General features: G+C 37.0%; 1 protein-coding gene across 1 annotated transcript; it reads right to left on the bottom strand.

Moving 5' to 3' along the window:
- Nucleotides 1-5666: 5666 nt before the first annotated feature.
- LOC135154354 (serine/threonine-protein phosphatase 6 regulatory ankyrin repeat subunit B-like) lies at nucleotides 5667-51863 on the bottom strand. Its single transcript, XM_064100491.1, has 9 exons — nucleotides 48813-51863; nucleotides 47194-47351; nucleotides 46755-46789; nucleotides 18897-19190; nucleotides 18017-18276; nucleotides 17006-17116; nucleotides 12258-12408; nucleotides 11109-11259; nucleotides 5667-5979 (listed from the first exon to the last, which is right to left on the bottom strand). Exons 1-9 carry the CDS (start codon nucleotides 51861-51863, stop codon nucleotides 5667-5669), a joined length of 4524 nt encoding a protein of 1507 aa, XP_063956561.1.
- Between the last annotated feature and the right edge of the window lie 20226 nt (nucleotides 51864-72089).

A 72089-nucleotide genomic window follows, 5' to 3' on the forward strand; every position in this document is an offset into this window, starting at 1 on the left:
TGTTCCCTCGAAAGAATGCTTGTATTTCCATAATTTCATCAAATAAACGTGTTTTCACCGGTCCCCACAGAAGCTATCGCACGGTTAACAAAAACTTAATGGATGGCTGATCGTCAACAAAACGGAATGTCGAGTGAGTTTGAACGCTAGCCTGTAAAACCTCGTCATTTTATGAAATTATTGAAATTCAAGCCTTATTTCAAATTACCAGAACTTTGTTATTTCTTGACCATTTTCTGTAATTGAGGTATCAAATTAAAAAGCAGATATTGAACTTTTTAAAAATGTGGTTTTCGTTTTGAAACCCAGATACAGCCCGCCAAATGACTTTTTTGTATCCCCTCTTTAAATTGTTTTTGCTCACTCATGCGTGAATGAAAAATAATCTAAGTAATTTCAGATGAAAGGGGAAATTGTAAGCTTTACAATGGTAGGTCATTTGTCTATTGTATTTGTGATTAAGTTATGATAAATCATCGATAAATCTCGGTTTCGTTTTTTTTTTTTTAGAAACACGTGGAAAATAATTAACAGAACATTAAAGAGAAACAGTAAAACGCAAAATAATATTAAAATTAAATCAGAGACTAACGATTTTATTGAAGAACCTCAAGCAATAGCTGATACTTTTAACGCGTACTTCTCTCAAATTGGCGAAAAACTTGCAGAAAATATACCGACAACTGACAGTAAATTTGATAATTATCTTCCTTGTTTTTTGTCCCTACCAACCGTGAGGAAATTATCGGTTTAGTGAATAGGTTAGAAGGAAAGAAAAGTTCAGGACACGACGAGATTGATAACCGTCTCCTCAAATCCATAATCTTAACAATAGCGACTCCGCTGGCCCACATTTTTAACTTATCACTAAGTAGTGGCAATGTACCTAATAACATTAAAATTGCGAAAGTAATCCCAATATTTAAAAAAGAGACATATCTAAAACAAAAAATTACAGACCAATATCACTATTACCATCATTATCCAAAGTTTTGGAAAGGATCGTATTTATTAGAGTGACAGACTTCTTAAACAAACATAGTTTTTGCGAATCACAGTTCGGTTTTCGAGCTAATCGTGATACTACTCAAGCAATATTGAAATGCACTGATACATTATCACATGCAATTGATCAACATTTACACACTATTGGAATATTCCTTGACTTTTCCAAGGCTTTTGATACAATTAATCATAATATCCTTTTAGTAAAGTTGTCACACTATGGTGTTAGAGGGAAAGCCTTGGAATGGTTCAGGAATTACTTATCAAATAGAAAACAATATGTACAAATAGATAATCATAATTCAGCGTTACGATTAATAAATTGTGGAGTTCCGCAGGGAAGCATCCTTGGCCCCTTGTTATTTATCATATACATAAACGACTTTTATAAATCTTCAGACGTTCTATCTTTCATTTTATTTGCAGACGATTCAAACTTATTTTATTCTCATGCAAACTCAATTACTCTTCTTTCTGCTATAAATCTTCAACTAAAACGTGTAGTACAGCGGGTTAAAGCCAACAAATTATCTCTAAATTTTGTTAAGACAAATTTTATGTTATTAAGTAACACTTTGCGAAATCTACCCGGAGACATCATTTTGGACAACACGCCTCTCAATAGGATCACATCAACCAAATTCTTAGGGCTCACAGTTGACGATAAATTAAAATGGGACATTAATATTCAAAATATTTCCAAAACTGTATCGCGGAATGTTGGTATAATGAACAAACTTCGACATTTCTTTCCAAAATCAACACTATTTACACTCTATTTCTTACTTATACTTCCGTATTTTAATTATGAAATACTGGCTTGGGGTAACGCCTACAAGAGTGTCACCGACAAAATGCTTATTCTACAAAAGAAAGTTATTAGGATTATACATAATGCTCCTTTTCGATGTCATACTGATGATTTGTTCTACAAGTCGAATCTCCTCAAATTTCCGGATTTATTTCTTTTTCATACAGGACAATCTATGTACAAACTGAACACAAATGAAGTACCAAACATTTTGATGATCATGTTTACAAAAAACAACGCTATTCACAAAATCCTACCCGACAATCCCGACGCTTCAATCCCGACGCTTCAACCTTCGCCGTACCCGTACTCTCTTCGCACAAAAAACAATTACCTTCTATGGCCCGAAATACTGGAACTCACTAAGAAATGACACCATAAATGCTGCCAGTTTGAACTGTTTTAAGATTAAACTGAAGAAACAAATTATTGAATCATATAAAGCAAATTGCAACTGAACAGTCGGTAACCGATCCCCTGTACCCTCCTCTTTCTCTTTCCCCCCCTCCCCCTCCCTGACCGTCTCTCTACCTCGCTCTCTTCCGCTCATTCTCCTTCATCGGTCTTATCCCCTTCACTCTTTTGCTTTTTTTGTTACTCCTACTTCTCTTCCTCTTTCAACCACACATGTGCACCACCTTATCCTCTTCTTCCATTATCTCGGTATTTCTTCATCAACCATCACATCAACCTTATTCTTTTTTTTCTCTCATTCTCATATTCGTTTTATACCTGTACCTACAAATCTTTGATTCATTCTTTGAGAGGTCCACACTCAACAAGCCCTGCTTTTTAGTGGATCCCTCCATTTACTCAACTTTATTTATTGAAAAAAAGGAATTATAAAGGTAGCCTTGCAAATTGTTTTATTGAGAATGGTATACATTTTTTTTCTATTTCCATTGCATATATTGTTATTGGATAATATGATTATAACGTTAGTGTTTTCCATAAACATTTTACTTTTCTTGTATAATCATATTGCTTGCAATGTATATTCATTTGTATTGATTTGTATATATGGTTATCATTTTATATCTGTGTAATTATTTTATTATGTTGTATTGAGTTGAGAAATGAAATCAACTTGAAACTTGAAACTTTCTACTCAAATCAGTTGAAAAACCATTTCCAATAATTTTATTCCAGATTGGCTATTTTGGGGTCTAATTTAGGGATACTAAGCTTAGTTCTCAACAATTTAATGTACAACGAGCTCCTATAGATCTAAAAAAAAGATCCGAATATATGAAAGGCAGCCCTCCCGAGTTTCCTAGATACCCCCTCCCCCTCCCTAAATTAGTTATGTGCCTGACTTGGGAGGGTATTCAGTTAGAAATCTGACGCCCCACCGCCCCCCCCCCCGGCGAAAAAAGTGTGTTCAGATAAGTAGGCTTAGGGACATACATGTACTTGTCTTGATAGGGCGAAGGTGGGGGAAGGGCAAAGGAGAAAATATAATGTGACGATATATTCAAGCCTTTCTGCCCATTTTTTTCATCCGACATAATCACTGGTGACCTTTTTCTTGTTCTTATAATAATAATAATTATGGATATTAAGAGCCGCTAAAACAAAAAGTACCATATAGCGCGTACAATGTATGAATGATTATTTAACATTTGCAATAATAACCACAATTAGTAATTCGAGATAAAAAGGGAAATTAATTATTGAGGAAAAAAGGTATGTCTTAAGGGAAGATTTGAAGCCAAAAATACTGGAAGCATTATTTATTTGAAGAGGGATGGCATTCCAAGTCTTGGCAGCTGCTACAGCAAAACATTTTTCGGCAGAGGAGAGTTTCGACAAGGGAATGCAAAGTCTGCATGTGTCGGTGATTGAACGAAAATTACGAGAGGGTGTGTATACTTTGATGGTATTATTAAGATATTCAGGTACCAATTGATTTAGAGTTTTGTATACATATAACAGACTTTAAACTGAATACGTTGGAATGGAGGTAGCCAGTGAAGTTCCTTAAAGTAGGGGTGTAGTATGAGTTCGGGATCCAAAGCCAAAATTTAATCGAGCGGCACGATTCTGAATATCCTCGAGTTTTCTTCTATCCCTAGCTGACAAAACAGTATATAAACTATTGCAGTGATTTAACCGAGAAAGAATAAGTGCCCGCACAGCACGGTAACATGTCTTAAGACATGTAAGATCAATGAATCTACAAATCCTCCAAAAATTGCTGAGATGATAATTACAATTACGGACAACCTGATATACCTGAGCAGACAGTGTGAACATGTTATCAATGCATACTCCAAGAACAGTAGTTTTAGTGGAGATGGGGATGCATTGACCATTAACATTAAGCTGGATATGTGATATTGTTAGCAGATGGCGGGCAGAAGAACAGAGAGCTATGAATTCTGTTTTGCTATTATTCAGCTGGAGATAGTTAGATGACATCCATATACTTATTTCTGAAATACAAAGAGAGGTTTTCCCAAGTGTTTCATTGATATTTTCAAAAGAGCACGGGTCAAAGGAACAATACAGTTGTATAACATTGGCGTAACAAATAAAATGTAGACCATGTTTATTAATAATGTCAGAGATGGGAGAGATACACAGACTAAACAGAATCGGCACGAGAACTGACCCTTGAGGTACCCCAAACTAAGTGACCAACGGGTCAGACAACTCTCCCGTTATGCTTACCCTAGATGACCAACCAGTCAGATAAGACTTAAACCATCTCAGAGCTAGACCAGAAATGTGAAATCGAGATTCTAAGCGATTCAGTAATATGGTATGATCCACAGTATCAAAAGCTGCACTTAGGTCCAATGAGACTAAGAAAACACACTTATGTTGATCAAAAAGTGACAAATCAACATTCTCCGATTTCAAAAGGGCTGTCTCAGTGCTGAAATAGGATCTATATGCTGACTGCATTGGATCGTATAAGCCATTATCATTAATTTATGCGTTCTGTTAGTTTAATTGATACTACCTTTTCTATCACTTTAGCAATATGTGAAATATTGCTAACAGGCCTATAATTACATAATGTGTCTTTATTCAAATTGTTTTTTCTTGATTATTGGTGTAACAGTAGCCTGATGAACACCATCTGGAAATGTACCCGATGATAATGAACTGTTTACAATATAATGTAGGTCAGAGCAGGAATATTGCAATTGACAATTTTTTTTCAAAAGCCAAGTAGGTTGAGAATCTGTTAAAGAAGTGACTTTAGACATATTGCTTACAATGCGTTTGATATTATCCTTAATGACGACCTCAAAACAATTGAACATACTTTCATGAAAAGAACTGACTTCTTGATTATCTCCACTTCTTTGTGGAGGTGTATTTGTGACATTGTTGCGGATATCACTCTTCTTGACTAAAAACAAAGAAAGACGATTTGCTAGATCAAGAGGATTTTCATACACAGGAAGAAATTCAACATTCTTGTGGATCAGATTATTATCAATTTCAAAATCTGTTTCGACATTAGCTTTACAATGTAATTCCGTATAGTATTTTGTCTTAGCCTTTACTATGAGGTCGTTAACATGCTTGTTAGCTAGCTTAAAAGCTGTGTGATCAGTGTCAGAAGAACTTTTGATTCATTTCCGTTCAATCTTGTTCTGGGACGAACTAAATTCATTACCTTGACAAGATTTATCACAAATCATGCCTTATACAATAAAATAATTCCCTGGGTTTATGATGAATCAAGATGGAGCAAATGGCCTTTTTCACATTATGATATGATAAAGGAAATACAATTTTTTTAACAGTATTAGGAAATCCACGATTTCCTTCCTCATAAATGTAGCTTCATATGATAAATGTACAGTATTTGTTTTTACCCCATTTGTAAATCCTATAGCTCACTTTCTTTTATAATATCTACGAGTAGCTGCTTCTTTTTTTCCGTAAATATTTCTATTAGTTTCTGAGCATCTCGTCCATTTTTCAAGACAAACTTATCAATAATAATCTTGTATCTCCTCTGCGGATCCATAGTCTGAATCGACGTATGCTCTGCAGAAGTTGCGGTGGCACCATCAAAGCCCAGATCTACAGCAAACTCACTAACTGGATAAACCGTGGAATTAATTTGGTTGGCAAGTTCAAGCAACATAGCATCACTCAGTCTCCGTCCCGGCATGTTTACCTTATCTACCTTAGAGGAACTGGTAAAGGGAAAATAATGTATTTTTTATGGTTAGAAACATAATTTTCCGATAAACTTAACAACATGTATAGTGAAAATATTAAATTAGGTCCTACTGAAAACTTAAAAGTGGAACAGCTTACGGGATGGAATTCAAGTAACGTTGAAAATTGAAAGATCGTGTAACCCACTGTATCGGACAAAAATAAAGAATGTGTCGAACTAAGCTAGGTCATATGTTTATAATAAATATAACATTACTTAAACATGACACTTTTACAAGAGTGAAGTAGTTATTTGTATTTTTTAATCAAATCCTTGCAAAAATTGCCCTTTCTGCAATTATATAATTTCCCATAAAAATTATATTCTGAACTTCTCAGGGAAAAAAAATCTTGATAAAAAGTATTTCAAATGATAAAGTACCCCCTATCGGCAACATTGATACATATCGAATTGGCACTCGATCTGAATTTATTAGTAGCTTTCTCGAGGTCGAAGATTTTGAAGGAAAAAAAAAACCGGGAGGGGCATATTGGGTCATGCAACAAATTGGACAGTATTTGGAAGAAGTGTTGAGCCCTCTATCATGTCTATCGGACAAATACAGAGTGTGTGTTTCTGTGAATTCGTAATTAAGTTTTTACAGACATATAACAATGATATATGATCATTTAGGATTGTGATCGGAAATTAAACATCTGTAGCGCATCTAATTTTGTCTGAAGGAGAGCAGCAATAGACATTCTACTTTGATTGATGAACAGGCTTAGTCCTACAACATCGTTGGAGTAAACTAAACTAAACTAAACTAAACTAAACTAAACTAAACTTAAATCACCAAAGTTCATCGACCTCATTGTGCCCCAAAGAGGGCACATTTGCAAAGAACATGGTAGATCTATAGTCGAGTTGACAGTCCCATAGACTCAATATACTAACCTAGAAATGTTTTTTTTTCTTGATTTGTGTTCCTATAGGGTCCTAGAACAAATTCAACTTGGTTGCCTAAAGTTGCCGTTTGGGCAATTTTGCTAATTGTAATAAATAAAAAATGGCCGCCAGATGCCCTCTTGAAAACATAAGTTTTTAACCCCTTGCCCCAAAATTATGAAAAATTACTCTTTATAGGGGTCTAGGGGTGTGTAGAATCGATTTATATGATCATTTTTGCGATAAGGTCATCTTCACGTCAAATCTAAGATGGCCGCCAAATGCCATTTTGAAAAAAATCAACTTATGGACCCTCTGTCCTAGAATCATGAATTATACCGATTTTCGTGAGTTATTTGGTATTATGATTCCATTTCTGATTATAATTTTGCAATATATATAGGACCATCTTAACACCAAATTCAAGATGGCCGCTAAACGCCATATAAAAAAAACTGCTTCCCGAGACTTTTGGACCTTGAACCTTAAAGAAGTACTCTCCCAAAAAGCTGTCCTGAAGAGGGTTACCTGTGTAGGAGCTCATGTAAGAGGATTTCATTGAGAATAATTCATTTCTTTTAATCTCTCCATTTTTAGTTTGAGGTCAAGTCAGGTCTAAGATGGTCCGATTGTTTTATAGATTTCGTCCTTAACCTCTCACCTATAGAATGAAACCATTCAAGGTTTGGGCTATGATCCATTTCGGGAGATCTAATCATTTTTGTATGTCCAACCATACTAGTGAACAGTGAAATGGCTTCATAGTATTATTTGAATTAAAAAGTGATTTTCAGAAATTAGTCAATTTATTACCTTCCTTTTTATCATTGGGCTTTTCGTCCTGACTTGGTCAGCAGGGGTGCATTTTTTAGCCTCCTAAGATAGGCTGTCCCCCAAAACCTGTTCCTTGGTGCGGACCAAAACACCTCTTTTTATTCGGCCATCGCTGGTCTAAATATTAACCAAATTTCATGTTTTAGGTATCTTTATAAAGAAGAAAAATCATTCATTTAGGTCATGTGTTTGGATTTTTAAAAAAATGTTGTAATATAGGTTAAACTTTCGATCTAAAACATGAAACAAAATAATTATTTTATGCAACAATAGTTGGTGTTTTTACCCTTTGTTTCTGTTTGAGCACAAATGATTTTTAGATTATGATAAAGCTGGAGATCTAAGCTTTAATATATAATTTTTATAAGAAGAGGTATTTTAGATGGGTCAGCAGCCAGCTTTTCATAGGCCAAGTACATGTAGCAGTAAAAACAGGAATACTGCGCTCTGATTGGTCAGAGAGACTACACACCCACGCAAATTCCAATGTTCCCCACACTGGGCCTCTGAAGGTCACACTCACCATGTGGTAATCTCTTCAAATTACCCGCCGCTGTTTGTTTTGAAAACGTTATTCAGCCAATCAGAACTCTAGATTTTATGCTACTCAAAAATTTCAGAAATCTCGTCTTGCATCTTGATGGAAAAGGCTGGCTGCTGACCCATCTAAAAGGTGTCACATATCGAGAGTGACATTGTATGAAAGCAGAGAGTTTGAGCTTTCTGAGGATATAAATAATGTTTGTGCCGAAAACACAAAATTTTGCACAATTTGCAAGATTAAACAGGAAGAAAACTCTTTTTGAGGCCTCTTTTCATGCCTAAAATTCACCTATTTATCAAAATATTTTATTCAAAAGAAATAAGTAATATTAAAGAGTAACGTTTACTCTTTCCTACTGTACAAAAATAATCAATATTACTAAAGGAAAAAGTGGTTAATTTCTTTGAGAAAAAAGTCTCACAATTCACGATATTTTGTAGGGATATGAATTCAGCCACGAGAGGACTTGGATAAACCTTGCTCATATGCTCATTAACACAGGGGCTTGCAGACTGACTGCCTGTAAAAGACAGACATCCTGATCGACCCATGACTGTTCTCCAGATAGTTCGCAATTGGATAGTGACTTTCTGTCTCCATCTCCATTTCACTGGACAAGAAGATCAGCACCAGGATAGGAAAATCTGCAACAGTCATGGCCAAACTCCTGTATGGAAGTAAGTCCTGGAAAATGTACGCCGATCAAGAAAAGTGGCTAAGCATCTTCCATTTCAGCTACCTCGGACGTATCCTGCACTTTAAATGACAGGACAGAGTGAAAAATGCAGAGGCCCTGCAGCGTACATGCTTGCATCCCCAACTTATTCTCGCTCCTTGGTCAAAGGCGCCTCAAATAGTCATGATAGTTGAGGCATGTAAGCATGAAACGTACCTGTAAGGTCAGCTGTTCGACAAGTCTCGGCCCATCGGTTGACAGGTTGACGTGGTTGATAACACATGCAAACGTGACATATAACTTGCCGGCATTGGCACTAACACTTATGTGGAGATGTGGATAGTCGACATCTATGGAGAAGTACAGGTGTGAAGACGTCATAAAATAATTGGAATGCTAAATTGGCAGACCAAAGGCTTAGGAGGAAGGCCAGGGCAACATCTGTATCTAAATCTCAGCGCCATCCTCCATCTGTACAAATTGTTCTAGAGACCGCCACTCAAGAGCGGAACTCTACAGCCACTATACAAAGTGTAAAACCTAGCTCTACACCATCGTCTTTTGAGACGAACGGATGCCTACCTATCATCGGACACTTTGATTTAGGAAAAATATGGAGAAAACACTTTAAAATTCAAATAAGACTTTAAAGCCTCTTCAGTACAAAAGTATGGATAGACATTGAAAAAAACATTGATAAGAACACGCGAAACCCTAAGGCGAGCGTTTAATGTAGAAATCTGACAACCTTCTGACTATCTTAGATCTGACTTCACCTTAACGTAAAATTGAGAATTAATAAAAAAAAGTGAGTATTCTAACTGAAATCCCCTTACATTAGCTCTTACACGTAAGCCCCGGAAAGTAATTTTTTCAAGATGGCGTTTGGCGGCCAACTTGGATTTGATCTGAAGATTATTCTTTATTGCAAAATTACAACACTAATTGAATCATACCTAATAACTCACGGATAGAGTTATATTATTCATGATTCAAAGGGTTTCAAGATGGCGTTATCTGGCGGCCAACTTGGATTTGACCTGAAGACGACCTTATATTGCAAAAGTAATAATATAAATGGATTATACACAACCCTAAACCCCTACAAGGAGCCCGGGGTGCCACTTTCATTGACGAGTAGATACCATGCGCGACCATGGGGTCTCAAAAAGCACCCTAAACACGTATTTTCCATGTTCTGAAAATGCACCCCTTAACAAGTATTGGCGTGTGAAACCCTACCCTTAACAAGTATTGGAAACAAAACGATACTCTTGGCAAGTATTCCCTGAATTGAACCCCTAAACAAGTACAGCGATATTTTAATTGTTATGTCACGGACGTCGGTCGTAGTTTACATGTACCTTTAACTACATCATTGGGTATAGTACAGCCCCACCTCCCACACCTCGCGTAAATTGTACTCTAAACACGTAGTGTTGACTGGGGCAAAAGTACATCCTTAATAAAACATTTTAGTCCTAATTTTCTATACCCTCGCAAATTTGACCCTAAACGCGTAGCTCTTCTAGCGAAAATAGATACCCTTTTTTCATTATTTTAGTTATTTTGACACCCTTATTACGTCACGTGCCCTATCTTGAAAAAGACACCCTTTTTACGTGTTTTTTTGGTCGCGCATGGTATCCACTCGTCAATGTAAGTGCCCCCCCCCCCGGGAGAAGGAGTTATTCCTCGTCATTTTGGGGCAAGAGGTTCAAAGGTTTGGTTATCAAGATGGCATCTGGCGGCCATTTTTTATTTATGCAAATTAGCAAAATTGCCCAAACACCAACTTTGGGCAACCAAGCTGAATTTGTTCTAGGACCTCATAGGAACCTGAATCCAGAAAAAACTTCATCGGAAAAAACATTCTAGGTTCGGAAAATGTAATATTGACTACTACCTGTGAGTTCTTCTGCACCCAACTGAATCGACATACAATAGGGGAATATCCACACAAAAGAAATGAAGTGGGTCCTACAAATGATTTCCTGTCTATGATCCAGACTATCACGTCTTCTGACTTTTCATAAAATGCCTCGCGAAACTCAAATTCCTGACAGACAACCTAATTCGTCCTCATGCCGAATTAAACCGATTGTTGTCATTCACTATAGTAATGCTTTAAAATAAATATGAATTTAAATTGTAAGCTAACCTTGTTGTAACGCCGGATGATGAATTATCTAGGGATTGAGCGCCTACAGCGGTAGCATTGTTTTCGTGTTGCTCTTGAGATGGATCTAAATCTGAAGTTGGCGAACTGTCAGGTCTAGAATCGTGGTATCTCGGTGATGCAAGAGGCGTTTCTAATTGTTAGAATCAAACAAATCGAATCTTCAGGAAAATGGCTCATTAATAACCAGTATTTTGTATTCATGTGTGACAGCCGTATCCCGGCACAAGCTTTCCTTTCAGGGAATTACCCTTCTTCGGTTAACAGAATCTTTTCTTAATTACACTATTTTTTTATATTGATTTTGCATGGATTATAGTGAAAAAAAAATAGATTTGATTGATTGATTCTGATTCTTTGAAGAAATTGCGCCAAATTTTTTTGTGGAGTTTATTTTTATTTCTACAATTAATAGTTTTGCCTTACACCCCTGCTTTTTACCCCCAAAATGAGAACAAAAGCATGAATAAATACCATCTACTTCTGATTCTTGAACAGTCAGCCCCCCCCCCAAAAAAAAAAAAAAAAAATATATATATATATATATTAAAACCGTTCCGTGACCCCAGCAAACTTCATACTTTCAATTACCATGTATTGTACTTTTCCTCCAGAATCATGCAGTTCGTCTTGAATACTTGCTGTGATTTTTTTTCAGTTTCCGGAAAAGTATTTCCATTGTTTAAACACCTACGAGCAACAGCAGAATGTCGCGAATCGATACCTTTCCCAATAATTCCAGTATGTACAAAATAATATTCAATTAATACACGCAGACTTAATTAGAATGCATTGGAACTAAATGAAAGCACAGCAGCGTGTTCAAATCAGCTAGATATTCAAATTCATGGCTGCTTTGTACACTATTAAAAATCATATAAACAACGCTGTTTACTATGAGAATGGCACAGTAGTTGTTTAAACAGTAAAACAAGTGTTTAAAATCTTAAACAACCATGCTTATATTATTGATAATTAAATATTTGATTCTAAAAATTAGTTTAAAATGTTTAAACAACCCCTATGCGATTCACATGTAAACAGCGTTGTTTATATTTTTAACAGTGTAGGTGGATAGAATATCGCGATGCCATCGACGGTTCATTTAGTTATACAAATATGAAGAGTTACCAATTAACTGCATTGGAACCAGGAGTTCACTTGTTGTGCTTTGTTTCAAGACGAAAGTGACTATCATCTCAGCATCTTGGATATCTTTTGTGTCCACTTTGAATTTCGGTTGGCAGTCTGTCAAGTAGCGTATCTTGCGTTCCTCGAGAATCTGTAATATAATTATGAAAAATAAGTAAATAAGTAAATACATAAGTAAACTCAACAAATTAGGTATTAAATATGTTAAATTATGTGGGTTTGGGGGGGGGGGCATCACCATCAGTATTAGAGCATGATTACAATGACGATTGTTTGCAAAGGGCGAGACAGGCACATATACATTGCTTAATACAAACATTAATGTTGACAAAAAATAAAATTGTCATTTTTACTGCATATATCAAGCACAACAAATAGTCCAGTCATTGTAGCCCAAATTTTGACCAAACTTGGAACAAATTGCAACATAATTTTTTGTCACCACAATGCATTTCTGTGAGGTCCCTAGTACAACATACTAAAAGTCCCAAACTATCCAAATAGGGGAAAGGCATCTATTTTGCATAAATCCAAGATGGCTGCCATAATTAATTGATATACCTTATCCTTAATATTATTTGTACAGATAATGGGATAATCTATGATTAAGATATTATAAATCCATTGCAATCGTTTTCGGGACTGTCCGCTTAATATTTTTTGAAAAATGTGAGAATTTATGCCAAAATTTTCATGTTCTCGGTCAAAAAGTTGCATGTGCGTTAATATCTTTCTGTTTCATCACTAGCATCAACAACTAATGCACAAGATTAAAGGCAAATACATCCGAATGTATTATTCGATATTGCAGTAAAGTGACACCAAACACCAACCTCCGTGTCTTAGTCACACTTTTGATATCGACCACAACGCGATCGCTGGCATGCCTTTGAAGGGAGTACAATATATTAAATTGGTCTTGCCTAGCCTTTGTTGGTATGACCATGAGCGTATAGCGATAGAAAGGTGTATATTATCAATTGCAATAACAAGTCAATTTGCTAAAATTGCAGAATCTTTTATAGCCAAATGGCTTCTTAAAGATATCACTGACAAAATTGACTCACGACAATTCGGAAACCGCTCTGGTTTTTCGACCACTCATTATCTTGTGAGTTTGCTCCACAAAATGTATGAGAATGGCGAAAAGAGCAAGAGTCTATCCACGGTTGTGTGTACTGATTTCACAAAGGCATTTGATAGGCTGGATCATATTAAACATCCTCGTTAGGAAGTTGATCAAACTCAATGTACGACCTTGTATCATTAGATGGATTATAAGTTTTTTGGAAAATCGTCAACAATATCAAGGCACTTTGTCTAATTACTTACCCAATCACGCTGGCGTACCCCGAGGGACTAAATTAGGTCCTATCCTCTTCCTGATTATGATTGATGATGCTTGTGAAAACACATCAGTCGATTGCTATAAATATGTAGACGATCTTACTTTGTTGGAATGTCGTAAAGAAAATTATCCTTCTGACTTACAATCTACATTATACAATCTGGATCAGTGATCCTCCTAAACCATGTAAACCACATGAAGTTGAACCCTTCAAAATGTTCTTCACTAATTGTGACATTCTCCAAATATCCTCCTGCTGAGCCAAGCTTTTATATTGATAACTTACCTCTACAAAAACTTCAATCTGTTAAAATTCTCGGTGTAATCGTCCAATCCAATCAAAAATGGGACCTACATATCATGGAAATCATCAAAAATGTAACAGGAAGTTGAACATGTTTAGGCTTTTGAAGCGATATGGGCTGTCTCTATCGGATCTGAAATTGATATACATGGGCTACATTCGTCCTGTTATGAAATATTGCACCCCAGTTTTTAATGGTGGGCTTACAAAGAAACATGTAAGAAGTTTAGAGCAAATTCAAAAAAGAGCTTGGAGAATCAGGTTGGGCCAAAACTACACAGATGATGCCAGTGCTTGCCTATCATGTAAAATTCCTACTCTGGAATACAGAAGGGAGAAACTCAGCCTGGATTTCGCAATGTCTTTAACCAAACATCCAACATTCAGTACCTGGTTACCTCCTCCAAAAAACTTAACCATCAATCTCCGACATACTCCTAGATATCAGCAATACAAATGTAAGACAAATCGATTTCGCAATAGCCCCATACCATATTTCATAGATCTCCTGAATAAAGACATGCCTAATCAATAAACCCATTGCTCATTTGAAAGCAATACCAGCCTACTTGCAATATCAAGATTTTTCATGAATGAGGAAATCAACTCTTTTATTTAATATCCATATATTTTTATTGATCTTTTACAGCTTACTTATTTTGTTTTTATTATTCTTAATTTACCTTTTCCTCATTATCTTATGTACATGTTTATACATTTTCATTGCCTAAGTATTCTTGCCTATACACATATTTATCATGTCAGTTTTTACAAAGGTGTACTGCTTTTTAATGTTTGAAATATGTAATGAGTCTTTTAATTGTTTTAACTTTGTATACATGACCAATTCAGCCATTTGGCTGCGACTCATGTTTTTAATAAACCTTGAATTGAATTGAATCGAAAATTGATATGTGGGTAAAGGGCTTTTTCTACATATTAAAGCAACTGTTGTATTAATGAAATCTCTTGGAAAAGTTAGAGGATGCATTGTTCTGCGTGCTGCATGCAATTACGTTCAAGAGCATTAAAGCAGTCCCGCAATAGCCTGTCAAAGCTACCCCCTATCCGTAGCTCAACTATTAAAATATCGTGCTTTTGGGGGCCCCCAATGTGACAAAGTGGTGTTTAGCTACAGGGAAAAACTATTTTTATTGTCTTGAAATCACTTGGAGGCAAAAGAGGAGGCTTTTCTCTACCAGTTACATATAACATGTATAAAGAAGTGATGGCACAGCAAATCCTACCCCCTAAGGGGACTGCCGAAGTCACCAATCCCTTTTCGTATTTTGCCCATTTCTTGGAAAGTTCGCCATTTTTAGCCCCATTGAGGCAAACGGCGTTTCCCCTTTGCAGTAAACCACTTTTATTGTTTTGTAAGCACTTGGGGATGAAAAACACATTTTCCTCTATCAGCTGAATATAAAGAAGTGCTGGCACAGCAAACCCTACCTCTCAGGGGTTTGCCGAAGTCACCCACCCCTTTTCCATATTTTGCTTATTTATGGAAAAATCTACCAATTCGGAGCCCTCATTGATGTAAAAATGTTTTTCTGATATATAGCAAACCAATTTCATTGTTTCGTAACAACTTGGAGATAATTTTTTTTCGCTGAGAAAAAAAACATCCGATTGCACCGTAAAAGTAAGTTTACCGTGGGCGAGTAGTTGGTTAGATCTAGCCGTAATTAGTGTCGGTCCCACAGCCTTACAATGGCGTGCAGTATGCCTAAAGTACCAAAGCAATGGTGCTTGGGTAAAGACGAATCTTTTGTACACCTTTAATTTTGATCCTAATTTTGCTTTCTTCTAATCTGAGTCGGTAAAAAAAAGTAGATTTCCCTCTATCAGCTACATATAACGAAGTGCTGGCTCAGCAAAGTCTACCCCCTCAGGGCTTGCCGAAGTCCCCCCACCCTTTTGCCTATTTTCCCTCTTTATTAAAACAAAATCGCAGTTTTTGACCCCCCCCCCCCCTTCAGGCAAAGAGGCATTTCTGCTATATGGCAAAGTCACTTTTATTATTTAAAACCACTTAAAGATGAAACGATAGGTTTCGTCTATCAGCTACATGTAAAAAACTGGTGGCACACCGACGCTACTAATCCAGGGGCTGCTGTAGTCTCCCCATGTTTTTGCCGATTTTGCCTAATTGTTAGAAAATTAGTCAATTTTATCCCACCGTTGAGGCAAAAGGCGTTTCTACTGTAGAGAAAAGTCACTTTAATTTTGTTAAACCACTAGGAGATGAAAGATAATGTTTTTTTTTTCTATCAGCTATATATTTGTTAGCACATCGACCCCTTCCCTCTTCAGGGGCTCCAAATTGACAGATTTTCCCATAAATTGGCAAAATACGGAAAAGGGGTGAGTGACTTCGGTAGTATAATAGGATGTGGCAGGTTTAATGGCTACATTTCATTTTTTCTCTTGAACTGAGATCGAGCAGGCAGAAAATATCATTATTTTTTTGTACAATGTCACGTGACTAGCATAATTATGATAGTTTCCGTGCCTAGACCCTTTCATGTTAAGCAATATTAATACAGTCCAAACAGAATCGAAGTTATGCATTAGTATTAATAGTAACAATGTTCTTGTAGTAAAATCTTTGCTTACTGATATTTATGATAAAGCTTTAGTTTGAGGAGGCCAATTATTTATAGTAATATCGAGTCCGGAGTTGATATGATTTGCAATCGGGTCTGAGTACAAAATAAACACTAGCATCGCCTGCTACGTAAACTAAATGAGCGAATGTGACCAAAACTAATCATTATGTTTATGCAAATTAAAACACTTTCCCCTATTCTGATTTTTTGAGACTTTTAGTATGGTCTTCTATGGACCTCAAAAAAAATTCTGCATTGGAATAAATTCTGTTTCAATTTGTTTTAAGTTAAAATGACTGGACTACTTGGTTACGGTAATAAAAAGTATTGATCTCCACTACAAAGTTGCATCATAATTATTTATTATTGAGTCTTAATTATTTGTCGCTAATTCCGCCACATAGAAACTATAAACGCTTTAAACATTACACTCCTGATCAACTTATATCTATGTGAATTTTACCTTTGGAGAATCTCCCATGGTGCTTTCTGGACAAGTAATTTCCATTGGGCCAGTTCCCCACTCAAATAGAAATTCTTCTCCTTTAAACGGAGCTTTATATCGAGTCGGAACCTGGTGGGTTTGGCAAGTTAAAAAAAAAGTATCAGTTACATCGTATATCTATATATACATGAAGAATATGAAGGCTTGAATGTATGAAAGTTCATCAAGCTGGTGCTACACCAAAACCGAATTCTCCTGAATAAAGTCGGAGCGATTCTGCCCGAATATAGCCTAGTTCGGGTTGATTCAGAACATATTCGTTTCTGATTTGGGGAGCGCCCCGAATCAGAGACGAATTGGTCCAGAATAAGTCACGAATAAAAGCAGAATTGACAAGAATTGACTGCCCAGAGTGCCCCTAATGCCTCCCAGAATTGAGCCAAATTCCATCCGAACACCTCCCGAATGTAGACCGAATGATATTTGTCATGGCCTCATTCGGGATTATTTTGGAGGATACTTTAATAGTTGGTTTTGAACATTTCAAAACGAGCTGAATCTGTTATGTTTCCGAATCCCTACCGAACTTTTTTGTATTCTTGGAGAAAGAATAAAATACGACCGAATCCTCCCGAATAAGTGTATTCTGATGGATTCGCAGCTGATTCGTTTCCGGCGTAACCCAGGCTTTAATGGCATAGAATCGTACTTCATGGTGGTTAGTGAATTGTGTCGTAAAATGCGTGCCAGTCGTGCCATGACCATCAGACACTGGACTTGACCCGACAAACTGCCTACAGTTTTAGAATATTTCTCGACTATCGTCCCCCAATTCTGTCGTGCCATTTTTTTTTTTTGGGGGGGGCACGACACTAAAAACATTATTCTTCCACTAAAAACGCAAATTATTGCTTTTAGTGTCGGCGTATATCGTGATTCGATGCCATAACTAGTCAGGGCCCCAAATCGTGCAAGTATCATCGTAGCTTTTTTCCATACTGTATCGTGATTATAAGCGAAGAAACAAACCTCCCCCTCTTTCTTGTGTGCATCTCTTACGTAGACAAACAGAACTTGCATTCCGCTCAGAAATGGTGGCAGTGGAACATAAGGCGTACAGACAAGACGCTTTCCGATGAATATTTCCTTCAATCTGTTGAACATGTTGTAGACAGACACGAACCAATATTCGCAGAAGTGTTCGAAGTAGACATCGAGGTCCCTTTCTCTTACCACACACCACGGACTGATGTGTTTGGTAGAAGGTATCGTAACAAACTGTTCAGAAGCTATCAGATAAAGGAAACAAAGTTTTAACGCATCGTTCCTAATTGTCTACTTTTTAAGCGTGTCTAGAATTTGGTGAATATTTTATATCGAAATTAAATGGAAACAATGAACAAAAATAACAACTGGGCCACTTTTCATTGGTCTATTTTCTCAGGACCTTTTGACATGAAAATTATTTCACTTTTTTAGCGTTCACTTTCAGTCGTATCGATTTTTTTTGGTGGGGATCACTCTCCCATTTACCAAAATTAGAATGCTAAAAATATTTTGATATTGACTCTCATTTACAAGTTTCGTGTGCCTATTTATACAAAAACTGAATATTGGATTGAATCTCGGGTGACCCATTTTATTCACTGAAATTTCATAGGCTTCTCGTTTACATGTATGTTATCTTTATTTTAAAGGAATAAGGGTAATTTGAAAAGGAACAATCTGAAAACGAAGAACTAATTTAGCTCTTAAAGAGCGTGTGTAGTGACTGCACTTCGGAGTGCTGATTTGTCTACTTCAAATTTGAACGAGCAAAATCAGCGCTCCAAAGTGCAGTCACTGTACATGCTCTTTAAGAGCTAAATTAGCTCATCGTTTTTTAAGGTATAAAATATAATAAATTTACCACTTTTCCGATAGTATAAAATGATTTCCGCCTTCTCTGGTTGTGTAAATATTGCAGAGTGAGGCATCGTCACTTTAACAGGATGTTCAAAGATTGCGTTAGAAGGCGCCTTTATCTTCAAGCCAAAGGTAATGATTGCTTCTGTTTCCTTGATTTTCAACTCGGATGGAACATCGTTAATCACTTTAACCGTAATATCCTTTGCATTGTAAGCTTCGTTTGGTGGTATTTGTACTTCAATGCCATATTCCTCGAGTCGAATTATTTCAGGAATACCATTTGATTCCTCGACATCTGCAAAATTTAGAAGAATGTTTCACAAAACTAAAGATAAATGTTGATAAACATTTTTCTTTTAAAGAATACATCAATTAAAATGGTATACAGGTATCAAAATGTCATGAAAGCAGATGGATATAATGAATATAAAACAAAATCAAATAAAGTGAAGACGAACAAAAATAGGCCTAAGTCGAAATTGAATCACAAAGAGTAGTACTGTATCATAGAAACATCTGTCTGAGGATCAGCTCTATGATTAATGTGACAGAATTGTAATAAACGCCTGACAAAGACGTACGACGAAAATGTGGGTGCAATGAATACTTATTGGCCCAAAAAGTACTTTCAACACTATATACACAACAAAAATAAGTTCCTCCTAAATCATATTGCTGTAACTTTTGAACGGAACAGTTTTGAGATATAACATTTCGTAGGTGGTTGTCTTTACTCATCAAGCAACTTCTGAGGAAAAATGAGATTGATTGACATTGAATCAAAGAGTCAACTGCGGTATAAAACCCCTATTTACACAAGTTACATCAACATTATGAGCTATATATCTGACCAGAAAAGTGTCAGGAATCAAAACAATATAAGCAATATCAACTTCGACCAAGCAAAAAGTCTGAAATTGACCCCAAAACTGCAACCAAAATGGCGTCAGTCACACCGGCGACACAGAAATAGAAATTGGACATGCCCTACGCCGAAACCAAGCCGACCGTGAAGGTAAAGAACGCTGCTAAGAAAACTGAATCAGAAAGTGCCACGCCCTAGTCAGCGAATCCCGACATAGCAGCTCAAGGGGCAAGACCGCGCACTAGTGCACTCATGAACCAGCACGGAGAACATGGAGAAGGAGTTTCGGCCAGTATGATTACTGCGATGTCGCAAGCAGTCAAAAGTGCCGTAGCGGAGTCAAATTCTGAGATAAACCGCAAATTAGATCAAGTTTTGCGGGATATCGCTCATTTTAAGTCAGAGCTAGATGCTACTAACAGAGCGGTAGCTGAGCTACAGGTTTTCGTTAGTGACACTTCCGAGAGGATTTCTGTCGTTGAAACTACCACCATTCCAGATGCCATCAACGAAAGCAGAAATTTTTGGAGACCTCGAAGAAAAGTTGCTTCTGCATGAAATTTACCTAAGGAAAATGAACCTTCTGATTTATGGTGTAAGTCAGAAACAAGATGAAGACGTCCTTAACGGATCTACTAATGCAATCACTGAGCTTCTAAACATAACACATAATGATGCCGAGAATATTCCCATTTCTGATGCACACCGCCTTCCGACAACTCGCAATCCTAGAAATCCCAGCGCCTCTTATTCTCCCGATCCTATAATCATCAGATTTTCCAGGATGGCCGATCGAGACAACGTCTTGAAGGCATTCGAGCACCCTGATTACGCTCGCCGTTAACAACCAGTCAGCAACAACAAAAGTGCTGGAGCTCGACGACGTATCACCGTACGGTCAGATCTTCCACCATCTATGAAGCGCGAACGAAGTCGACTGTCCTCCATCATGTCCACTGCCTACACGCTTAGGGAAAAAAAAGAAATTAATGACAAGAATCGAAGTCGTCAATACATCGGTCACTCTTCAAACAAAACGAAACAGAGAGGACGCCTGGACAACCTGGAATGAGCAACATCCTTAGGTGAATATTATAAATCAGATTTGATGTCTCCATTTCAATATTCATCAGGTCACCATCTTGACAAAGTCATGCATGTGACTTACCAGATTTACTTACAAACTTCGCACAATATGGTTATCACTTTTTAAGCTTACCTGATGATTATGACAAATGACTCCTCGTTTTAAAAAATACTCAGAGTCAAACTTCATGGATATTTCAATCTTACCCACACTTCCTACATGCTTGAAGAGGATGCATAACCTAGCAAGTTGTTGACTGAGAGAAATGTATCTAGCCCGTATATACTCAAAGATTTAACACAAATCGACGTGCAATATGCATGACATACTTTCTAGATTCATTGAATGTATGAATTTAAGTTGACAACTTCTTACATAATAACAGGGGCGGATCCAGCCTCCGCCAATAGGCGGGGCCGAAATTTTTTTCACCCATATTTTCCCCGATCGGCCACTCAAAGTTGATTTTTGTTTGATTCTTTGAAGGGGTTGTCCCAGTGGTGTAATTAGTCCAAATTTTTTAGAGGGCTCGATATGGCGTATCGCGTAAAATTAATAAGAAGTTACGAGCGAGCGAAGCGAGCGAGCAAAAATTTTGACATTTTTATTACAAAAATCCAAGTTCGTTATAGATTTTGACATAATATTTGGAAAATAACATTATATTTCACTCTTATCCCTTTTCTCTTCTCTTTATTTTTCTTGATTGTGATTTTTTTTTTGGGGGGAGGAGCAAAACGCCCATATCCTACAGTAATTTCTTAGCTTTATTCTTATAAACAACATAAATGTTTAATAATTTCATAAGCACTATTTAAGCGCGAAGTGCGAGCTAAACAATTTGAAATTTCATGCATTTTGTCCTGAAAATTGAACATTCTGGGCAATGTTTATGAACCTAAACAAGATGCATATGTAACTAGATAATTACTGTGAGAGCGAAGCGCGAGCAGAAATCTTGATAATGCGTACTGGCCTTGTCAAAAAGGGACCTGTTGAGACGTTTTGCAGTCAGAAATTAAGACGATACATATTCCAATGATTAGATAATGCGAACGCGAAGCGCGAGCTGAAAATTTTTTGACGTTCCGGCATAAAAAATTAACGTTCTATGCACTTTTGTAATCATAAACGGTACAAGTATATAACCAAACAATTGATGCGAGCGCGAGGCGAGAGCGGAAAAAATTGAGATTTCAAACCTAAGAACGGGACACTCTCTTCATGTTTTGTAAGTGGTGAAAAATATAGGGTATAATTTGGAATCTTCCTACATTAATAATGCGAGCGCAAAGCGTCAACAGAAAAATTTTGATATTCTGATCTGAAACTGGATATATAGGCTCATAATGATTTAAATAGAGAACAAGCTGCGTGTCTGAATAAACATGCGTGCGCGTGTTTCAGATTTCAACCTAGAATCTGGGTATTCTAAATATCCTTTTTCACCATGAAAAAAAAATATTTAAATAATCTTTTTTTTTTATAATTTAAATATTTGATATTCCGATCTGAAAAAAGGTCAATTTAAGCTCTGTATTTCGAGCACTTTGTAGGAAAATTGTGAGGTGGATATGAATCACAGTTTAAAAAAAGGTCTGATATGTTTCATTATTATTACTTTGAGTTTTGACATAGGACAGGGACATTTTAAGAACATTATGTCATCATATGAAAATGATGATTATCTTCCTATTTCTCTTCCTAAGCGGGAGATTAAACTTGTCGATATTCCGTTCTGAACAATGGGTCCGCCTATAAATAATGCAATTAATCACAAAACGAATTGCATACTCAATTTATGTGATCTATAGGAGAAGGCGGGGTAAGTTGTGACACTTTTTGCATTTTGCTTGTTAGAATTGATATGACTGATAAAATTGTAGTATTAAGTACCTTGCCTTTAAATTTGATTCTTGGGAAATATTTTTCACCTTTATATGACTTTCTACCCCCACCCTGAAAGTCATTGTGACCTTTGAAAAAATTGGTCACGAACATCACGAAAAAGGTTGAGAAAAATAATTTCAGTTACCAAATTAAAGAATTACTTGCCAATGATATTTGAAAATCGTATTTTTTGTTTCCATTACATGTTCATTGAGCCGTGAAATGATGAATATTGTTGAAAATACTCTTCCCCAAAATAATTGTCATCATGTTCGATCATTTATATCGATAGAAATGTCAAATGGCTCAACTTGCCACATCTGTGGGGTAAGTTGTGCCACCTTCAGGGGTAAGTTGAGCCACAAAAACTATGTACAAAATGTATGCATAAAGAATCGGCATGTGTTTTTTTTTTATTTAAAGTCTTTTCACTTGCTAATTCTCTATAAACACTAACATCCTCTAAAAGTAAAAGAACTGTCATGTGAACTTGCTCCGTTCTGGCTGCATATCAATGGCTTTTTAAGGTTTGTTTGTTTGTTTTTCTATTATACATTAGCATAAGAATTACCATGGCTCAACTTGCCCCATGTTGGCGGGCACTAATTACCCCAGTCCGAACTTAATGCGATATTTTCACATCCACACATTTGTTATGCATCCATCATGTAAAAGACTATGACAAGAATGAGAATCTATACTTGGGGAGTGTTTCATCAACATTTTCATCCGACAAGTTGTCAGATCTGACATCTATCTCTGATGTTGATTGGCTGAGAGGTACTGTTACTATGGTAACTGTCGGATAAAATGGGACTTGTCGGATAAAACGTCCGACAAGTCCTTTCATGAAACGCTCCCCAGGACTAACAATATTGTTCTTATTTCTTTATTATATTTAAAGACGTGTCTGGGTAAAAACCACTGATCTAGTCCACACCCTTGTTTTACATTTTTGGCTGAAATTTGTATTTTTCCCTCTAAAAAAAGTACTTTTTGTTTCAAAGTTGAAAACAGTGTGGTGGGCTTAAGGGTTATGTAATGGGTTACAGTGGCGTAACAGGCGGGAGGGCAGGGGGGACAAGCTGCCCCCCCCCCCCCCTGGCGGAGCTCACCGGGAAAATAAAAAACCGGAAAAATAAAATAAAAAAAAGGGGAAGAAAGGGAAAGGGAAAGGAAAAAAAAAGGGAAAAGAAAACTAAGAAAAACCATAAAGAAGGGAAAACGGAAAGATAACGGGAAAAGGAAGGAAAAAAGAACAAGTGAGAAAGACAATTCGCCCCGATATACAAATACATTAGCGTGATTAGTAAGACAGAGAAATAAATTAAAGATGACAAAAAGGCAAACAAAAGCGGGAAATAAAGGCAGAATGGAATTAGCCAAAATCTAAATTGGAAAATAAAGAATAGGGACAAGATAACGTACACTACCGGACTGCCGAGGATTGAGATAACGAGCGGGAAGAAAAATGGATGTTATATAGCATAATGTCGTATGAAAGTCTATCACAAACTTGCTAAATCTCCAAAGGCTCTGTCCAACTTCATCTGTAACCTTTAATGGGTTCTTTAACGGGCCCCTATATGGACCCTTCCTGCATTAAGCTTTACGTTGAAGCACTGGCGTACCGGGGATGGTTCCACAGCCAAGGGGAAATAAAAGAAAATAAAGGAGGCAGCGAAATGAGATGAATGAAAAAAAATAGATGTCATGATAATTGCTATAATGATGTAAAAATCCATCACATAATTAGAATTTCATTTTAACAGGCCTTTTTTTTTCTGGCTCGCTTCACTCGCTGGCGACTTTTTACAAATTTTCCCACATTTGCTATGGTGTGCCCCTCACAATATTTGGATGATTACGATACACAACTGCATTGAATTTATGTGTTGTGTTAAAGCTATATAATATACACGCAATTTGATTAAAATAAGTGGCCATCTGTAAGGTTTAAAATGGCTTTGATATCAAGAGGTTCCGGGGCTCTGCCCTGGACCCCACCCATAAAGCACTGTTATATGGATGAGTTTGGACCATGGCTCCCAAAAGTTCTACAATCAAACAAAAAAAAATGAGGAAAGAAAGGAAAGTGTATTATATTTTTCTGAATATCACGTTAAAATCTATCCTTATGTTAGATTCTCATGAAAAGGTGATTTTGTTTATCTCGCTCACTTCGCTCGCTCGGGATCTATATTAAGCTACTTCTTGCCAGAAGCGCCATACTCGGCCCCCTCGAGCATATAGAGCTTCGCCCTGATGCTCACAATCATAACAAAAATCCTGTTCACCGTGGCGTACAAAAAAAGAGAGAAAAAAGGAAAGAGGGGAGGGTGAATATGATATCATCTTTTTATCATTATGTCAAAATCTATCACAAAATTGGATTTTTGCAATAAAAATGTCAATTTTTTTTTGCTCGCTCGCTCGCTCACTTATATATATACACTACTCAAAAAAAGTTAAGGACCACTTTTTAAAACGTACATAAAGATTTTATACAAGGTGTTTTATTTCTGGAAATACCTCAGTACAACTGTCCTAAATGTCCTTAAACACGCTGTAATCAATTTCACGCATGGGTGGTTTCAGTTGTTGCACAATGTCTCTCGCATCACTGCACATCCTGAAAAGTGGGCCCCGAGGGGTATCAGCTACCGACATGAAGTGGTAAAAACGAATGTCTGAGTGTCTTTCAGGCAGTTCAGTAACGAGTGTGACCACCTCATGCAGCAATAACGGCTTCACAGCGCTGTCTCATGGAGCTGATGAGGCGATTGATGTCTCTGACGTCCATTGCATCCCATGCAGCCTCCAGAGCCACACCCAGCTGCTGCAGTCCAAGTGGATGGGCTTCGAGCTGGTCGAGACTCCTCCCCATCATGTCCCAGACGTGCTCTATCGGGTTTAAGTCCGGGGACCTCGCTGGCCACTCCATACGCTCAATCCCCTGGCCCTCAAGGAACTCGGTCACCACCCTAGCTCGGTGGGCACGGGCATTGTCATCCATGAAAATGATGTTTTGTCCCACATTTTCTGCAAATGGCACCACTATAGGTTCAAGGACCTCATCCCTGTACCTCACTCCTGTCATTGCTCCCCCTGGGACCACGTAGAGACGAGTACGGTTGGCGTAGGTGATGCCTCCCCACACCATGACGCTGCCTCCCCCATAACGGTCATGTTCTGCAATACAGGGGTCTGCAAATCTCTCTCCTGGTCGCCTCCAGACTCTCGAACGTCCATCATTGTGGTCAAGGGAAAATCTGCTCTCATCTGTGAACAGAACTCTACGCCATTGCTGTCTGGTCCATCTGACATGCTCCCGGGCCCAGTTGAGACGAATTCTTCTGTGAGCAGGGGTGAGTGGGACACACTGAGCTGGCCGTCTGGCATGCATATTGGCTCTGTGAAGTCGGTTACGGATTGTTTGAGTGGAAACAATCACTCCAGTTGCTGCAGCGAAGTCATTGTTGAGGCGGCGTGCACTGTGAAAGCGGTTGCGGAGGCTAAAATTCGTCAAGTAGCGATCATCTCTAGGGGTTGTCGAAACTGGTCGGCCACTGCGGGGTCTCTCGGAGTATAGCCCTGTCTCTCGGTGTCTTTGATTTGCTCTGCTAATGACACTGTGTGACACGCCCATCATTCTGGCTACTCTTCGCTGACTGAGGCCAGCTTCCAGCATCCCTAGGGCTCTGGCTACATCTGTTTCACTTAGGTGGTGTCTTGGCATTGCTGTTGTAGGCAAGTTGTTGATTGTACAGACTAAAGACGGAAAATGCTTTGGAAGACACTTGTCTTATGGCCCACTGCAATGATGCCAGAGACATCATGAAAGAACTGCATGTGTGAAATTGATGTCATTGTGTTTGATGGCATTCTGGACAGCTGTATATTGGCATTGCTATTGTCAGCAAGTTGTTGATTGTAGAGACTAAAGACAGAAAATGCTTTGGAAGCCACTTTTGTACGGGCACATTGCAATGATGCAAGAGACATGAAAGAACTGCATGTGTGAAATTGATTTCATTGTGTTTGATGGCATCCTGGACAGCTGTATCTTGGCATTGCTGTTGTCAGCAATTTGTTGATTGTAGAGACTAAAGACAGAAAATGCATTTGAATCCACATTTGTACCACTTCACAATGGGCCCACTTTTCAGGATATGCAATAATGCGAGAGACATCATGCAACAACTGAAACCACCCATGTGTGAAATTGTTACAGGGTGTTTGAGGAGATTCAAGACAGCCATATTCGGGTATTTCTAGAAATACAACACCCGGTTTGAAAATTGTATACACACATTAAAAAGTGGTCCTTAACTTTTTTTGAGTAGTGTATATATTTGCCCGATATGCCATATCGCCCCCTCAAAAATTTTGCCTTATGACGCCATTGCCTGTTCCATGATATGACCGGGAAATTTTTGGCTCTTGCCCCCCCCCCCCTGGCCACCGACCCCTGTTACGCCGCTGATGGGTTATCAATGCATGACACCACCACAATGTCTGACTCATTCATTATTGGTCTGGGTTGGTGGCTCAACTTGCCCGTATGCTTAACTTACCCCGCCTTCCCCTAGTATTACATTATTTTGTATCCTGCAAAACCTCGAAGTAGATGACGACATTTTGCATCACACACTCTTCTGAAACAACGCTCCTTCTGACATTTAAGCAGGATCATACCATGGACCTATGAAGAGATGGACATTCATCGCTTAGATAATGAATTCACTAACAGGTGACGGTAATTGTCATCTGAATAACATTCTCTTCATACTAGTCTTCTTTGGTCCTATGATCGTCACCGTGAGAAGGGACTGAATTAGTTCGTTATTGGACATTTATATTTCACAAATTATATGTGCAGTTGATAGAAAATCAATGAAATAATGGATAATCGATGTGCAGTTTTTGTTTACCTTTGTTAATCTTAGTTCCATGTGTTTTATTTGGGGAAATGTCTGCATATTTTGATATAGAGGCAATATTGTGATTGATTGTTTACCATTTAAAATTCAATTTTCCCAAGTTTCTCCATAATATTCCAGATATACGTGGCACATAACATGTGTAGATCGTGTATCTTTCAATGTTATTGAGGTCCTTATGTGTGAGCGGTAGTTAGCGGATCGAATAATATCATATTTTATATCATAAAAATCGTCTGCTTCTCAAGTTTGCTGATCCATATATGAAGCAAATTGACTGAAAGGCACATACTGAAACAGGGGATCAGCCAACAAAAGTCAAGACCGGGAAACTGTTCCGTCTTTGAGTGATCAGATACCCTTGGTAGTCATGGTAATTGCTATTGTTACAACACCTGTATGTTCTCATTAAGATGCGCATAACCAGGTGACGGTGACTATCATTGGGTCAAAGAAATGCTCGCGTTAATCGTCCATCTTTTCATAGGTCCATGATCATACTAAGCTCTTAATGCTATGCAGGCAATCGCGTAATTTTCTATGAATATATACACAACAAAAAAAGTAAGTCCCCCCTAAGTCAAAATGCTGTAACTTTCGAACGGAATAATTTTGAGACATAATATTTCGTAGGTGATTTTTTACACTCATTAGGCAACTCCTGGGGGAAAATGAGATTGATCGATTGGGTCATGCATGAGTAATCAAAGACTAAATAAAAAATGACAATTTTTGAAAGTCACAGGAGTCGTTTTTCAGATTGTGTAAATACAAAGTTGGGCAAAGGTTGTTTTTTGGTGAATTTTATGGCAATAATGTTGTTTTACTATCCATCGTTTAGCCACTCCACACAAAATGTTGATAACGTATGTTCATGGTTGAGTGAGCACATTGTTTTTGTGATGACGCATCCTCTCATATGGGTTTATGGTAGTATCCTTTGTAACTTGTTAAAACATGTTAAAATCGGAAAATGTTAGTGGCTCCCTTCCCCCAATTTCTCGACACCTCCCCACTCTCAAATTCTGGATCCACCACTTGTTTTTCTATAAATTCAACTGATCCGGAAAATTGTTAGGAAAAGAATACATTTATGCAGTAAATTGAGTATTAATTCCCAAGTTTTCGAGTGTGCTCACTCAACCATGACAGTGTAAAAGTTCGGAAAGTGTGTGGTGATAAAAATGATGGTTGATAAAAACAACACGAATTATTAAAAAGTTACACCTGAAACCGAATTTGCCCCCATTATTCACTTTATAACCCCTAAAAATGAGTCTGTGACATTAAGAATGCCCCCTTTCCCCCTTTGAGGCGTGCTCACTCATCCATAAACAAACAAATCGATTTCATTTTTGCATAGAATTCTGCCCAAAGGTTGATAAACATTACTGCCAAATGATGGTGCTAAAGATAGCTTTGAAAAAAAGTTCCACCATATTGAATAGGGATTACTTATTCTCAAAAATATGCGCTCATAGTGTACACAATGTCTATGAGAGAGGAAGCCAAAATTTTAACAAAAGTGAAATAAGGGTTTGTTTCATAGACGGTTTTTGTTACTTCTGCCAATAATTTCTTCGCACATGGCTTCAGTATAACACTATCCAAAGGGCTCGCACACTCGAATAACCATTCGATACGGCACAGAGCGGGGCCAAGGCCTTGAACTTTCTTCTCATTTGCATAATTTTCGAATGTTGTGTGCTCACTGAAGCATTAAATATCGGGATTTTCATAAAAATCCAATTAAATTAACTTTTCAAGAAGGTTTGTGACAGATATCCATAGTTAGCAATTTCATTTTTTCCAATAACGTAAAAAAGAGCTTATCACATTCCACATGTTCATTCAAGCGTAAATGCTTAACTAAACGCCTTTGAATCATTGAAACATGTTAATTGGTCACGAACATCACGAAAAAGGTTGAGAAAATAATTTCAGTTACCAAATTGAAGAATTACTTGCCAATGATATTTGAAAATCGTATTTTTTGTTTCCATTACATGTTCATTGAGCCGTGAAATGATGAATATTGTTGAAAATACTCTTCCCCAAAATAATTGTCATCATGTTCGATCATTTTCATCGATAGAAATGTGTAAAAATTCCATTAATGGCAAATTTTGACTGTGTTTATTCAACCGTGAAATTTAGCAAAAAAAGTTGTATCGTCTTTAAGAAAGTACCTTTTACAAGCCTTTTGACTATTTTTCATGATGAAAATGTGGAATTCGTTCCAATAAACTGGAATCAAAGTCATGATATTTTGCTTGTGACTTTTAAAAAGTGACAATTTTGCATTCTACCGGTGCTCACTGAAGCATAATATAAAATATGTCCGTAACATTCACTAAGAGGGTAGCTTATAACATTACCTACACGCTCATGTAAAAATATATTAACAACTCCCAGTGATTCGTATATAGTATGATCTATACACATACAGGGATTTATTGAAATTTCCTAAGGAATTGATCAATGCCAAAACAATTTGGAGTGCGTTATGAATTGATTGAAACTTCAGATGTTTTTTGTCATTTACATTCGAGAGGTTACTTGTATTGATCGTCGTAAGTTTTAAAATATAGTTTCAAATAACATACGTTTTACAAAATTTTGAACACCCGTGATCGACAATCTTATTCAAGTGCTCTGTGAAATCAACGGGTAAATTTGATTACAGCTTATAGTCTAAATAATGATGTATTCGAAATTGATCATAAGGATACCTTATAAAACGTATCATGATCGGTTCACTAAAATCCCCAAACTGTTATTGACGTGCGTTATGAATAAATCACATCAAAGATCCTGACAAGATACTTTATAAAGTGATCACACCTAATATGACACATTGTACTTTGATCACAACCATGATCTCTTTGATACGCTATAAATTGTCCAAAGCATGCCGCAATCTATCCACAAGGAAACTGTTATTGAAATATATTCTACATCTGTATTGAAGATTGATCATACCCAATGATTGAGATGTATTGTAGATTGATCACACACAACGCCTAAGATCCTTTTGAGATGTATTGCAGACTGATGGAAATAAAAATCTATATTGTTGATTGATACCAGCCAAGTTCTAATTGAGATTTATTACAATTTGCAACCAAGATGTCGTTGAGTAGTATTGAACATGTTGAAGGTTGATCACACCTACAATCTTAGTGAGATGTTTGTAATTTGCTTACAATCAAAATCTTAATGAATTATATTTCAGATTATTCACAATCAAGATCTTAATCATGTTAATGAAATATATTTCAGATTATTCATGATTTAGTTTCTAATGAGATACATTTCAGGTTATTCACTATCAAGATCTTATTGGAATATATTGTAAATTGATCACTATAAACATCTATATTGTAATTTAATCACAACCAGGATCTTATTGAAATGTATTTTCATTTGAGTTTTTTACAACCGAGATGTGTATGGTAGATTGATAACAGCCAAGATCTACTTGTATATTGATCAAAGTCAATATCTAATGGAGATGCATTATTTATAGATGGTTCACAACCAGGATCTTTTTATAGATTGAACACAGACAAGATCTGTACTGAAGATTGATCATAACCAGGCTCTTGAATGTGGATTTATTAAAATAAAGATCTATATTGTAGATTAATCACAACTAAGATCTTGATGTGATGCATTATTATTATCGATTGTTCACAACCAAGATCTTTATTGCAGTTTGATCACAACTAAGATTGATCACATTGAAGATTGATCACAACCGGGTTCCTTCATGTGGATTTACTACAATCAGGATCTACATTGTAGATTGATCACAACTAGGATCTTGATGTGATGCATTATCATTATAGATTGTTCACAACCAAAATCTTTCTTGCAGTTTGATCACAACAAATATAACAAATAAGATCTAAAATACTTGGTTCACAACCTGGATCTTATTGTAGACTGACGACCAAGATCTGTATTCAAGATTGATCACAAACAAGATTATTTAGATGCATTATATAGTGCGTCCCACAAAAAAACACCGAGATTTAGCGATGATTTATCATAACTTAATCATAAATACAATAGACAAATGACCTATCAATGTAAAGCTTAGAATCTCCTCTTTCATCTAATATTATTTAGATTATTCCTCATTCACGCATGAGTGAGCAGAAACAATTTGAAGAAAGGATACCAAAAACTCATTTGGCGGGGGGTATCTGTATTTAAAAAAGAAAATCACGTGCCTAAAGAGTTCAATATATATTTGATACCTTAATCACAAAAAACGGTCCAGAATTAAAAAAGTTTGGATTGCCATTATTTCATTAAATAAGCGTGTTTTCGCCGGCTTATTATAACCACTCGGGTCGCGTTCGAAATCACTCAGGTTTTGGATTTTTGACGATTTTTTTTTTATTTCGATTCGATTTTTCTTTTACGGTGTCTTCAATGGGACAAATACGCTGGGAAAATAAAATGAAATTGAAATGCGAGTTTCGTTTTAAGCTGGCAAGTGCCTTAAATAAGATGTACTCGACTACTGTTTTAACATAACAAACAAGCAAATTAACAATGTGGCTCAACTAAATTAGAATAGATCCGGACTTCTACTGTGTCCTATACGAGGACTCCGAGTCGGAACTTGCCATATCTGCCACATCGATATTACATCGCATCATTCCCATATGCGGATATGCCTGCATGTAATGGCCCCAAGGCGGGACCCGGCCGCGGTCGGACACGACGTGCATCGGTAGCATGGAGCAAGCTAACGTGAGTCGAGCCGAGGTAGATCCAACGTACGTTATACAGTGCCAGTCAGTAGCCGTCCGAAAGTATTTTATTCAGCGGTATGCATAGCCATCCGTGGTTTAATGCATATACGTAATGAGCTGTGAAGACGATCTTTCCGATGGGCGTTTTAAAATGTTGCTCATAGAATTGTAAATTTCTCATAAAATTTGTCTTATTTTATAGATAAAAGGACCATATCGTGTTTTAAGTAACTGGAGACCAAAACAATTCCCCACCTAAAATTATTTCTCTCTCTCTCTCTCTCTGTCTCTCCTTCCGAAATTAAAACAGTCCCTCGGACACAGTTAAGACGCAGGACAAATATTGCTCTGACAACCAAACTAACTTCTCATCAGCATCAGTAAAAATGTGAATGGGCTTTTAAAACTAATACTAAAACTGATCTAAAATTGAACTTAAATCGATTATAAAATCAATTTTGAAATCGTAATTATACCTGTCTTAATTATTCCATCAACCCCTCTTTTCTCTCCTCCTTCTTTCAAAACCACTCTGCAACTTTTAGACAATTCTAAAATCGATTTTAAAATCGTATCTTAAATTGATTTCAAAAACTCAAACATTTTTTAAGACAGTTGGCCAGCCACGCGATCACCTTGTCAATCCCTGTTATTTTCTCCTCCTTTAGGGCTCTCCCTGTATTAAAAAAAACATTAAAATCCCAAAGAAGGAGCCCTAAAGGAGGACTAAATAATAAGGATTGAAATTAGAATTATAACTGTTTAAAATGGGCAGAGTGGTTTTGAAGAGGAGGGACAAGACTCAGTCTTTGTTGTAAATCGGATCAAAAATCATATCAGATCGATAATCGGATCGACAGTTAAGCTTCGAAAATCGAATCGAAAATCGAATAGGCGATGTTTAAAAACAAAGGAATACATCAAAATTTTGTTCGCGGTCGCGCGCATCTTCCTTTCAAAGTCACAAAGACGAATGCATTGGAATGGAAGTCGCCAACATGCGCGATCGTGTGGAACATGTTTTCAAGGGGTTTTGAGGCGTTACTGCTTTAAAATAAACCGAGTGATTTTTATTAGAAAGATAAACGAAAGACGCATCTTCCGAATAAAGTCGCAAAGGAAAATAAAATGAAAATAATTCTCATAGATCCCAGGTTAATGAACGATCGGCGGGACATCTTTTATAAGTATTTTTTAGGTGCTAGCGATTTAGAATTGTTGGAATGATCTCTTGATCTCATACAACGCATCATCTTAAAGTCGCACGTGCAATTAAAATGTATAGTAGAAGTCGCAAGCACGCGCGATGATTCGGAACATGATATTAAAATGCTTTGGGGAGCTAGCGTTTTCAAATCAATTTATTACTATCTTTAAAAATGAACTTTTGATATCAAAGAAGAAATATAAAAGAAGCATCTCCCGACGAAGTTGCAAAGACAAATAAATTGAGATTGAAGAGAAAATGTATATCATCATAAACGATTTAAGAGAGTAACGCAATTAGCTCCGTCAGTAGTACGATCTTTAAAAGTTCACGGCTGGGTCTGCTATCACCACGAGGTTGAAGAGAAGTTGTCTATCATCATAAAGGAGGTAAGAGATTAGCGCAATGATGTCCGTCGGTAATACGACCTTTAAAGTTCACGGCGGCGTTCGCTATCACCACGAGGTTGAAGAGAAGATAATCTATCCTCGTAAACATCGTCAGAGATGATACCGCGTCTTTCTCCCTGATTAATGCAACCTCTAAATAGCTAGCACCTCAAAAAAAATATTGAAATATGTATTGAACGATCATGCACTGTAACTAGATCTTCGCCGATTTTTTATATCCAATTTTTTCCTTCAAGGGGCATGATCGAAGATCGGCAGGTGATCGACGATTGCCGTTAAATCGGGAGCCGATTTTAAAATATGTTAATTAGAACAGGTACAATAACGATTTTAAAATTGATTTAAAATCGATTTTCAAAATCAATTTTAAAATCGATCTAAGATCAATTTTAGATCAGTTTTAGTATTAGTTTTAAAAGCCCATTCACATCTTTACCGACGCTGACGAGAAGTTAGTTTGGTTGTCAGAGCATTATTATTCCTGCGTCTAAATAACTGTGTCCGATCGATGGACCGTTTTAATTTCGGAAAGGTAGGAGAGACAGAGAGAAAGACTGATCCCCGTTCAGCTCAACGTATACGTTTCGCACGCGAGCCCAAAGAAGATCAATCAAGCACATCACCTAATGCAATGTCTCGAGAATTTAGGTAGGGAATTTGTTAGGTCTCCAGTTACTTAAAACACGATATGGCCATTTTATCTATAAAATAAGACACATTTTATGAGAAATGGACAATAATTAAGAGCAAAATTTTAAAACGCCTATCGGAAAGATCGTCCTCAAAGCTCATTACGCATTAGACAGCTGGCAGCCGTCTGTTTCGAGGAGTTTTTTAACATTTTTATTTCTCCTCGTACACAGACGGCTCGCTATCGTGCAGCCACCATTAGGGGGTTAACAATGTTCTTCATATATGGTCAAGATTGTCCTACTTTACTTTTACTTACATACGATTAAGATAACTATAAATTTATCCCAAGGGACTTACTATTACAAGCTTTGCTTTTTAATAAGTCCCTCATTTTCATTTTCACATGCTAACTGTAATCTATAATTTGTCTAATTATCAAAATGTGTTTGGAACAAAAAGAATTATATATACTCCGACTATTTCCTACGAATTTGTTAATTAGTTATTGAAGTATTCTTAGGACACTTATTCTGTTATGTACATTCATACATATATGTTCGTTATGTTTATTATCAGAAAATGGAAGTGAAATAAACTAAACTAAAACCGAAAACTGAAACAATGCAAAATCCACCAGACGGGGCTCATCGATTTTTGTCTTTATTTCATAAAAATATATATGAAAAGAACTGTACCAAAATAAAGATTATTATTCAGTTTTGTCCTAAAATACACCAAAAAACGGGGGAAAATAAACTTAAAAGGGGGGGAAAACAGTGACTAATTACTTCGGCTGTCGCGCAACTTCACTTCCCTGTTTTATTGGAACTTAATACATAAACTTATGGCCATTGAGTCCCTGTACAGATCGAGCTAGAACTTCGGTCTCTGTATTGGTGAGTGGAGCCAACGGAGTTCAGCGGAACAACAAACATAACAGAGACCGAAGCTTTTGGTCTAATGACGTATATATATATATGCATTAAACCACGGATGGCTGGCTATGCATACCGCTGAATAAAATACTTCCGGACGAGCTGCGGACTGACTGGCACTGTAACGTGGGATCTAACTCGGCTCGACTCACGTTAGCTTGCTCCATGCTACCGATGCACGTCGTGTCCGACCGCAACCGGGTCCCGCTTTGGGGCCATTTCATGCAGGCATGTGCGCCCATGGGAATGACGATTTAATATCGATATGGCAGATATGGCAAGTTCCGACTCGGAGTCCTCGTATAGGACACAGTAGAAGTCAGGATATGGCTGATTTGCTTGTTTGTGATGTTAAAACAGTAGGCGAGTGCATTTTATTTAAGGCACTTGCCGGCTTAAAACGAAACTCGAATTTCAATTTCATTTTATTTTCCCAGCGTGTTTGTCCCATTGAAGACACCGTTGGAAAAAAAATCGCATCGAAATAAAAAAATCGCCCCAAATCCAAAACCCGCGTGATTTTGAACACGACCCGAGTGAGTGCCAACCTGCCCGCGACACGAGTGATTATAATAAGCCTTTTCACCGGTTTCCTACAGAAGCTATCGCACGGTTAAGACTTAATGCATGGCTGATCGTCAACAAAACGGAGTGTCGAGTGAGTTTGAATGCTAGCCTGTAAAACCTCTTCATTTTATGAAATTATTGAAAATCAAGCCTTTTTTCAAATGACCAGAACTTTGTTATTTCTTAACCATTTTAAGTAATTGAGGTATCAAATAAAAGAGCAGATATTGAACTTTTTAGGCATGTGATTTTCTTTTTGAAATTCAGATACCCCCCACCAAATGAGTTTTTGGTATCCTTTTTCAAATTGTCTTTGCTCACTCATGCGTGAAAGGGGAATAATCTTAGTAATATCAGATGAAAGAGGAGATTTTAAGCTTTACAATGGTAGGTCATTTGTTTATTGTATTTGTGATTAAGTTATGATAAATCATCGATAAATCTCGGTTTCGTTTTTTGTTGGACGCACTGTATAGATGGTTCACAACCAAGATCTTATCGAGATGTTCTGTAAATGTTTCACAGCCAAGATGTAATTGAGAAATATTTTAGATTGTCCACAATCAATTTCAGATGAAATATTTTGTATGATTTGTGACGTTTTCCTTGCAGTCCTGGATTTACTTTCAAATCGCTCAATTCATTTATAATTTGATTGCCTTTTTGGACTAAGATTACATTAATCCAATTAGCATTTACATATATAGTATATTTGTTGTGACCCAAAGTCACTGAAACCATAGCAAATACTGCATTTGCTTGTCAGTATTATCATGTTTTACTCATGCTTAAATCTATTCATGAATTTACTTTTGAAAACGATGCGTAATGTATTCAGGAATCTACAAGAAATTCTCTGCTCTGCTTTTACAACGTTAAGTAGTATCAATATAGTTGTTACGGTACTGCAACAAATACCAATGAAAATTTAGTTTTAAATTTGATTTCATTTTCTTTTTTTTACAGGACATATGTGGATCCCTAAACAAAACATGAATAAATATTGATCTTACATCTCTTGAAATGTCAGTTTTGATTATAATCCAAAGTTAAATCCAGATAAAATCCAAGTTGGTTGGCGAAAATTCCTTAAATTAAAGTTCACAATGATGGAAATGATGAAACAGATGTTGAAGCACGATGAATAACAAGAGTAACTGTTATGAGTTGAAATGTCCGTGAAGACGATGTTGATGATGATTAACAGTCGATTTCATCAATCCATGGGTTGAAAAGCGTTCATTAAAACAGCTTGATGATCTCGACGAGAACTGAGAATTCCTCTCTCAAAGTAACTGCAAACAGTTCATTGATGGCGTGCAAATAATTCCACAGAAGATAAACGTTGTATTCCAGTTGGAAATAACCTATGCTCTGACATAAAGTCTGGTCTGAAACACTGAATTCTGATCTGATGTGATGATGTCCTTAAAGAAACTGCCAGCTTATATACAAATTATTCACTATTCTGGAAGCTTCTAATATTGTCTACAAAAAGGACATTCTGTCAATTTCTAGAGCAGTCTAATTTTAGAAGACTCTTGAATGACCTCAGTGAAATTAACAATGTGAACAACATAACTTATCCTATAGTCCTTTACACTGCCACTAGTCTATTGTCTACATTCCATAAATAACAAATATTACTCAGCCTATTAAAGAACATGCCTAACAAAGCTTTACTGAGACATTCTGGAATATTCTTAATCATTCTATGCTATTAAAGAGAAAATAACTAAATAAATGAATGTAATGCTTTAACATAGTTAGAATCAAATATGTACGATCATTTGACCCTTGAATAGTTTAATGACAGAGGCTCCTGTAAATAACCCTCCCCCTTCCAGACACAAATAACTGTGTACGTTCATTGTGATTTAAATCACGCTTCCCCAAACTTATTTTATTTGCTTGCATAGATATACTGAGTAGGCCTATACATTTTTAATACTATTTCTCTTGACATCATTCTTATCTAATTTCTATTTGTGGTTCTTTGTATATAACTATGTTCAAGCAGGTTCCTACCAAAATCATGCAGAAATTCGTAATTACCAAAAGGGAATCTCTAAAATTCTATACACAAGCAGGGGTTAACCATCGTCGGCTCACAATTTCGCTCTATTATCTCAAACATGCTCTATTTAAATGTAATGTTTTCATTAGATATCATGCTTTCTTCTATTTCTTTCTCTCATATATAGTCAATTTGAAATTTTTCGAACATAGAAATGTTTTTTCCGATGAAGCTCTTTTCTTGATTCATGTTCATATGGGGTCCTAGAACAATTCAGCTTGGTTGCCCAAAGTTGCCGTTTGGGCAATTTTGCTAATTTGCATAAATTCAAAATGGCCGCCACATGCCACCTTAAAAACCTAACTTTTGAACCCTTTGCCCCAAAATGATGAAGAATAACTCATATTATGGGTTAAGGGGTGTGTAGAATCCATTCATATTATTATTTTTTGCAATATAATGTAATCTTCAGGTCAAATCCAAGATGGCCGCCATATGCCATCTTGAAAATTGAATTTGAACCCCTTGCCCCAGAATGATGAGTAATACATTTGTTTAAGGGTTTTGGGGTGTGTAGAATCTCTTTCTGCTATCTATTATGCAATATAAGGTCATCTTCAGGTCAAATCTAAGATGGCCACCAGATGACGCCATCTTGAAATATTACCTTTAAACCCTTTCCCCCAGAATCATGAATGATAACTCTATTCGTGAGTTATTTGGTATGATGATTCAATTTCTGATGTTATTTTACAATAAAGGATAATCTTCAGATCGAATTCAAGATGGCCGCCAAATGCCATCTTGAAAAATTACTTTCCGAGGCTTATAGTGTAAAAGCTTATGAAAGGGGATATCAGTAAGAATACTTATTTCTTTTATTTATTCTAAATTTTTAGTTCAAGGGGAAGTCAGATCGGAGATGTTGTCAGACGTTCGACATTAACTGCTCACTTTAGAATGAATGCTCTTTAGGTTCTGGCTATGATCAATTTCGCGTGTATTTTTATATCTTTTAATGTTCATCCATACTTTTGTATTGTAGCGAACCAGTCCGCTACGGTTTTTGGTTATAATGCAGTTAACGTAGATGGCGCTATAGCTTTTGGTGCGTTAGAACTCAATGATCGACTTACGCAACGCACTGCGTAAGGCAGCTCTCGGAGACTATAAATAGCGGAGTTTCGCAGTGATCTCGTCACTTCGACGCTGGCGGAGGTCGGAGTCGGACGAAGAACTCCCTGCGCTCCTCTCCAACTGGGCTGAATCAAGAAAAGGTTTGAAAATGAACATTGCTCGCTTAATTTCTACTACTGCAAATACAATTCTGGATAATTGGTGACGGTGTTAATGGTGATAACATGTAAGAGATGCTGAATGTATAATTAAATTATGACCGTTGTCATAAACCAAATGTAATCATCGTCTCCAACCTGTGTGATCTATGGAATCCGATTGACTTCTACAGTATAGGCCTTCCCATAGAGATTATACAGCTCCAATAGAAATCCCCTGTAATTATATATTTTACCTGTTCACACTACCTCTCAACACTCCACCCCCATATATTTTGGGAAAACGGAACACGCCCGGGTCTCTACATAACGCCATACGGAAACCGCTCGCATTAAGGATGGCTAGCAATTCATCAACAGATGAAGGTGATAGAGGCAAGGGACAGGCCGGCCCCCCAGCATCTAGGACCCGATCCAAGACGGAGGGCCGCCACAGTATTGAAGAGGCTTTAAAGTCTTATTTGAATTTGAAAGTATTTCTCCATATTTTTCCTAATCAGAATGTTTAATGATAGGTAGGCACAAAAGTTCTACTTAAAAAAATAAAAATTCCTGTAGCAGAGTCTCGAGAACACCTGTAATCTTACTGCACTGTGTTATCTAACATACATTTGTTTAAAATTACAGAAAATTGATATTTGGTGTATGTAACTTTAAAGAAATTATTGTAATAAGACTGTTTTCCCCTTTTTAAAAACAGACCTGTTCTGTAAAATTCTAGAAAAATTGTTTTAAAAAATCTTTCCTGTTATAACAATTTACAGAATGATTTGGTTAGTTCTTTCTGTAAAATAAGTTGTTTTTTTTTCTTCTGTAAAATCTCTTTTTTCTAACAGTGCATTAGTTCGTCTCAAAAGACGATGTTGTAGCGAGCTATACATTTCCGAGAGTGGCTGTATAGCTCCGCTCTTGAGTGGCAGTCTCTAAAGCAAATTTGTACAAATGAAGGAGGATAGCGCTGAGACAGGTTCAGATAGAGATGCTGCCCTAGCCTTCCTCCTTGGTCTTTGGCCTGCCAATGTAGCATTCTGATTATTTTATGACGTCTTGACCCCTGTACTTAGTAGCTCTCCATAGATTGCGACTATCATCTACATCATCATAGGTGATAGTGTTTATGCCGGCAAATTCTATGTCACGTTTGCAGGTGTGTTTATAACTGAGGTGTGATCTATCTCGGGAAAAATCACACAGCTTTAATCTATCTCGGGAAAAATCACACAGCTTACCTTACATTGGCGAATCCTTTCTAGGATTTTCCAAAGTTTCATGCGGCGAACATGCCCCAACCACATGAGGCATCTTTCACTAAGGAGCGAGAATAAGCTGGGGATGTCAGCATGCACATACGCTGAAGGGCCTTATATTTTTCACTCTGTCCCGCCATTTAATGGGCAGGATACGTCCGAGGCAGTTGACCTGGAAGATGTTTAGCCGCTTTTCTTGATCGGCGTACGTTTTCCAGGACTTGTTTCTGTTCAGGAGCTTGGCCATGGCTGTGACAGATTTTCCTATTCTGGTGCTTATCTCCTTGTCCAGTGAAAGGGAACTAGGGACATATAGTCAATCCAAGGTAGGTGAGGAGTCCACCACAACCAGACAAGTGCGTGCTGTTGATAGGAAAGTCAGTGTCTTGAGTCGATCAGGATTTCTGTCTTACAGGCTGATGGGTGATTCAAACTCCTTACATGCGCAGGACAGGTGACTGTATGACTAGGATTGTTTTGGCACTTAGCTGCATGGTCGATTTTTCCCATCTGCTCTGGTACGGATGTACATGTAGATGCCTTCTGTGCATTCTCTAAACGCATTCTGGGAAAGCATTGCTTCACGCTACTGTTCACAGGTACGGAAATATGACTAGCAGCCCTCATCTGCTATTATAACTGTCGAACCCCTTCTACTATTATGACTAGCGACCTCATCTGCTATTATGACTGGCGACCCTCTTCTAATATTATGACTGGGCCAGCGAACCCCATCTACTATTATGACTGGCTAACCCCTTCTACTTTTCTGACTGGTGACCCTCTTCTAATATTATGACTAGCGACCCTTATCTACTATCAGGACTGGCGAACCCCGGTCATCTACTTTATTACTGGCGAACTCCTCTTACTATTATGACTAGCGACCCTTATCTACTATTATGACTAGGGAACCCGTTCTACTATTATGACTGGCGAACCCCTTCTACTATTATGACTTGCGACCCTCATCTACTATTATGACTGGCGAACTCCTTCTACGATTATGTTTAGCGACCATCATCCTCTATTGTGACTGGCGACCCTCATCTACTATTATGACTGGCGAACCCCTTCTACGATTATGTTTAGCGACCATCATATTCTATTGTGACTGGCGAACCCCTTTTAATATTATAACTGGCGAACCCCTTCTACTATTATGGCTGGCGACCCCCATCTACTTTTATGACTGGCGAAGCCCTTCTACTATTATGACTGGCGACCCTCATTTACTATTATGACTGGCGAACCCCTTCTACGATTATGTTTAGCGACCCTCATCTTCTATTGTGACTGGCGACTCTCTTCTGATATTATGACTGGCGACCCTCATTTACTATTATGACTGGCGAACCCCTTCTACGATTATGTTTAGCGACCCTCATCTTCTATTGTGACTGGCGACTCTCTTGTGATATTATGACTGGCGACCCTCTCCTAATATTTTGACTGGCGAACCCCACCTACTATTATGACCGGCGTACCCCTTCTACTATTATGACTGGCGACACTGGTGGACCGTGACCCGGAGGAGACAAAGCATTGGGGGGGGGGGGCACAGCATTGTTCACAAACAATACAGTGCCCCTCCAATGCTTTGTCTTCTCCGGGTCACAGTCCGCTACTGACTGGCGACAATCATCTATTATTACGAATGGCGACCCTCTTCTAATATTATAACTGGCGAACCCCTTCTACTATTATGGCTGGCGACCCCCATCTACTTTTATGACTGGCGAAGCCCTTCTACCTTTATGACTGACGACAGTCATCTATTATTACGAATGGCGACCCTCTTCTAATATTATATCTGGCGAACCCCTTCTACTATTATGGCTGGCGAACCCCTTCTACGATTATGTTTAGCGACCCTCATCTTCTATTGTGACAGGCGACTCTCTTCTGATATTATGACTGGCGACCCTCTCCTAATATTATGACTGGCAAACCCCATCTACTATTTTGACTGGCGAACCCCTTCTACTATTATGACTGGCGAACCCCTTCTACTATTATGGCTGGCGACCCCCATCTACTTTTATGACTGGCGAAGTCCTTCTACTATTATGACTGGCGACCCTCATCTACTATTATGACTGGCGAACCCCTTCTACGATTATGTTTAGCGACCCTCATCTTCTATTGTGACTGGCGACTCTCTTGCGATATTATGACTGGCGACCCTATCCTAATATTTTGACTGGCGAACCCCACCTACTATTATGACCGGCGAACCCCTTCTACTATTATGACTGGCGACACTGGTGGACCGTGACCCGGAGGAGACAAAGCATTGGGGGGGAGCACAGCATTGTTCACAAACAATACAGTGCCCCTCCAATGCTTTGTCTTCTCCGGGTCACTGTCCGCTACTGACTGGCGACAATCATCTATTATTACGAATGGCGACCCTCTTCTAATATTATAACTGGCGAACCCCTTCTACTATTATGGCTGGCGACCCCCATCTACTTTTATGACTGGCGAAGCCCTTCTACCTTTATGACTGACGACAGTCATCTATTATTACGAATGGCGACCCTCTTCTAATATTATATCTGGCGAACCCCTTCTACTATTATGGCTGGCGACCCCCATCTACTTTTATGACTGGCGAAGCCCATCTTCTTTCATGACTGGCGAACCCCACCTACTATCATGACGGGCGACCCTCATCTACTATTATGACTGGCGAACCCCTTGTACTATTATGACTGGCGACAATCATCTATTATTACGAATGGCGACTCTCTTCTAATATTATAACTGGCGAACCCCTTCTACTATTATGGCTGGCGACCCCCTTCTACGATTATGTTTAGCGACCCTCATCTTCTATTGTGACAGGCGACTCTCTTCTGATATTATGACTGGCGACCCTCTCCTAATATTATGACTGGCAAACCCCATCTACTATTTTGACTGGCGAACCCCTTCTACTTTTATGACTGGCGAAGTCCTTCTACTATTATGACTGGCGACCCTCATCTACTATTATGACTGGCGAACCCCTTCTACGATTATGTTTAGCGACCCTCATCTTCTATTGTGACTGGCGACTCTCTTGCGATATTATGACTGGCGACCCTATCCTAATATTTCGACTGGCGAACCCCACCTACTATTATGACCGGCGAACCCCTTCTACTATTATGACTGGCGACACTGGTGGACCGTGACCCGGAGGAGACAAAGCATTGGGAGGGGGAGCACAGCATTGTTCACAAACAATACAGTGCCCCTCCAATGCTTTGTCTTCTCCGGGTCACGGTCCGCTACTGACTGGCGACAATCATCTATTATTACGAATGGCGACCCTCTTCTAATATTATAACTGGCGAACCCCTTCTACTATTATGGCTGGCGACCCCCATCTACTTTTATGACTGGCGAAGCCCTTCTACCTTTATGACTGACGACAGTCATCTATTATTACGAATGGCGACCCTCTTCTAATATTATATCTGGCGAACCCCTTCTACTATTATGGCTGGCGACCCCCATCTACTTTTATGACTGGCGAAGCCCATCTTCTTTCATGACTGGCGAACCCCTTCTACTATTGTGACTGGCGACCCTCATCTACTATTATGACTGGCGAACCCATTCTACCATTATGCCTGGCGAACCCCTTCTACTATTATGGCTGGCGACCCTCATCTACTATTATGACTGAAGGACCCCACCTACTATCATGACGGGCGACCCTCATCTACTATTATGACTGGCGAACCCCTTGTACTATTATGACTGGCGACAATCATCTATTATTACGAATGGCGACCCTCTTCTAATATTATAACTGGCGAACCCCTTCTACTATTATGGCTGGCGACCCCCATCTACTTTTATGACTGGCGAAGCCCATCTTCTTTCATGACTGGCGAACCCCTTCTACTATTATGGCTAGCGACCCTCAACTATTATTATGACTGGCGAACCCCACCTACACTGTTTAAAAAAACCCTGATTTTACAGAAAAAAGCAATAACAGAATCATTCTGTAAATTCATATAACAGGAATGTTTCTGCAATTTAACAGAACAGGTCTGTTTAAAAAGGGGAAAAGGGTGTTTTATTTAAGGAAATTTGTAAGGTTCCATACATCAAATACCAATTTCCTGTAAGATTACGGAATCTGGTAAAATTACTGGTGTTGTCTAGACTCTGCTGCAGGAACTTCTTTTATTTTAAGGATACATTTTCTAACAGTGTACTATTATGACGGGCGACCCTCATCTACTATAATGACCGGCGAACCCCTTGTACTATTATGACTAGCGCCCCTCATCTACTATTATGACTGGCGACCCTTTTTAATATTATGACTGGCGAACCCTTTGTACTATTATGACTAGCGACCCCATATTGTTATGACTGGCGACCCTCATCTACTATTATGACTTGCGACCCTCATCTACTATTATGACTGGCAAACCCCTTCTACTTTTATGAATAGCGACCCTCGTCTACTATTGTGACAGCCGACCCTCTTCTGATATTATGACTGGCGACCCTCATCTACTATTATGACTTGCGACCCTCATCTACTATTATGACTGGCAAACCCCTTCTACTTTTATGAATAGCGACCCTCATCTACTATTGTGACAGCCGACCCTCTTCTGATATTATGACTGGTGAACCTCTTCTACTATTATGACTGGTAACCCTCATCTACTTTTATGACTGGCGACATTTATGATCAACGAACCGTTCTCCTCCTTATGTCTAGCAACCCTCTTCCTTGATTATGATTAGCGAACCTCTTCGTTGATTATAAATGGTGAACCATATCGTTGATTATGACTAGCGACCTCTATGAAGGTAGACCCTTATGAAAAACGACCGTTGCGACTATTATGCCTAGCGGGTATTATGACAAGTAGTCCTTATGACTAGCGGGTGGAACTCGCTATAACTATTATGGCAAGAATAAAGTGACATGCTGCAATCCATACACGTTTAGTCACAATGTCAAAGCAGGAAATGACGAAAGTGTCGAGATGGAGGATTTCGATGACGATGGTATATGGGCCTTTTTTTTAGATCAGGATGGTGAATACAACGGGGAAGAGGATGTCCCTGAATACCTTGCAGAGGACGATTGTGAATAAAGAAACTTCTCAGATTTGCTAAAATTTGGAAAATGTTGCTTTTTCCCAAAGGCTGAACGAATAGGCATATATAATATCGCGACAGTTTTGAACCACTAGTGACACACCAAACAACATTCAGCGAAGATGAAGTGTTTACCATTGCTTGAGCTGAGTAAGAAACAAAATAACTAAATCAACCTCTGCCATATTTTGACATACACTATTTGAATAGGTTGTAATGCAATAAATGAGGGTAGATACATTTTTTTCTTTCTCTCTTTGTATTTCTTTGTTGGCAGGATTCATAATGGCTGATCTGCATGCAATATTTACATTGAATTTGATCTAAGGATGATCCCATATTGCAAACTTATTAACCGAAATGGACTCTACTCACTCTAAAACCCCTTAAAATAGGTATTCCTCATCATTCTGGAGCGAAGGGTTCATAAGTGTTTTGTTTCAAGATGGCGTCGACCTTGCAGCCATCTTGGATTCGACCTAAATTTGACCTAATTATATTGCAAAACTTACAAAAGAGATGGGTTCTACATACCCCAAAAACCTATTTAAAAAAAGGGTATTCCTCATCATTCTGAGGCAAGAGGATCGTTCAAAAGTTTATCAAAATGGCATTTGGCGGCCATTTTGGATTTATGCAAATTCGCAAAATTGCCTAAAGTTGCCGCTTGGGCAACCAAGCTGAATTTGTTCTATGACCCCATAGGAACATAGGAAATCAATCAAGAAAATAAATAATAATCGGAAAGAACATTTCTAGGTACTTAAAGTGTCAAATGAACAAAAATGTCTCTCTAAATAAACTATAGGTACTTCATTCGGTTGATTAGGGGAAGCAATTTCAATGCTTTAATCTCAGGAATATTCTTACCTCTACTAGACGGTGTAGAATCCAATGAAGGTGATCTGCAAATGATAACAACAAAAAATCGAACATGCATCTTTCAGTAACAAATGTCAAACTTTCCACAATTTTAAAAATGTCATGTAATTTAGTAGGATAAATATAATATCTGGTACACTGCTACCTGATTGTAAGTACAACGTGATATGTTTTCAGCAACAAAAATGTGAATAAGTTGCATTCAATTTACATTTCATAAAACAAATTATCAAGGAAACTTTGAGAACCTTACACCTGTAAACCACAAAAAACCACTACAGAAATGTGTTTTCTGATGGTTTCATTCCATGCTACTATCATGAACCATCCTTATAGTAACGGGTGAACAGGTGAATCAATGATTTCAGGAAGTTTAATGTACATTAACAAACTCCTTTTCTACATCTGGCTATACAACATTAGTTACCTAGACAAGATCATCTGTCTGACTAACTCATCCCTTGCATAGTCGATCGGTAGGTTGCCTGCTTTATCCTTTATATCAATCCTAGCTCCATGCTCTAAGAGAAAGAATACCAATTCCTTCTCAGGAGATAGACCGCCATCGTAGTACTCTTTAGATATCTGTAGTGGACGATTAACTTAGTTTATCTGGTAGTACATACTAAATTTGTTTCCATTTTGTGTACAACATATAACGATTTTTAGCCTTAAGGTGCACTCTATTCCCTTACCGGCTTAAAAGTGGTCCTGAGTCACGTAACATAAAGGTTAGCAATTAAGCGTAGGGTTGATATTCACGATTGATTGTACATTTTAGTCAATGCAAATCAAACGTAGAATAATGTTGTACGATCATTGCTAAGCTTTCTGTAACGGACCCATGTAGTCGACTTTTTCAAATCATGTGGCTTGTTCCATGGAAATACTGCTTGTATTAACGATAATTAAGACGTTTCAGCAGAATAATTTTCTATTATTCTAAGAGAATCTAAATAAAAAAGCTACATGCTCACTCCTTTCCTATCTGGATTAAGCAAAAATTTAGCCGTTCTTACCACTAATAATCAGTGGAAGCCCGCAAGAAAGATTGGAAAAATAGTCTCAGTATCCTTCAGAATTATCTTTTTTTTGTCTCCCCTGCATAGCAGAGCGAGGTGCCGCTTTTCCGACGGTGACGGCGACGGCGGCGTCGTCAACATTGAAATCTTAACCAAGGTTAAGTTTTCGGAATGTCATCATAACCTAGAAAGTATATGAACCTAGTTCATGTAAATTGGGCATAAGGGTAATCAAGTAATACTAAACATCCTGCCTGAGTTTCAGGTCACATGATTTAGGTCAAAGGTCATTTATAGTCAATGTACTTAGACCATGTTGGGGGATCTATATCTAAATCTTAACCAAGGTTAAGTTTTTAAAATGTTGTCATAACTTAGAAAGTATATAGACCTAGTTCATGAAGCCAAGACATAAGGGTAATAGTGTATCACTAAACATCTTTTCCGAGTTTCAAGTCACATGATTAAGATCAAAGGTCACTTAGGGCCAACGAACTTTGAGCATGTTTTTTGAATTGTCATCATAACTTAGAAATTTTATGGATCTACACATGTAGTTCATTTAGTTAATATCACAGACATAACGGTAATCAAGTATGTTTTGCACATGTCTTATGTCACATGATCGAGGTCAAATTTCATGTTTGGTCAAAAGACTTTTTACATCCTACTTCCTAAAGCTGCAACATTGGATAATGTTTAACATTGCGATGAATGAGGATTTCCTGTGCACTTTTTTTCTAATTTCCAGAAATCATCTGAGCATTTCGGGGGCTAAAATCACCCCATGCCCCATGTAATATTTTCCTGCTCCGTATGAAAAGTAGATTATCTGTTTTAAATGAGTTGATAGGAAAATGATTATCTCCAGAAGAATTATAGTGAATTATTTGTCTTGAAAAACTACCACACTCCTTTGCTTATTGAATATCTAAATCACAAATAATATAGTCCTAATAATAAATGTGGAAACAGACAAATGAAAGTAAATGTATGTAGAGTTCCTTCCAGGAAAATTACGTACCTTGGTATTCGACTTGTCTCGCTGTGCCTTATCCACCTCAGCTCCCTCACTGATCAGGCCCTCGGTGATATCAAGGTAATCATGCATAGCAGCAATGTGTAATGCAGTCAAACCATCATTAGCTCCCTTATTAACCTCAGCTCCTTGACTGATCAGATACTTGATGACGTCAACATGACCATTGTTAGCAGCACTGTGTAATGCAGTCAAACCATCATTATCTCCCTTATTAACCTCAGCTCCTTGACTGATCAGATACTTGATGACGTCAACATGACCATTGTCAGCAGCACTGTGTAATGCAGTCCAACCATCATTATCTTCCTTATTAACCTCAGCTCCTTTACTGATCAGATATTTGGTAACATCAACATGACCGATGCTAGCAGCACTGTGTAATGCAGTCCAACAATCATTATCTTCCTTATTTACCTCAGCTCCTTGACTGATTAGATACTTGATGACGTCAATATGCGCTTTCTGAGCAGCACTGTGTAATGCAGTCCAACCATCATCTCTTCCCTTATTGACCTCAGCTCCTTGACTGATCAGATACTTGATGACGTCAACATGACCATTGTTAGCAGCACTGTGTAATGCAGTCGAACCATCATTATCTTCCTTATTAACCTCAGCTCCTTTACTGATCAGATATTTGGTAACATCAACATGACCGATGATAGCAACACTGTGTAATGCAGTCCAACAGTCATTATCTCCCTTATTAACCTCAGCTCCTTGACTGATTAGATACTTGATGACGTCAATATGCCCTTTCTGAGCAGCACTGTGTAATGCAGTCCAACCATCATCTCTTCCCTTATTAACCTCAGCTCCTTGACTGATCAGATACTTGATGACGTCAACATGACCATTGTTAGCAGCACTTTGTAATGCAGTCAAACCATCATTATCTCCCTTATTAACCTCAGCTCCTTGACTGATCAGATACTCGATGACGTCAACATGACCATTGTCAGCAGCACTGTGTAATGCAGTCCAACCATCATTATCTTCCTTATTAACCTCAGCTCCTTGACTGATCAGATACTTGATGACGTCAACATGACCATTATCAGCAGCACTGTGTAATGCAGTCCAACCATCATTATCTTCCTTATTAACCTCAGCTCCTTTACTGATCAGATATTTGGTAACATCAACATGACCGATGCCAGCAGCACTGTGTAATGCAGTCCAACAATCATTATCTTCCTTATTTACCTCAGCTCCTTGACTGATCAGATACTTGATGACGTCAACATGACCATTGTTAGCAGCACTGTGTAATGCAGTCCAACCATCATTATCTTCCTTATTTACCTCAGCTCCTTGACTGATCAGATACTTGATGACGTCAACATGACCATTGTCAGCAGCACTGTGTAATGCAGTCCAACCATCATTATCTTCCTTATTAACCTCAGCTCCTTTACTGATCAGATATTTGGTAACATCAACATGACCGATGCTAGCAGCACTGTGTAATGCAGTCCAACAATCATTATCTTCCTTATTTACCTCAGCTCCTTGACTGATTAGATACTTGATGACGTCAATATGCGCTTTCTGAGCAGCACTGTGTAATGCAGTCCAACCATCATCTCTTCCCTTATTGACCTCAGCTCCTTGACTGATCAGATACTTGATGACGTCAACATGACCATTGTTAGCAGCACTGTGTAATGCAGTCGAACCATCATTATCTTCCTTATTAACCTCAGCTCCTTTACTGATCAGATATTTGGTAACATCAACATGACCGATGATAGCAACACTGTGTAATGCAGTCCAACAGTCATTATCTCCCTTATTAACCTCAGCTCCTTGACTGATTAGATACTTGATGACGTCAACATGACCATTGTTAGCAGCACTGTGTAATGCAGTCCAACCATCATTATCTCCCTTATTAACCTCAGCTCCTTTACTGATCAGATATTTGGTAACATCAACATGACCGATGCTAGCAGCACTGTGTAATGCAGTCCAACAATCACTATCTTCCTTATTTACCTCGGCTCCTTGACTGATCAGATACTTGATGACGTCAACATGACCATTGTTAGCAGCACTATGTAATGCAGTCCAACCATCATTATCTCCCTCATTAACCTCAGCTCCTTGACTGATCAGATACTTGATGACGTCAACATGACCATTGTTAGCAGCACTGTGTAATGCAGTCCAACCATCATTATCTCCCTTATTAACCTCAGCTCCTTTACTGATCAGATATTTGGTAACATCAACATGACCGATGCTAGCAGCACTGTGTAATGCAGTCCAACAATCATTATCTTCCTTATTTACCTCGGCTCCTTGACTGATCAGATACTCGATGACGTCAACATGACCATTGTCAGCAGCACTGTGTAATGCAGTCCAACCATCATCTCTACCCTTATTTACCTCAGCTCCTTGACTGATCAGATACTTGATGACGTCAATATGCCCTTTCTGATCAGCACTGTGTAATGCAGTCCAACCATCATCTCTACCATTATTTACCTCAATCCCTTGACTGATCAGATTCTCGATGACGTCAACATGACCATTGTCAGCAGCACTGTGTAATGCAGTCCAACCATCATTATCTTCCTTATTAACCTCAGCTCCTTTACTGATCAGATATTTGGTAACATCAACATGACCGATGCTAGCAGCACTGTGTAATGCAGTCCAACCATCATCTCTACCCTTATTTATCTCAGCTCCTTGACTGATCAGATACTTGATGACGTCAACTTGACCATTGTTAGCAGCACTATGTAATGCAGTCAAACCATCATTATCTCCCTTATTAACCTCAGCTCCTTGACTGATCAGATACTCGATGACGTCAACATGACCATTGTCAGCAGCACTGTGTAATGCAGTCCAACCATCATCTCTACCCTTATTTACCTCAGCTCCTTGACTGATCAGATACTTGATGACGCCAACATCACCATTGTAAGCAGCATTTAACATCGCATTACTCTCCTTAATATCTGTTCTAGCACTGCTGATGTTTTCTGATATACTTTCCTGAGTGTTTCCCCAATACATTTTGTGCTGATGTGTTTTCCATTCTGATTAATGACTTTCGATACTGCTTCAGCAACATAATAATCCCTCACCACACCTCTAACTCTCGTCTGGATCAATTTGCCAAATGTAATTCACAATTTCTAAAAGCACCATTAAAAATACCAGAAAAATCCTATCACCATGCAGCAACACAGAGATGCCTATATTCCTCCTTTCTGCTTACCTGTTTGAAAATTTGCAGGCCAACTTGCTCGTTTAGAGCGCGATGTTGTAATTTTTTCACAATTGAGCTTTAGAATCATAAAGTAAATTTACATTGCAGATATCACAAATCTCATCTATGGTGAGATCTTTATGTAAACAAGGTTTTAACCGCTGTCATAGACAGTAGACTAGGGGTTGAAGTTCAACCCCTATTTTCCCAAAAAGAGGAAGGGCTGAGGAGAAGAGGAAGTTAAAAGATAGGAGGAACAAATTTGAATAAAAGGGGATTGAAATGCATACAAAGTAAATAATAATAATAGTAATAATAAATCAGGTCAAATAAAACAAGAAATTTGCAGTTTTCATGGCCCTGGGAAGTGGGGAGTATTCCAAAAGATGTTATGGAAATCAAGTTGGTATGTTAACACGTAAAATTTTGACGAATATAATATTCAAATCACCATTTAAATAATCTTTTTTTATTCATCTATTATTGTTAATTAATTGTTAATTACCTTCATTTTGGTTTGGAGAAATATTCCTTTTTTTTCTTTCTTTTTCTTATCATTTTTTCCAAACCAGCACCCCCTCTTCGAAAATCATTCCCGGCCCGTGATTGCCTTGAGTGAGATCACTAGAGTAGGGATCGGGCCATCGGGGGGGGAGCTTGAATAAATTCAATAATATTTATTTCTTCATTCATTTTTATTCGTAGTTTTAATAGCGGTGCAAGATTTAAAAAGTGTCTTATTTCTTGAAATATTCTGCATGACGTCAGAGGCGTTAATTGAGTTTAGCATTATTTATTTCGGTCGATAGACGGCCTTGAAAATTTACTATGCCAAGATCGACAAAAAAATAAAGGGGTAATCGAGTCTGAAGTAAATATGATTTGAACAGATAAAGAAAAATCAGACAAACAAAACACTGAACATTCGGTTAAAATCGGACAAAGAATAACCATCAACTTATGACGTTTCAAAGATTTGCATTTTCCGGTGAAACAATTCTAGGCATATCTTCATGAATATTCAATTGGCAAATTGATGATGTTATATCCCCATTTGTTCTTTTGATACGAAATTAGCTTAATTCAAGTTTTTTCCTCTAAGAACTAAAAATTTGGATTGAAAAATTTATTTAGTGCATTAAATATTCATTGCTGCAACTTACAGCATAAGGGAGATATATTATTCACACATGTATGAAATTATGAAAAAAACTAGAGCTTCTTAGACCTTCATTACATACTTGTAACCATTAACGTTAACTCTATCACATGCAACAAGTTTGTTTATAAAATGTTTTAAAACAAATGATCAAAATTGGACAAGGAGTAAAAATGTTGTGAAAATTTAAAGATATATTATTTCGGTGAAATAGTTCTAGCTCTAGACTTATGCATGCCTTTATGAATTTAATTAGCAAACTAATGCAAAGATGTCTCAACTTGTTATTTTGTATTTTATTACATGAAATTATGTTTGTTCTATTTTTTCCTCCAAGACTATATTAATTGATACAAAAAGGGTGACATATCAGTCACACATGTAGGGAAAAAAATGAAATAAGTATGATTTCTTGTTTTAACTTAAGAAAAGTTAAAGGGGGATGTGACATTATAAGCCCATCTAATGAATATTATTCAAATGTGCATATAACTGTTTTTTTACAAAATATTGCTAACCCCCCCCCCCCCTGTTATCAGATTTTGATGAAATTTTAAGAATTAGCTCGTTGTATTTTAATCTATTTAATGAAAATATTTTCAGCTCGTAGTGCTTATTTAAATTGGTTAATTATGGACATTTTTTAAATCCCCCTCCAAACAAATGCTCATTTTGTCGGTCTTCTGATTTTAATTTTGATTTTTCGGAACTGTGCAAATGATATTGAAATTATAACTAGAAATGTATACTTTTTTTTTAATTCAGAATATTTTTTTGCTGGGGGGGTTAATTTCTTCTTTTTTCCACCATCTGGTAGAGCTACATTACATGAGGTTCCCCAACTTTTTACGCAAAATCATTCAATCTTGAAATAAAAATGGGCACTTTGTTGATTTATTTATATTTCAGAAAAAAAAATAGTATAAAAAATTATTATTTAATAGTTGTAAATGTTTTTTTATTAAAGTTTTTTCTTACGTAGTGTTTTTTTTTTCAAATAATCTTTAACCCTGAAGATTTGTTTACTAATTGGTCTCGTTCTATTTCGTTGTGTTAAAGGCACATCATGGATCCACAGAGCAACTGTATTAGCATGATTATAGTACAGTGAGGACAAGACATCTCAGAACAACATAAACATGGTATAGACAGCAGCTCTTCAAGTAGTATTTCAAGACTCTGATATGGGTTTCACCAATACCACCGCTAAAGGTAACTTTCCATGTTTTATCTATATATATATATATATATATATATATATATTCTATATGGAAAGAGTGTGCCAGTTTTTACCCTGTCATGTCAATTGTTACCGATTTCTCCACGAAGGCAGTTAATTGCCGTTTTGTAAGATATTGTTTTATGATAAATTCTAAATGAAATCTAGACTCATGGAAATTGTAAAATAGAACAAATATAAAAAGATGATGAACACCATAAAAAAAAAATACAGAATTTGGACTAAGGATCAGAGAAAGCTATTTACAAGCGATTTTTAAAAATTAAACATTTGAATATGAACATCTTGTGATTTTTTGCGGGATTTTTGTTTAATCCAGCAATAATCTTATTTATTTTTAATAGAAACATATGAAATCAGGGAGTACTTCCAACTTTATAATAAATCAAGTAACATTTACACAAATCAAAAAATTGAAAAGTTAATGTATGATAAATATCTTGTTTTTGATAATGTTTATGATTCGTGAAGAAATGAGAAAGTAATGTGACTGTTTTTTTTATAAAACAGTAATATCGGTGAACTTTTCATTTGCATTCATCAATCATGCAGATTCGAGTCATCGGAACGTGGAATTTTTTAGACTGGACATGAAAAAAGCAAACAAAGCAGAGGAAGGAAAATTTCCCCTATTGGTGAACTCTGCTGACATACTCTCTCAGATGCTCCCAGTTAAGCTATCAACTGGACTTTCCAAGGAGAAGGAAGAGGACATATGGAAAGATCTGAGATGAGTACAAGACATATCTCTTGGCACCTCAGCCTCCCTGGTGGGGGAGGAAATGGAACAATAAATACGTGTTTCTCTTTAAATGAACAAACTCTATGAGTTTTTCGATAAAAAAACTTTTACTTAATTTGTACCGTTTGCTGATCCATTAGAAGGATGTCATTGTAGAAAGTTGAAATGTGGTAAGTTTGCTGCTGTATCAAGAAGTGTGTGATAATGTTAAAGGACAAGTTCACCCGAATAAAAACTTGATTTGAATAAAAAGAGAAAAATTCAACAAGCATAACACTGAAAATGTCATCAAAATCGGATGTAAAATAAGAAAGTTATGACATTTTAAAGTTTCGCTTCATTTCACAAAACAGTTTTATGCACATCTCGGTCGGTATGCAAATGAGGGAACTGATGACATCACTCACTCACTACTTCTTTTGTATTTTATTATATGAAATATGAAATATTTTGATTTTCTCGTCATTGTCATGTGAAATGAAGTTTCATTCCTCCCTGAACACGTGGAATTCCATTATTTTAACATTTTGTGCTTCAGGCAAGGAGGTCCTAATCATCAAATTCGTAAAAATTGAAATATTGTATAATTCAAACAATAAAAAACAAAAGAAATAGTGAGTGAGTGATATCATCGACTCTCTCATTTGGATGTAACTGGCTAGTTCATATAACTATTTTGTTAAAAATAAGCGAAACTTTGAAATGTCATAACTTATTTTACACCCGATTTTGATGAAATTTTCAGCATTGTGCTTGTCTGATTTTTCTCACACATTTTTCTGAGGTGGACTTGACCTTTAAAGGCACACACTATAGGAGTGATTATCGTGTTTTATATCCATTTTAGTGCAATTTCGACAGTGGAGAGCGATGCACATCTCTGATCTTTGCGAATACTGGTGCTTAGATATGTAGTCTCTTCCATATCACGAATTAAACTGATATTATTTTACTGAAGCATAATATGTTTACAACGCATTTTCACTACACACGTGTACACAGTGTAGCAGGGAAAATAAAATTGTAAAAAGTAAGATCAGATACCTGTGTAATTGTGATTATTTGTTAGTTATAATGCCTGTCGTTTTGATATGTGGAAACAAGTCTGGGGCACATACTTTTTTATTCTTTTTAAACGAAGTCACACACACACAAAAAAACATTATCCTTCAGTGATTCAGATAATTTGGCAGTAATGGTGAAATATATTCCATGACTACCCAATCCCTAAAAAAACCAAAAGGGGCCCATTTCATAAAATGTTGATACGGCTTGCTGCCATGACAACAGTGAAACTTCTGCTTCCTGATTCGTTCGTTCAATGAAAGTTTATATTTTATCAAGAGTTGCTCTTTTAGTAACTTTTAATGAAATGTAGCCCGCATCAGCTTTTCACTAATGTTTATTGCCACAGAAAAAACTTGGTTTGGAACAATTTGATTTTTGTTTGTGTCTACTATTTTTCAAAGCTTAAGCATGATTTTTTTTAATATATTTTACTTTGCGAGAAAGTAAAGAATTGATTAAGAGCTAAGTGGTGTCTCTCTTTTCTCCTTTATTTTTTTTTTTGGGGGGGGGTTATGGGCAGGGATGAATCTAGGATTTAAGTGGACAGGGGCTTTGGCCCCCACTTTTTTCAAAAAACACATAAGCACAAGTATAAACATTACAAAATTGCCATTTGCTGTGATTTTTTTTTGCATGGATAGCCCCCTCCCATTTTCGAAAATGTTCTGCGGCGCGTGTAAGGGTGAGCAGCCCCCCCCCCCCCCCCAAAAAAAAAAAAAAAAAAATAATAATAAATGATAAGCTTTCCACTACACGAAAAAATATAAGTAATTCTCCCCAACCTGCCCCTGGTCAATGGATCTGGTAACCTCCCATGTTCAAACTGCGCGCTATGACAAACTATATATAGTATGACAAATGGTCCTTATAAGTTTGTTTTGAATGTAATCTGAGTGTGTGGGTGTGGTTGAATATTTTGAATATTTTTTTTGTATTCGCCTTGATGTATGAAATTATGTCTGCACTACACCATGCTACACGAGATCAGTTCGCCTATGTGTGACACATTGTACATGTGTCCAGGTACCAGGAAACATAAAAAAAACAAAATCCAAAATTTCACCTATAATACCCATTTTCCCAGGATGGGCCACATTTAATAAACACGGTGGATACTGCATTTTATCGCCAAATTGATAAAATACGTTGAAATATCTAATTGAGTTTTATATCATGTATAATAATTTTATGTTGATAGTTCCATCAAAATATTTATTTTAATAGGTTATAACCACGCAAGTATTGATTATTTTCGATAATAAATGGTTCAAATGACAGCATTACCAGTTCGTCTATAACCATTTCTTTAGTCTAATACCCACTAACTTATCATTCATTTTGCCCAATTAGACTAAATAGTTGACTTAACTGGTTATGAGACGAAATGGTGAGTGGACGAATTTGTGATTAGACCATGTGGATAGTGTACGAACTGATGGTAGACCAAATGATAGTATACGAGTGGGTGATTGGACGAAATGGCATAATACCAATTGAAAATAAACCATGATCATTTATTCTAATGCCATTCCGTCCATCAACATGTCGTCTATAAACTATTTGGTCCAATCATCACTTCATCTAATCACCAGGGGACCGTAACACAATTTAGCAATGATCGTAGAACATTTTTCTACGATTGATTCCATTGACAAAATGTACAATCAATCGTGAAAATCAAGTGTACGACCAATCGTTAACCTTTGTGTAATGGAACCCAGGTCGTTATGACTATTTCGTCTCATAACCAATTGACCTAATACCCAATTGCTTTACATTCATTTGCCAATTATTATTGTACCAAAATTTAATGGAATATAAACTAAATGGTCAACTGGTTATTAAACGAAATGGGGAGTGGACCATATGGATAGTGCATGAACTGATGTCAGACCAAATGAGAGTAGATGAGTTGATACTTGGACGAATCCGCATTAGAACAATTGAATGATTACAGACTTAGAGCCGCCAGCAAAAGCATATTCATTATTACATGTATTTGGAAGAAAAATCTAGCAAACTGCCTGCAACTTCATTGTCAAGGTCAATTTTATTGTTCATGATCACGATACTGAACCAACCACGATGGCAGCTGTTTCCTACCCGGTGGGGTACTTGGTTTGGACGGGGTGTGCGGCTGAAGGTTCAAAACCCATACCCATTTACGGGTCAATTGGCTAAAAAGGTATCCATTATTAAGGATTTATTAAAAATTGACAAGCCAAAAAATAAATAAATAAAAATTCACAAAAAGGTTATCACCAAAAATTGGAGGAGAATACGGACCCATGTTAAAGGCCAGTATCTAAAAATTGGGGCCATATTTAGGGATTTTCCAGCATAAAGCCATACTCCATGTTAAGCGATTTCTTCCAAAAAGCGACCCATTCCAGCGGCACATCCCCGTATGCCTTATGTCGGGAATACCACCATCCCCAGGATTTCCTACCGGTATCTAATTAGTACCTGAGAGTGAATAGCATTGGGGATAAGTTTCTTGCCAGAAGAAATTAGTCTCGCGACTAGAATCGAACCCATAACCCTGTGATTCTCAGTCTGAGAACTTGACCACTAGACCACTACTCAAACATAATAATTCAGACAATAGTATTGTATTATAATTACCACAGGCGGAAATCTCTCCCAACAGGTATATGGGGGACAAAGGACTGAAAAAATTGACAAGCAAAAAAAGGGTTATCCCCAAAATATAAGGTCGTTCTCGACCAAAACCAATTTGACAAGCAAAAAAATAGGTTATCACCCCAAAATTAAAGTTATCTCGTCCAAAATACATGTTTTATTTCCATTTTGAATGATGTATTTCTTTTCATCACAAAAGACCAAAAATAGTAGGGGGACATTTGATATTGTCTCCCTGGGATTTCTGCCCATGCTAATTACTGTTATTGAGGGGGCAAGATATGAAGTATCGGGCGAAAATTCTTAAAAGTAGCGAGTGAAGATCGATAGCGAGCGAGCAAAATTTTCACCTTTTTATCAGAAAATTGTATAGATTTTGACATTTACATTCGTGTGATTTTAAATAATTTTCTCCCCTTTTTTTTCTTGTTCTTGAAGATTTCGGATGTCCATGGCCACCACCCCCCCCCCCCTCAGTAGGCCAGTGGCGCACCCAGGATTTTCGAAAGGGGGGTGCAAAGTTTTTGGAGGATGTTTCGAATTTGACAAGCAAAAAAAAGGTCTTCAACCGCAAATAAAGGACGTATATTTCGTACAAGAAAAAAACTCGTCAGGGGGGGGGGCAGGGGTACGTTCCCTGCTTGAGTTGTGACTCGTCAGGGGGGCAGTCTGCCCCCCCCCCCCCGTAGGTTCGCTAGTGCAGTAGGCCCAACACAAAACCAATAATATAATAGTAGTTTAATCACTGTTAATTTTTTAAAGAAAGTTTCTGGTCAATTCTTCAATTCTAGTATCAGTAAACATTTATAAGATTACCCTTTTTCATTATTATTTCTCAAGATCAAATTCTGATGTTTGATTTTTTCACAAGTGTTATCACGCATTTATGCTTAATTTCGTCAAGCCATGTTAATACTTTCCTTGTCTCTCTACAGCAACAAATATTGCTAATTACACTAATGTAGATGGAAGTCATCAATTATTTGTTTGTCTTAATGTAAAACAAATAAAGGAAACTAAAGAAGATGTTCAATTTCACTCTTGCCAAAGCAAAAACGAAAAAGAAATAAAATGTTTCTTCTCTTTTTTTGCCAAAAAACACCCAACAAGTTTGAGAAGTTTTTAAATTGTTTTTATGCACAGAAAAAGAAAAGATATTCTTGTCAGAAAATGGTATAGTGAACAAAAAAATTGTTTTTTAAATAATGTTTGATTTTACATAATTCTTTCCTTATCCAAAATGATAAACAAGAAATTTCTGTTTGAAATCACTAGAAAATTTACGAACCTCATTTCGTTTTCGGACTAGCAAAGCTTCGGAATAAAGAAGCTTCGGAATTACGAATGTATGCGGGGTTGCACACGTCAATACTTGTAAAGGGGTGCATTTTCAGAATATGGAAAATACGTGTTTAGGGTGCTTTTCAAGACCCCGTTGTCGCGCATGGTATCCACTCGTTAATGGAAGTGGCCCCTCCAGGCAAAAAAGACTGCTTGAAGTACTCTTTCCTTCCAAGGATAATGCCAAGGAAATTAGCATGTTTAGATAATGTATAGCATCTAAATAATATAAAATCAGTGGCGTACCGTGGGTCACGGCATTGGGGGGCATCAGCAAAGATCTCGAGTCACTTAGGGAGCGCGCGAAGCGCGCTCAGTTGCCAGATATACTGACCTAACAGAGACATTTTAAGGACATGCAGTGCCATTAAACGGATATGTATCTCACTGATTAAAAAAATGCGAGGGCGAAGCGCGAGCTGAAAATATTTGATATTAAGACCTAAAAAGGGACATTATAAGCACATTTTTTTCTAATCATGATACGTACCTGTCTCGCTAAATGAACAATGCGAGCACGAAGCGCGAGCTGAAATTCTTGTATACATTGACCCCAAACAGGGACATTTTAAGGACTATATTTACGAATCCATTAAGAGTATACATATCTCAGCATAGTCATCTTATGCTAGTGCTATCCTTTTTTTATTTTGTTAGAATTACATCTAAACACATTAAGTACTTTTTGTAGTCATTGTAATCATGATAATCATACGCACCTCACTAATCAAATACTACGTATAGCTGAAAATTTAGGAAATTCAGACCTGACGAGGGGCATTCTAAGGCTTGTTTGTAAAAATACACTATAAGACCGTACGTATTTCACGAACCAAATGAGGCGATCGCAAAGCGCCAGCTGAATTTTTGGTATATATTGACCCCAAACAAGGATATTTTAAGGACTATCATTTTTAGGAATCCATGAAGAGTATCTCACCATAGTCATCTATTGCGAGTGCCAAGCGCTTTCTGATTTTGTTAGAATTACATCTAAACACATGAAGCACATTTTGTTGTCATAGTCATACGCATCTCACTAATCAAATACTGCGAGCGCGAAGCACGAGCTGAAAATTTAGGAAATTCAGACCTGAAGAGGGGCATTCTAAGGCTTGTTTGCAGGAATTCACTAAGACCGTACGTATTTCACTAACCAAATGATGTGAGCGCGAAGCGCGAGCTAAAAAAAATTGATATTGAGGTCAGAAAAATTCACATCTTAAGGACTGATTTTAGGAATTCATGAAGAACAGACATCTCACCAATCAACTAATGCGAACGTAAGCATGGACAGGAAATATTTTATATTAAGATCTTAAAATAGGGCAATCACTTTAAGTGATCATGAAAAAGAAACAAAGTCACTACATAAAACAATAATAACTCGATTTGCGAGGAATTATATTCGGCGTACAGTATATTGATTTGAAAACGGGAGGTTTTAGTAAAACAGGATTATATATCTCGTTAAACAGTCTATGCGAGCACCAGGAACAATGAAGACATAGACCCTGAGCAAATAATGTTTCATAAAGTGATGAAAAAATGCTTCTCATGTAATATAATATAATATAATATAACATTATAATGAAAAATAATTTCTTCTTTCCCCACTACGTCTCTCTTCCTTTCTCCCTCTTTTTCTCCTTTTCTCCGTTTTTTTGGCCAGCCGATTGGGGGTGGCACGTGCCCCCCATGCCCCCGTAGTTACGCCACTGTGTAAAATGTTTTGTTTGGGGTAAAATACATACAGTTTGTCTTTTCACAATTTACAATGAGTTCATTTGCTTTAAACCAGTCATTAATTTTTTGAAGTTCTCGGTTGGTGGTATCAATAATTAGATTGAGGAGATTGTACTCGGATGCAACACTGTAGTGTCATCGGCAAATAATACCGTTTCAAAAATTGATACATTGCATAAATCATTTTTATACTACATTGGAAAAATCAAAAGTTTTTTTATTCGAAGTAAATTCAAAGGAAATGAGAATGAAGATTGTTGACGGACGCAAGGTTACCATCTATACAATAAATATTCTTGTAATATATATTATTGTAACTTGCCCCGTCCCGTTGCATAAAAGTTGCTATTATATTGAGAAGGAATGTTTTCTTTAAATAATCTGATTATTTTCTTACTTTTGTAATGTGAAATTGGCTACCCCTATTGGGTTGCATCAGGCTATTTAAATTTACTGTAGTTTGGTGAACAATGGCTATTGTTCAAAGTGTATTCAGGTATGCATTTAAGCATCCCTGGATATACTTGGCTTGGTTGATCTCTTGACCAATCTAGAGTCAGTTGGGGGTAGCAATAATGTACCCCCAATAGGTATAGGATGCTTTCTTTTCAAGCCAGCTAGAGCACGAATTTGGCGGGAAGAGGGCAGAAGAGATTGAGCTTTTGAAGAAGAAGGTTGTCTTCCCCGTGTCAGTTTGAGTCAAAGTACAACTCAACATAATTATATGCAATGATTAATTTACTAGAGGATGTTTGCATACACTGTAATTACCAGAGTAAATTAACCCAGAGATACTGAGAGCGAGGCTGTTTTTCTTGGAATAAAATACCTGTACCACCGCAAACCAGTCTGGACTTGGCTTCTTTCATTACTTTTAGGGGGACATTGGTGGAGGAACCCGTTTTGCCCCCCCCCCCCAAAAAAAAAAATATATATATATATATATGTACATGTATATATATATATATATATATATATATATATATATATTGTTGCGCTTGCCTGAAGATCGCACCTCACGTAGGTTGCGTGAAACTCAGAGTTTCAATTAAATTTGATGAACCTCCAGTCAACCTTGTGAACTTGTGTTTATTATGTATATATACATTTAATGGGGGCAAAACGGGTCCCTATTTGTTTGTTTTAGTTGAAATTTTGGCAAGCACGATAGGGGAATGTAAACAAATCCATGTTTTAATACACAGTATACTGCATTTTATTGCCACATTGACAAAAAACGGTTGAATATTTATGGGCTTTTATAATCTTGACAGATTCATCAATATGTTTATTCACATTTGTTCAAACATCGTAAGTATTGATTATTTCAGATAATAGATGGGTTCAAAGAACAGCATTGTCTTGCAACTTTTGCCACTCCCATGCATACATGTTTATATTATTGTTCCAGATTCTCATGAGATATCAAATTTAAGGACAAGAATGGGTTGGGCTTTTGACCCGTATTACAGGCAGCCATCAGAACTGTAATTAACCAGTTCGTCTACTGCCAACTCGTCCGCTCATCACACCGTCTACCATGATAATTTATTATAATGCCATTCCGTCCATCAACATGTCGTCCGTAAACTATTTGGTCCAACCATCACTTCGTCTAATCACCAGTTCGTTCGTTTCATAATCAATTGACCTAATACCCAATTTATTTACATTCATTTGCCCAATTAGTCCAATTCTACCAAAATTTAATGATATATGGACTAAATGGTTATTGGACCAACTGGTTATTAAACGAAATGGTGAGTGGTCAAAATTGCAATTCGACCATATGGATAGTGGATGAACTGATGGTAGACCAAATGGGAGTAGATGAGTTGATAATTGGACGAATCGGCATAAGAACAATGGAAAATAAACCAGAATTAGTTATCTTTCTATATCACCATGAACACAGAATAGAGCCGCCAGCAAAATCATATTCATTATACATGTATTTGGAAAAAAAATCTAACAAACTGCATGCACCTTCATTGTCAAGGTTAATTTCAATTATTTTTTGGCAAAGCATCTGCTCAAAGGGGAGGCATTAAATTCGTGCCGTGCTATATGCAAAAGTATGTACGATGTTAAACTTTATTCTATATCGCTGCACATCCATCTCCTGTCTTGTTTTGAAATTTTGAATATCACTGAAGTTTCTTAATCAAACAAAAGGAAGCGCTTAATATGAGCGAAATAGTTTTCTTCCAAATAAATCACAGAGGTTTCGGTGCTTCGCGAGCATGGGAAAGGAAAAGTCCTTCTTCTAGCTTGCATCATTCATCCCTTTTCACATTTTGAGATCGCCTTTCTTCTTAATCGAGTTATATATATACTCTCGGAAATATCAAAATTAAAACAGGTTAAAGATTCGGAGAAATTTCTAAAATTCTATCAGAGCTTCAACGCCATTCGTGAGAAGGAATAGGTCTTATTTCCCTCCACCGTCTTCTATACTGTTTGGCGACTCGAGTTAACGAAATTTAATGTGGATAAACTTTTTACAATCAAATCTGATGTGACCATGGTAGGCATAATTGTATCATTCTGTTCTCTATTTTTATAAAACGTTTTAAGCTTCCGCTCTCTTCGCACGGTAAGAGTAATTATTTCAAATTCTTTAGTCTTTTCCCAATTTAGGGGCACTCATAATTTCTTTCAAAAACATTTATATTTCAATCACAGTAAGTCAATATTCGAGTTGATAAGGGTACTAGAGAAGCAAGAGAAGACCTTCTTTTGATTTAAATTTGATGATATATCAAAAACTCCCTGCACCCTTCCCCCCCCCCCCCCCCACCCCCTAGGAAGCGAGCTTCGCGCGCTCGGTAAGCATTTGCGGCGGAAGCCCAACAATTTAGGGGGAACACAAAAAATTCTAAAAAGAAAGAAAAAAAAGGGGTTATCAGCCTAAATTTTAGGGGGGACCACCAAAAAAAATTTGACAAGCCAAAAAAAAAAGGGGGGGGGGTTATCAACAAAAAATGTCTGTAAGTGATGGCACCGCATGCTTCGCGTGCACTTACCGCCCCCTCAAAAATCAAATCCTGGCTACGCAGTTGTGGGTACCCCCCGGTATCCAATTAGCACCTGAGGGTGAATAGCAACAGGGGTAAGATTCTTGCCAAAATAAATTAGTCTCGCGATTAGAATCGAACCCATATAACCCTGTGATTCTCAGTCTGAGAACTTGACCACTAGACCACGACTCAAACATATGATCATGAATTCAGACAATAGTATTCTAATTACTGATAGTGAGAGGGGCAAGATATGAAGTCACAGGCGGAAATTCTTAAAAGCAGTGAGAAAGTTAAGAGAGTGAGCGAGAAAAACGAAACGAGCGAGCAAAATTTTCATCTTTTGACCACAAAATCTTATAGATTTTGACATTACATTAAAAAAATGATTTCAATTATGTTTCTTCCCCTTTTTTCTTGATCTTGAAGATTTCGGGGTCCGAGGCCGCCAACTTGAGCCCCCTCCCCCATTGGTAGGCCCAACGCAAAACCAATAATAGTTTAATCATTGTAAGTTAGTTTAGTAAATTTCTTGTCCATTCTTCAATTCTAGTATCAGTAAACATTTATAAGATTACCTTTTTTTCATTTCTCCGAATCAAAATCTGATGCTTAATTTTTCAGCCGTGTTATCACGCATTTATGCTTAATTCCGTCAAGCCATGTTAATACTTTCCTTGTCTCTGTACAGCAACGAATATTGCTAGTTACACTAGATGGAAGTTTTCAAATATATGTTTGTCTAAATGTAACACAGATAAAGGAAACTACAACAGGTGTTCAGTTTTCACTCTTGTCAAAGCAAATACGAACAATAAATAAAGTGTTTCTTTATCTTTTTTTGCCAAAAAAAAACCCAAACAAGTTAGAGAAGTTTTTAAATTGTCTTTATGCACAGAAATAGAAAAGATATTTATGTCAGAAAACGGTATAGTGAAAAAAAGTTTGTTTTTTAAATAATGTTAGATTTTTTTTAAGAGAGAAGAGCTATCTCAAGACTTACACTTTAATATAAATCTGTAAATCATATTGCTTTAATGAACGTAGGGGGTGATTCCATACGTGTCGTATGGGACATTTAAAGAACATTTGACAGTTTTTCGACAAGAAGAACAAAAAATATTCCAGTAACTAAAGGTGAATATCAAGTACTACCAGAGTGTTTGGAAAACCAAAACTTAACATAACTTGAATTCCCATCCTGTATAATACAAAATAGCAGGGGCGGATCCAGCTTTCGCCAATAGGGGGGGGGGGCGGATTTTTTTTCAGCCATATTTTCCCCGATCGGCCGCTCGAAGATGTTTTTTGGTTTCTTTGAAGGGGTAATCCTAGTAGTCACTTTTTAGTTTTATTCTTATAAATCAACATAAGTATATAATATCATGATCCTTATTTATATAATGCGAGCGCGAAGCGCAAGCTAATTTCTTTGGAAATCGTATGCATTTTTTTCCTAAAATATGAACATTCTGGGCAATGTTTGGTATCCTGAAAAAGATGTGTATGCAACTAAATAATTACTACAAACGCGAAGCGCGAGCAGAAATGAACTGATGGAAAAGGTACTTGTTGAAGACTGTATGCAGTTAGCCATGAAGACGTTACATATTTTAGAAATCAAATAATGCGAGCGCGAAGCGCGAGCTGAATTTTTTTGAATTTTTAACCTAAAGAATGGAAATTCTAAGCACTGTTTGTAACTTAAACAGAACAGGTATATGATTAAACCATTGATGCGAGCGCGAAGCGCGAGAGAAAATTTTTCGAGATTTAGACCTACTGAACGAGACACATGTTTTGTAACTCATGAAAAGGATGAGTAATTGGGGATCTTCCTTACATTAATAATGCTCGCGCAAAGCGCGAGCAGAAAATTTTTATACACGTTTTGAACTGATCGAAAAAGTACCTATTAAGGACTGCTTGCACTTAGCCATGAAGACGTTACATATTTCAACAATAAAATAATGCGAGCGCAAAGCGCGAGCTGAAAATTTTTGACTTTTCTGCATTAGAATGGAAAATTTTAATCAATTTGTGTAATTGTGAACAGGATAGCTATATAACTAAACATTGATGCGAAGCGTGAGCGGAAAAAATCAAGATTTAGACCCCAAAACGGGACACTTTATTCATGTTTTGTAAATCATGAAAAGAATGAGTCATAGGGGATCTCCCTACATTAATAATGCGACACAAAGCGCGAGCAGAAAATTTTTGATATTGTGATCTGAAACTGGATAATGATTTAGATAGAGAGCAAGTTGAGTATCTGAATAAACATGTGCGCGCGTGTTTCATATTTTGACCTAGAATCTAGGCATTCTAAATACATATTTTATCATGAAATTAAAAGCGAGCGCGAAGCGCGATCTTAAACTCTTTGATATTCCGATCTGAAAAAAAGAGTCAATTTCAGCTCTCTATTTCAAGCACTTTGTAGAAAAATTGTGAGGTGGATATGGATCGCACTTGATAAAGAGCTGATATTTTTCATTATAATTACTTTGAGTTTTGATATAGGACATAGGACACCGGATAGGACATCCTTAGGACATCCTTAGGACATGTCATCATAATTATGAAAATGATGACTGTCTTCCTATTCATCTTGCTAAGCGCGAGATGAAACAAAAGGGACATTTCAATTATTAAATTGATATCTTATTCATTAATGCCTAATGAGGGCGCGAAATCTGATGATATTATGGCCTGAAAAATTGATATTTCAAGCACTTTTGTAATTATAAATAGGATGCATCAGTTAATATATTATTAACCAGGGGCGGAAATCTCTCCCAAAAGGTAGGGGGACAAGGGGCTGGAAAACGGAAAATTTGACAAGCAAAAAAAAAGGGGGAAAAAAGGTTATCATCCCCAAAGTAAGGTCATCTCGTCCTAAAATATATGTTTTATTTCGATTTTGAATAATGTATTTCTTACCATCATAAAAGACCACAAATAGTAGGGGGGACATTTGATATTGTGTCCCCCTACTATTTTGAGTAGGGGGGACACGTCCCCCCTGTCTCCCCTGGGATTTCCGCCCATGTTTTCAACCATTAATGCGAGTGCAAATTGCGGGCCTAAGTTTTGTATACACTGTCATGAAAAGGGATTTTAAGTAGTTTGTTATGTAATCAATATTGAGAAATACATAACTCGACCATCAAAATGCGAGCGTGCAGCGCTAGCTGATACGTTGTGACAATCAAACCTGAAAAGGGATATTTTGACAACTTTATGGAATACACGAAAATAATAGGTACCTGATAAATCAAAATTTGCCAGTGCGCAGCGCGAGCAGAAAATGTTAATATTCAGACCATAAAAATGACATTTTTACAAAGCAGTTTTAAAAATAATTTAGTAAATCTCACAAAATAATGAAAGTTCGATTTTTAGAGATGAAATATGTTTTGTATATTGACTTCCAAACTTGATATTTAAACTCCATATTGAACAAGATAACTTATATTGAACAAAATCACCTAACAGGCAATGCGAGCGCGAAGCGCGAGCGAATTTTTTTTATAGTGACATGAAAGATTCTTTTCATTTTTCAAGTCTTCCCCTCATCTTATTTTATTCACTCGTCTTCCTCCTTTCCTTTTTTTCTCCTCTCTTTTCCCTCCTTTTTTTCTTTCTTTCCTTTTTTTCTTTCTTTCCTTTTTTTCTTTCTTTCCTTTTTTTCTTTTTTTGCTCCGCCAATAGGGGGGGGGGGGGCGGGCCCCTCGGGCCCCCCTGGATCCGCCTATGAATAGTAATGTGTCGTACGTACGGCACATGTCCTGTATCACACACTCTGTCGTACGGGAGAACTTTTAATAGGACAATTATTGAAAAATGAAGGGCAGTAATTAAATCCTTATAGGATAAATCGATCACCCATGGGTCAAATATAGAGAAACTTGTAATTGTAAGATTGCATCATCAAAAATAAAAGTGGAGGAAAAACTTTTGCATTTTTATGTGTCGTACGGGACATCGCCTAAAATAGGTTCGGAAAAATCAGGGCTGCCTCTATTATGGATCATGAAAATGTTGTAGATATTATATGGAACCATCAATGATACATTATTCCATTGACCTGCAATATTTTCAATCTTCTTGTGCTTTGCCAATAATGGTTTCAGGCAGTGTTTGTACTTGACTATTTAATCAGCAAAATTATTGAAAATCGAAAATTCCATTGTTTCCCCCTAAAAAAATATATCTGACTTCACTTTTTGTTCAAACTCATAATTTTCATAAAATCTAGGTATCATAGTAAAATACTATACTACTTATGACTTATTGAAAGCATGTTGAAATTTATGATATTTTTGAAGTTCTAGAGTGGAATCGCCCCTGGTCGATATTTTACAACTCCCCCTCAAAATTCTGTCAGGACACGGAAATTATCTTTCTCCCGATCAACAACAACAAAAAAAAGACTGCTTCAAGTACTCTTTCATTCCAAGAACAAAGGGCGGATCCAGGATTTTCCAAAGGGGGGGGGGGGGCAAATTTTCTAGAGGAAATATTTGATAACCCCTCCCCCCCCCAAAAAAAAAAATGTTTTTTTCTATCCCATTTCGTCAACGAAAAGTTTGACAAGCAAAATAAAAGGTCTTCACTTCAAAGGGGGGGGGGGGCACACTGGTGTTTTCACGGAACCCCCCCCCCCTCCCTGTTTCCGCCAATGCCAAGGACTATGGCAGAATTGAATATACAAGCAGCAGACACACGTAAAGTTAAATCGATTGATGGTTTTAAGACAAGGCTAAACAAAATTCAAATGTCTACTTTCATCCAGGAGGGGGGGCACATCATATTACAGACGCCTGCATCAATTATATCCCGATTGAGGAGTATGCCTGCAGTAACAGGAAGAAGAAAGAAAAAGAAGTTTTAGTAGTTGTTCGAAAAAAAAATATTGGAATTTTACTTACAACCGAGTGCACTCTTTTAGTATCAGGCCTATTTCTCTTTTTTTTTTCTTTCTTTCTTTCTTTCTTTCTTTCTTTCTTTAGTTTCTTAGTTTCTTTCTTTCTTTCCTCACTCCCCCCTCCCTCATTCCTTCCCTTCTCTCCCTCTCTCTCTCTCTCTTTCTTTCTTCCTTCCTTCCTCCCTTCCCCCTCTCTATCCCTCTCTTTCTTTCTGTCTTCTTTCTTTCTTTTCGTTCTTTCTTTGTTTTTTCTTTCTTCCCTCCTTTTATTTTCATCTTCTTTCTTACTGATTATGCTGAAGCTTACAACTAGTTTGAATACGTTATGTCAGGTTTTTATATTAAACATTTTCCCCTAAAATGGAAAACAGTAAGGTGAGAGGAACTTGGATGAGTGACAGCATCTATAGTTTAATTTAATACAAGAAATTTTTGCATAAACCAAGCAGTTCTAATGAATCTAAATATAAAAGAATCAGAAATGCTTTAAATACTACAATAAGGAATGTAAGGAAACAATATTTTGAGAAGAAATTTGCTGCATTTAAAAGCAACATTAACGTAACATGGAAACATGGAATCTTGTAAACTTAAACTAAATAAAGGGGACAAAGGTTTTTGTGAAATTAAAATGAAGTGTATTGGCGAATTAACTACTGACTTTATTTTAATTTCCAATGCATAAACCAAGCAGTTCTAATGAATCTAAATATAAAAGAATTAGAAAATACTTAAAATACTATTGTACAATAACGAATGTAAAGAAACAATATTTTGAAAAAAAAAATTGCTGCATTTAAAAGTAACATTAAAGCAACATGGACTCTTGTAGAATTAAAGTACATAAAGGGGAAACAGATTTTTGTGATATTAAAATGAAGTGTATTGGCGAATTGACATTGACTTGATTTTAATTTCCAATGCATAAACCAAGCAGTTCTAATGAATATAAATATAAAAGAATTAGAAAATACTTTAAATACTATAATAACGAATGTAAAGAAACAATATTTTGAGAGAAAATTTGCTGCATTTAAAAGTAACATTATAAAGCAACATGGAATCTTGTAGACTTAATAAAGGGGACACAGGTTTTTGTGATATTAAAATGAAGTGTAGCATTAATTCCTAAGGTTGAAAAAACAAAATTTCTTGGTGTAAACATTGATTCAAAATGACTTAGAAATTTCTCATACAAAATATAGAGAAGAAAACATAAAAGAATATACATTCAGATTAAGTTACTTTTTACCAGCTAATATTGCGAATGTTGTATTCCACACTTATATTGACATATTTAAAGAGATCACTTGCAAAAGGGGTTAGGTCCATTATCATCAAATTTGATTTTTTTTTTTGGTCTCAATGTAAAGATTTTTAGTAGCTCTATAAGATGATACCAAAGAAAAGTTGAAATTCCTATTTAAAAGTGATCAAAAATGGTAAAGAAAAATCACTTTTTTTCAAAAGGGGTTAGGTCCATTTCAGTTTAGTTGCAAAAGGGATTAGGTCCACACCGATTTTTTTTTGGAAAAGAATAAAAAAAAAAAATATGAATAAAGGTAGATTTCTTTTATACCCAATTTTATGTTGTCATGGTAGGGAATCTTGAAAATTTAGTTTTGCATAAGAATATGCAATATATAGGAGAATTAAAAAAATAATTTTCTTGGAGTGGACCTAACCGCTTTTGCAAACAAACTCTTCTGAAGAGCTCATTTGTCAAAAGGGGTTAGGTCCATTGTTCATAAATTTTATTGTTTCTGTCTCAAAACCTCTAAATTTTTAGTCACTTTGATGAAAACAAAGAAAATTTGAAATTTACATGAAAAACGTGAGAAAAAAAGTGGTAAAGAAAATCACTTTTTTTAATCAAAATAGATTGGATTCATATCAGTTTACTTGCAAAAGGGCTTAGGTCCACAATAATAATTTTTTTTTTTTTATTTATAGAAAAAAAATTGAAAACAGGTACATTTCTTTTATACCCAATTTCATGTTTACATGATATAGGGTAGTACAACATGACAATTTAGTTTCTCATAAGAATATTGCCGTAAGTGAAAATAAAAAACATGGTTTTTCTCAGAATGGTCCAAAGTGGACCTAAGCCCTTTTGCAACTAAACTCTTCATTTG

This window comes from Lytechinus pictus, chromosome 6 (genome assembly GCF_037042905.1).
Source record: "Lytechinus pictus isolate F3 Inbred chromosome 6, Lp3.0, whole genome shotgun sequence".
Classification (NCBI taxonomy): domain Eukaryota; kingdom Metazoa; phylum Echinodermata; class Echinoidea; order Temnopleuroida; family Toxopneustidae; genus Lytechinus; species Lytechinus pictus.

What these genes read in the sequence shown, in the direction of transcription:
- LOC135154354 (XM_064100491.1), bottom strand. Translation starts at nt 51,863, where the DNA reads ATGTATTGGGGAAACACTCAGGAAAGTATATCAGAAAACATCAGCAGT. An exon ending in TTCTACACCGTCTAGTAGAG is followed by an intron (nt 19,191 to 46,754) that starts GTAAGAATATTC and finishes TAAATTTTGCAG; the next exon opens with ATGTCGAGGAATCAAATGGT. An exon ending in GGTTCCAATGCAGTTAATTG is followed by an intron (nt 11,260 to 12,257) that starts GTAACTCTTCAT and finishes TCTAACAATTAG; the next exon opens with AAACGCCTCTTGCATCACCG.